The sequence below is a fragment of the Alosa sapidissima genome, chromosome 19 (assembly GCF_018492685.1).
Source record: "Alosa sapidissima isolate fAloSap1 chromosome 19, fAloSap1.pri, whole genome shotgun sequence".
NCBI classification, from domain to species: Eukaryota; Metazoa; Chordata; class Actinopteri; order Clupeiformes; family Clupeidae; genus Alosa; species Alosa sapidissima.
This window is the reverse complement of record NC_055975.1, coordinates 11,720,271-11,791,672: the sequence shown is the minus strand read 5'-3', so window position 1 is coordinate 11,791,672 and position 71,402 is coordinate 11,720,271. Positions and strand designations below refer to the sequence as shown.

The following is a 71,402-nucleotide window of genomic DNA, read 5'->3' as shown; positions in this document are numbered from 1 at the left end:
GGCCAGATCACATTCTTCTGTCCATTGCCAGGCAGGACCTGGCACTCTGGGTTTGGTCTTCTTCGCTGGGTACCCGCCAAAGAGTTTGTGAAGAGGGCCTGCTGTTTGGGAGAACCCCTTGACGAATCGGCGGTAATACCCTGCAAGGCCGAGGAATGCTCGTAACTCAGTTGGTTTAGCTGGCACTTTCCACTGCTGGACTGCTGACACTTTACCAGGGTCTGGGGCGATTCCATTTGCAGACACGATGTGGCCAAGGTACTGGACGCTATCACGGAGGAGTTTACACTTGTCAGGTTTCAGCTTCAGGCCCTGGGCAGAGAGACGGGAGAACACATAGTCAAGACGATCAAGGTGAGTATCAAAATCGGCCGCAAAGACAATAATATCGTCTAAATAAATTAACAGTGATTTGGTAATTATGTTCTCCCAGGCAACTCTCCATAAGGCGCTGAAATGTAGCAGGTGCATTGCATAATCCAAAGGGCATCCTTTGGAATTCAAAAAGCCCCATGGGAGTGGTAAAGGCTGTCTTTTCTTGGTCTTTGTGATCCACTTTGACCTGCCAATAGCCAGATGCCAGATCCAGTGTGGAATACCAGCTGGCCTTCTTCAAACTGGCTAGAGCTTCCTCTACTCGGGGTAAGGGATAAGAGTCTTTCCTAGTGACTTGGTTTAGTTGCCTATAGTCGACGCAGAATCGGATGGAGCCATCTTTCTTGCGTACTAAGACTATGGGTGACGACCATGGGCTTGAGCTTGGCCTGATGACATCAGCTTCCAGCATGCGCTTGATCAGGGCCCTGACCTCAGCATACAAGTTTGGTGGGATCTGACGATACCTTTGCCTGATGGGGGCTGCGTCTCCTGTAGGGATTCTGTGCAAGATGGTGTCTGTGCAGCCATAATCCTCATCATGCTGAGAAAAGACAGCTCTGTGTTTGTTGAGCAAGGTGGCCAATTTGCTCTTCTGTTCTGCTGACAGAGCAACTCCTTCAAGGTCGAATGGTGGTAAGGCATCCACGTCAGTCACACTACTTGAGTGTACGTCTGCTTCAGCACCACTTGACATCTGGGCCTCCACGCTATCACCTCTCACAATTTCGAATGCATGTTCGTCATCAAATACTTCAAGAGTCCAACAAATATATTTTGCCTAACTTTTGGTAGGAGTAAATGACTAGAGTCACCCCAGCAATGTCCATCTGAACTTCTACATACCCTAGGTATGGAATCTCTTTACCATTTGCTGCCTTCAACCTCAGCCAGGAAGCTGGATCTTTCAGGTGCTGGCCATCTTGGCCAAAGTGTCTCTGTAGCCACTCTTGACACACCATGGACACCTGGGAGCCAGTGTCTAGTAGGCAGGAGATTTCAAAACCATCCATGGAGACTTGAATCATGGGACAGTCCCCTACAAGTCCTGCAGGGGGCACTGATGTTTGCAGGTCACATGCTTGGGTCAATGTGGGGGTGGATCATTTGCTGTTTGGCCCACTGTTAGATCCACAACAGCGGGGCAAGCTAGTTTAAAGGGGCAGGTGGTTTTGTTTGGGGCATTGGCGTGCAATGTGGCCTGGGGTTCTGCATTGGTAACAGATGGGCCGCCCCTGTTCGTCATACTCATTGGGCCTGGACTGGGCCCTTGTTTTCTGTTGCCTAGGGCCTGGTGAAAAACTACGAGATCTTTGTGGCACAAAGGAAGGGGTAGGTGTCTGGATTGACTGTGACTCAATCTTCGCCTTGCGGAACTCCTCCTTTCTGCTCTGCAGGAGAGATTGGGACAGGTTATTCACTTGAGTCTCTACCTCCTTTGCCAGTTCTGACTTAAGTTCAGTTTTAAGTTTTTGCAGGTCATCTTCCCAAGGCTTCTTAGATGTGGTTGCTTTCACCGCTCCGCAACATACTTGCTCATTTTCCTCCAGGCCCGCCCGTAATACAGCCTCCTTCTGCACATCTGCAAACTTAAGTTCGTTATTCAGTGTTACCTTCATTCTCAACTCTCTCTTCAGGCCGTCATCACAGAGCCCTGCAACAAACTGATCTCGCATTAGTATCTCCGGGTTCAAGATATTTTGTGCATCCTTGATCATCATCTTCTGCCAGGACTCCTGTAGGCGGAGGGCAAAACCCCTCACACTTTCTTCAGCCTGTTGCCTACAGTTGAAGAACAGCGAGCGTGAGACAGAAGCAGGGACAGCACTAGAATACAAACTCGACAACTTTGTAAATACTTTTGCAACAGTATTTTTCTCGTCAGCAGGTAAAATGGCCACTTCTCTCTTTGCTTCCCCCCTCCAAACAACTCAAAACCCAGTCTAACTGATTTTCAGCAGGGATGCCATACATTCTAAACCACATTTCAAGGTCATTTTTCCACTGTTTGAATGTACATTCATTTGTCCCTCTACCCCCAGAAAATTTAACACAAGGCATCATAAATGGGAAAAAGGTAGGCACTGAAAAAGACCTTGGTCTCCCCCCTTCATCATTCTCACTTTGAGACATCCTCAATCAAATTACAATTTTTTCTTTTTGTTTCAAGTTGATCCTGCAGACTACGCCTAAGATGTAAGCAGGTTCGGTCGACCAACGTGAGACAATAAAGAGTCAAGTGTCAAAAATGTTTACAATTTATTTGAAACCAAGCTCATGGGAGAAGGAAGGAGGAGTCAGAGGTTGCCACCCACCACTGGGACCTTGAATAAATAAGATAACACCAGATCAGTCACAAGGAATAAATAAACCTCACGTGGAGAGTGCAAAACTGCAATAAAGTTCAAAGTGCATAAATATTTTAGGTTCACGCATTACACCACTACAAACACTACACACTAAATTCATACATAGCACTCAATGCCTACTGATAGCTACCCATGCATCAAATGTCACACAAAGGCCCAGTAGTAGGTGTACACACAGTGGTTACAGCCTGCAGTCCCCAGTCCTGGTAAAGTTCATTAATATTAACATTAAAACCATTTCATTACTTTATTAAGTTTACACTAATTAAAAAGGCAAAGGCCACAACAAACCACCATGAGCAGGGACTACACTACTGGCCTCGGGCTGAGCCACTTGGGGAAGGCAGAAGGTGTGCAGCACAGGTCGGCCGCCCTAGCACGGACAAACAAACAGAACTAACACAAAGCAAACAAGATGAAAACACACACAAAATAACCTATAGGAGGAGGCCAGGGCTTAAGGCCTTTCTGGCTCAATGCTGGCACTCAATTAACCACTACAAATAGCTCTTCTTAAAGCAAATGTAAAGCAAACCACTCTATATCTACAACAAAATCAAATAAGGCAATACCAAACACAAAAGCACATAAATAACTCAAAACGAACAAAAGAATCAAACTGCACACCATCCACCTTACCCACTGCTGACACAAAGGAGACCAAAAAGAGGGGGCGGGCCCTCAACAGGCCCAGCTTTTAAAGGACTCTTCATCTCCCCATGAACCCAGTCTTTCACAGCAGCAAATCCCACAGCTCCCCCATTGTCCTGGCCCCATTATTGCACCCCTACTCTCATCCAGTCCATCCGGTTACAAAGGTAATCACGGACCACCATTAAACAATTGTAATGACAAAGATTTTAAGCTCATCAAGATTCTATCTCTGGCTAGGTCACAGAGCCCTAGTATAAGCATAATAGAGTACCAAAGTCATGACATGGCATTGCATAGGTCTGGATCTAAGCAAATCAATCTAACAGTGGTGACCATATGAGTTAGCCTGGCGGGCCATCCTATATCATTGAAATGTATAGTCTGGAATCGAACCATTCACCTCGCTTAATCCAAGGGGCGGGCAGAGAATTGTCTTTCAAACTGCCTATGCATGCAATAGGCCAGCGCTATGACCATATCCGTATCCGGTCGGCAAAATGGCATATGCATCCTTCTTCGAAAGGAATGACTTAAGTGCATTGTGTTGCTCAACCTTCAAAGAAAAGCACAAGTCCAACTCCTCCAAAGTTGACGCCAACGCCGATTCAAACAACCGCTCTTCGTTCGCCATAGCCACCTTCCTTGTTGTTCACCGTCGCAGGACTGTCGTTATCCTGTTAAGCCCGCCTTAAGACTCTCTAACAAAATAGAGCGCTGTGATTGGATGACGTCCACGGCGTCAGCCAATAGAAATCCCTATGGTTTGATACTAGACGTACAGGCTGAGCAAATTAATTTGCCGCCGCTAGGGTGCGTCTAGATTTCTAGGCTACATATGAGTGGCTTTTTAATGCTTGCTTTAACTTCACAGCCTGCTGCTAAAATCCTTAAATTCACGGACATGTCATGGCTTTACTTTTGAGCCAAAAAAAACCTTCACTCAGCAGCCAGCCTAGGTGTGAAATATTCACTGAGATTTTGTTTAAACGGCCAACGTTATAGCCGACATTTTAAAACAATGTATTAGGTAGAGATGATGCCACATGTCTACATGCAATGTTATCGATTCGAAAGTTTGTTTAGAGATCCAGTGAAACTGCTCGTGCATGTAAATGGAACGTCACACGTAACGTTAGTAAAAATCTAACAGTTAGCCAACGTTAACCTTAGCCTTTTAAAATAGGAGACAACGTTCACAACACTAACGTTAACGTTGGGGCTAACGCATATAAATTTCAATTTAACCTGAACATTTTATGATTTATGAACTAAAAAAAAAAAAAAACTCACCTGCAATTTTTTTCACAACAGCCTGATAGACTGGCCATCCACTTTTTGGAGCAGTTTTGCCCTCCCGCCACTCAACAGCAAATATTTCTTGATCCAGTAGTCCATCCATCCATTTATCTACATCGAAACCCCTGATGTTGGAAACCGGGATGATGCTGTGCTTCCCCTTATCCGTGTCATCAGCCCGTTGTTAACGTTAACACACTTAGCTGCTACACGCAAATAAACTAACCTTCCGATAGCTAACAAACGACCGTTATGTGTGAGTTGTCAGTTGGAAGCAAGGATCTAGAGCTCTAGAATCTTCAGTTTGAAGTTGGAGATCATATCGACACATGATTGGCCCACAGTCAACAAGGACGAAGCACGCACAATATTACTACGCCGGTTCATCTGATTGCCACGGAGTTAATCTTGCGCCGACCTATACTGTAAATAAAAAAACGTTGGTTGGATGAGTTGTTCCAGTAGAAGAACTGAAGCGCCAAGGAGTGCCAAATTGCAGTGGCATCCTGTATAAAAAATATTTAGTGGACCCCGAAGTAAACATTCTGAGAAGAACTCTATGGACATGGAAGTTGTTTGACCTGTTTTTAACTTTACTCAACTTTCTGACGTTATAGCTAGCTAGCTAACTTAACACAGCCATCAGAACGCCCCCTATTACCACCAGTCCCATGTTTCCGTCCTCTTGCGTGTATGTGTCACCTAATATTAACTTCTATATAAACCAAGACGGCGGATTCCTAAAGAAACTCAAGCACCCACACCATTGGTGTATCTAAATTAGCTGTGTATCAAAAATGATATTTTAACGTGACTTGAAGAGCTGTAAACAGTGTTGTAAGGCTGCGTGTACAAATCCGTTTGGAGCTCCAGTGTATTGTGACGAGAATTCTCGGGCTAACCGTTCATGTGCCGTGTAAAAGGGTGGAAGTAGACGACCCACCAGGCCAGCACTAACCTCCGAGCGTGGTAAACAAAATCGGATATTTCAGGCAGTAAAAGCCCCGGTAAGAGCCAAACCAGATTTTGTTCAAATCTACACACCTATGGCTACTGAAAAATGTAAGGTTCATTTATCAAATGTTAATTTGAAGTATTAAAAAACAATGTTGTTTTAGAATTTTCGAACGAAATGGGTGATAATTGGAGGTGTTACGATAAACGTCCAATTCAAATAGCAATTGGCAAGTAGCAGAATACCAGGCACTCACATATATGTTAATCTGAATAATGCATATAAGTTAAAGCCAGTAAAAATCTATGTTCCTAAACAGTCTTTGCCATGCGATTAACTGTCAATATCTACCTATTTTTATTATTTTTTATTATTGTCTGGCATAATAATAATTTTTCACTCATACTTCCTTTGCAGAAACACAGCTGAAGAACAAGAACCAGACCAGGGCAGTACCAGCCAACAGGAATTCACAGAACCTCAAATGGTGAGTTAAAAAACTAATTGAAAATGTAACAGACAGGATGGCTTTCATATAAATAATATTCATACTAGTTTACAACACAACTGTCGCTCTCCACAACCCCTCACTTGCTGAATATGGCTCCCTGCTTTTTTTCCCTCCTCTTCCCCAAGATAAAGATTTGACACAGTGGAGGACATCTAAAGTGTTTATCCATACACAAGGACACTACCTTGAAGGGGATGGGCAGCCTTTTTTTTATTTTTGTGATACTATAATTTGTCTAATTTTCTGAAATGTTATATCTATGCTTTTGGACAGGCACATGACGATTCTGTCATGAGCTCTCTCTCTGCCTGGTAACACACGCTGATTGAAGTCTGATGACCTCCACCTGTTCCTGCTCTGCTCTGCCTCACCCTCGTTACCTACCAGCTGCACTGCATTCACCACTCATCATGCCCTGTATATAAAGCCTTGCTTTTCAGTCCACACTTGTCAGATCGTCTGCAACCAGCACCAGTTACCTGCCTGTTTTGGAAAACGCCGCTGACTCTTTGCCTGTGATCCCGGACCCGCTCGACTACTTCTGTGTTCTCCAGCCCCGGTAATCTTGACCTGCCTTCCGTCCCTCTTCTACGAATACCGCCTAGTCCTTGACTGTACTGCTGCTTCGTTTCAATTGCTGTTGTGTGTGTGGTTCCCCCAGGACTTCCCGGATCATCCAGCTCCTGCCATCGCTGTTCGGCTACTGGGGGAACACACACACGCAGACTCTTGGAACTCCTGTACCCCCCCCGGAACCCCTGAAACCCCCTTAACCCCCAACCCTTAAATAAACTTTTGAACGAGACGCTTTTGTGGTCCTCGTCCTGTTTGGTGTCTGACCGTACGATCTGACCAAACATGGACCCAGCGCACGGTCGAACCAGCATGGAAACCGACGAACCAGAACCACCCACCGCCATGCAACGCCTGGAAGAGACAGAGAGAGAGGTAAACCGCAACACTGCTGACATTGCCTCCCTACTTCAAGCCGGCTACCAACAGCGTCAGCAGTTCCAGCAGCAACAGCAACAACTTGCAATGATCATTCAACTTCTCACCAACCTTTCTCCTCTGCCTGCTCCCACCGGCCCAGCCCCAGCCAGCCTGCTCACCGGCCCAGCACCCGAGTCTCCTGCCCAGTCCACTGCTGCCGTGGCTGCCGGAGCCCCAGAACCCAGGATCGGCAATCCAGAGCGGTTCAGCGGCGACCCAACCCAGGTATGGGCGTTCCTGACGAGCTGCCGTGTCCAGTTTACCCTGCAACCCAGGACTTTTGCCACTGAAGGGGCGAGGGTCGGTTACGTGATCACTCACCTGACGGGCCGAGCTCGACTCTGGGGAACGGCGGAGTTCGAGCGCCAGACCCCAGCATGTGCAACCTTCCACCTATTCGCAGGAGATGCTCAAGGTATTCGATTTGGAATCCACAACAGCCGAGGCATCTCGGACCCTGATGAGTATTCGCCAAGGCAGAAGGACTGTTGCGGATTACTCCATTGACTTTCGAACTGTGGCAAGTCGGAGCTCCTGGAACATGGAAGCATTGGTGGATGCCTTCCTCCACAGCCTGGCGGACTACATAAAGGACGAGCTGGTTTCCCATGATCAACCCCCCACTCTTGATGAAGCCATTGCTCTGGCTGTCCGCATCGACCGCAGGATCCAGGCCCGCCGTCGTGAGAGGGCGCCAGAGTCCATCCACCAGCACACGGAGTGTCCCAACTGCCCTTCTGTCCGCACCTGCCACACCATCTAGCCAGCCGGACCAGTCTGAACCGATGGAGATCGGCCGCGCCTCCCTAACCCCTGCAGAGCGCCAGCGACGCATCACCTCCAACTTGTGCCTGTACTGTGGTGGTGATGGTCATCGAGTCGCCACCTGTCCAGCAAAAGCCGGAGCTCACCAGATGTAGGAGGAATCCGGATGAGCTCAATGAACATTCAGCCCTCCATCAGCCGTAAACCCCTCATCCAAGTCTGTCTTCACCTGTCTGATTCCACCCACACCCTGGCAGCCCTGGTGGACTCTGGCGCAGAAGCAAACATTATTGACACAGGACTTGCTCGTCAGCTGGGCTTGGAAAGCCATCGCTTGTCCACTCCTGTTCCAGCCCGGGCCCTGGACGGTCACGTAATTGGCACAGTTACCAGCATCACAGCCCCCATCTCAATGATGGTGTCAGGAAACCACCGAGAGACCATCCGCTTCCACCTGCTCAGCTCTCCAGGCCAACCCCTAATCCTGGGCTACCCTTGGCTCCGTCTCCACAATCCTCACCTCGATTGGGCCTCCGGAACTGTGAAAGAGTGGGGAAATGCCTGCCACCTGACCTGTTTGCGTGCTGCCTCGCTGCCCCCCGGCTCAGTACTGCCCCCGACATTTCTAATGTCCCTGAATGTTACCATGGCCTCCGAGAGGTGTTCAAAAGACCAAAGCCACATCTCTGCCCCCACACCGTCCCTACGACTGTGCCATTGATCTCCTCCCTGGGACTGCTCCACCCAAAGGTCACCTCTACTCACTATCCCCTCCTGAAAGAAAAACTATGGAGGATTACATCAGGGACTCCCTGGCAGCTGGACTCATCCGCCCGTCTTCCTCTCCTGCTGGTGCCGGGTTCTTCTTTGTGGGAAAGAAAGATGGTTCTCTTCGCCCCTGCATTGATTATCGAGGTCTGAATGATGTCACAGTGAAGAACCGGTACCCTCTGCCTTTACTCACCTCTGCTTTTGAGTTGCTCCAGGGATCCACTATTTTCACCAAACTGGACCTTAGAAATGCTTACCACCTAGTGCGAGTAAGGGAGGGTGACGAGTGGAAGACTGCATTCAACACCCACACCGGCCATTATGAGTACCTGGTAATGTCATTTGGCCTCACCAACGCCCCAGCGGTATTTCAGGCGCTGGTGAATGATGTGCTGCGGGACATGCTGAATAAATTCGTCTTCGTGTACCTGGACGACATCTTAATTTTCTCCAGAACTCTGTCCGAACACACCCGTCATGTCCAGCTGGTTCTTCGACGGCTCCTGGAGAACTCTCTCTATGTCAAAGCGGAGAAATGCGAGTTCCATGCTCAGACTGTGTCATTCCTGGGATACATCGTCGCTGAAGGCAATATCCAGATGGACCCCGCAAAGGTCTCGGCAGTTACCTCCTGGCCAGTTCCGGGGAATAGGAAGAAGTTGCAGCAATTCCTCGGTTTTGCCAATTTCTACCGGAAATTCATCCGGAACTACAGCTCCGTCGCCGCTCCCCTCACAGCTCTGACCAGCATCAAACACCCCTTTTTCTGGACCCCAGAGGCCAACACAGCCTTTCATACCCTCAAGGCCCGGTTCACCACTGCCCCCATCCTCCAGATGCCGGATTCAGACCGGCAGTTCGTTGTCGAGGTGGATGCCTCAGACGTGGGAGTCGGGGCCATACTCTCTCAACGGGCAGAGGAGGACAACAAGTTGCACCCCTGTGCATTTTTCCCTCGCCGGCTTTCACCTGCAGAGTGCAATTATGATGTTGGAAACCGTGAGCTGTTGGCTGTCAAGCTTGCCCTGGAGGAGTGGCGTCACTGGCTGGAGGGGTCCACAGTTCCGTTCCTGGTCTGGACCGATCACAAAAACCTCGAATACATCCGCAATGCCAAACGTCTTAACCCCAGACAGTCCCGCTGGGCCTTGTTTTTCACCAGATTCAACTTCACCCTGTCATACCGCCCAGGTTCTTGGAACACCAAGCCGGACGCTCTCTCCCGTCAGTTTCATAAGGATGACGCCCCTTCCCAGGAACCTGCATCAATTCTGCCCGATCCCTGCGTCGTAGCTGCCCTGACCTGGGATATCGAGGAGGAAATTCAAGAGGCCCTCCGTGACCATCCCAGTCCCAGTGCATGCCCAGACGGTCGTCTCTTCGTCCCAGAGAATTTGAGGTCCCGGGTCATACAGTGGGGACACAACTCCCGCCTTGCCTGCCACCCGGGCTCCGCCCGCACCTGCCATCTCCTTGCCCAGCGCTTCTGGTGGTCTTCTTTGAGAAGGGATGTCCGAGAATTCGTCCGTGCCTGCCCCACCTGCAATCAGAACAAGTCCTCCACTCGGCCCCCCGCTGGTTTACTCCAGCCCTTGCCTGTGCCCACACGACCCTGGTCCCACGTCTCCTTGGACTTTGTAACTGGCCTCCCACCATCAGGTGGGATGACTGTCATTCTCACTGTGGTTGACCGGTTCAGCAAGATGGCACACTTCATTCCCCTCCCTAAACTGCCATCTGCCAGAGAGACTGCCCAGGCTGTTCTTGATCATGTCTTCCGTCTACACGGGCTGCCCAGGGATGTTGTCTCTGACCGAGGCCCGCAATTCACCTCTACATTCTGGAAGGAGTTCTGCTGTCTTCTAGGGGCCACAGTGAGTCTCACCTCTGGGTTCCACCCCCAGTCCAATGGTCAATCCGAGCGGGCAAACCAGGAGCTGGAGAAGGCGCTGCGGTGCATGGTTTCTCGCAAACCCCAGGCTTGGGCACAACAACTGATGTGGATAGAGTATGCTCACAACTCCCTCACCTGCTCTGCCACTGGTATGTCGCCTTTCCAGTGTGTGTATGGCTACCAGCCCCCCCTGTTCCCCAGCCAGGAAGGAGATGTGTCCTGCCCGTCTGCCCTCGCCTATGCCCGCCGTTGCCGTCGTACCTGGTCACAAGCTCGTGCCACGCTACTCAAGTCAGCTGTCAGCTATGCCACTGGGGCTAACCGCCGAAGATCGCCGGCACCCGCCTACCGTGTTGGCCAGAAGGTGTGGCTGTCAGCCAAGGATCTCCCACTGCGGGTGGAATCGCGTAAACTGGCACCTCGATTCCTCGGCCCGTTCCCTATCCAGAGGGTCATCAGCCCAACCGCAGTCCGGCTCCAGTTGCCAACCTCCATGAGGGTGCACCCTACTTTCCATGTTTCGAAAGTCAAGCCGACGCATGAAAGCCCGCTGGTCCCCGTGCCGCCTCCTCCTCCTCCTCGCCTCGTTGACGGTGGGCTGGTGTACACCGTTCGACGCCTGCTTCGGTCCAGACGGCGAGGTAGGGGCCTCCAGTATCTCGTCGACTGGGAGGGCTATGGACCTGAGGAGAGAACCTGGGTGCCAGCCAGTCGGATTGTGGACCGGACACTCATCGCCGACTTCCACCGTCTGCATCCTGATCAACCTGCAATCCGTAGGGGCCGCCCCAGAGGGGTCCCTAACCGTCCTGCCCGCCCGGCTTCCTGTCCTGTGCCTGACCCTGTCTCGGTACCTGTCCCGTCTTCTGTCCACGACCCTCCAGCTCCCTCCGAGGATGAGGATGTTCACTCGGACCACTCAGAGGAATTCTAGCCCTCCACCGGCTCCCCTCCGCCCTCCCGACGTGGTGTCACTCTTGGGGACTTCTGGGGCCGTCCCTTGGGGGGGGGGGGGGGGGGTTCTGTCATGAGCTCTCTCTCTGCCTGGTAACACACGCTGATTGAAGTCTGATGACCTCCACCTGTTCCTGCTCTGCTCTGCCTCACCCTCGTTACCTACCAGCTGCACTGCATTCACCACTCATCATGCCCTGTATATAAAGCCTTGCTTTTCAGTCCACACTTGTCAGATCGTCTGCAACCAGCACCAGTTACCTGCCTGTTTTGGAAAACGCCTCTGACTCTTTGCCTGTGATCCCGGACCCGCTCGACTACTTCTGTGTTCTCCAGCCCCGGTAATCTTGACCTGCCTTCCGTCCCTCTTCTACGAATACCGCCTAGTCCTTGACTGTACTGCTGCTTCGTTTCAATTGCTGTTGTGTGTGGTTCCCCCAGGACTTCCCGGATCATCCAGCTCCTGCCATCGCTGTTCGGCTACTGGGGGAACACACACACGCAGACTCTTGGAACTCCTGTACCCCCCCCCCCCCCCCGGAACCCCTGAAACCCCCTTAACCCCCAACCCTTAAATAAACTTTTGAACGTGACGCTTTTGTGGTCCTCGTCCTGTTTGGTGTCTGACAGATTCCATTGGAGCAGTTACTTCCGGAACAGCGATTGGATCAGCAAATTTATCGGAATCTGATCATGAATCAGATCCAGGTCCAGTCCAGCCTGATGTGGAGGGATATCAGCAGAACAGGTCTTCACAACAAACAAAGGAGCAAGTAGGCCTACTGCTTCTAGCCTTAAAATTAAAACATGGACTTACTGACAAGGCTACAGAAGATATTGGTCAATTAGTAAATTTCATTAGTCATGATCCTATAATTCCATCTAATTACTTGCTTCACAAGACCTTTGGGGATGTTAGAAACCATATGCAAGTTCACTATGTCTGTGAAAACTGTGTGTGTATCATGGAGGTGCAGGCTGATGACTTTTTACAGTGCAGATCTTGCAAAGAAACCTCAACGGTGACCAATCAGATGTCCAGAGGAAACTGTTTCCTTTATCTGGCCTTAGAGGAGCAACTAAAAACGTTGTTTTTGCAGAAAGATGTCATAATACATGTCAGTCATGAATTTGAAAAGGAAATGGATCCAAATGTAATTAGTGACATATATGATGGTGCTTTATATCAGCAATTGTTACTCACCTGAATCACCTCTACGTTCACCTAATATATCACTAACATGCAGTTGTGATGGTGTTCCCAAGTCCTCCTCATTTAGTATTTAGCCTCTCCTTGTGCATCATTAATGAACTGCCAGTGTTTGACAGACAGAAGCATGTAATGCTATGTGGGCTATGGTTTGGCAATAGTAAACCAAACATGAATGTGTACCTTCAACCCTTTGTTGAAGAGATTTTACATCTACAAACTCAGGGGTTCACTTGGCAAACACCTTCCACTACTAACACCACAAGAGTTTATCCTCTGGTACTTGTATGTGATTCAGTAGCAAGGCCGGTAATCCAGAACTTCAAACAATTCAATGGTGATATGGTTGAAAAAGGCAGTGGTTATACACGTGTATACCCATTTGAATCTTGTGAGTTACGAACCCAGGCTCAAACCGAAGAGCACATTGAATGTGCTTTACAATCAGGCATGCCTATTAAAGGTGAGAAAGGACCGAACATTTTACTACGTGTCCCACATTTTAATATAATTGAGTCCTGTGTCCCAGATTACATGCACAGTGTCTCTTTAGGTATCGCAAGGACAATGGCCAAGCTGTGGTTAAATAGTGAGAATCATCAAACATGGTACATTGGCAGATCAATTCACATGTTAGATAAGAGGCTTCTAGACATCAAACCTCCGTGCAATGTTTCAAGGATACCTCGTTCCTTAAAGGACAGAAAGTTCTGGAAAGCGCACGAATGGTTGATGTGGTTGCTATACTATAGCATCCCGGTGTTGAAAGGAATTCTGCCTCACAAGTATCTCCTTCATTGGTCTAAGCTTGTCCATGGTGTAGCTATCTTACTGGCTGAGAGAATCAGCTTAGTTGAAATTCAGCAAGCTGAGTTGCTACTACTGCAATATGTGGTAGAAATGCAAGACCTTTATGGACTTGAGAACATGACGTTCAATACACACCTTTGCCTTCATTTAACAAGGAGTGTTAGAAATTGGGCTCATTCTGCGTTTGTATTCGAAGCATACAACAATGATCTCATGAACATGATCAGAAGTACACAAGGTGTTGCTCCTCAAATTATTAAAACATTTTGGATGCAAAAAACCTTACCAGCACTGAGAGAAAAGACCATGGGCAATGCCAGTGTTGAATGCCAAGACTTGTTTGATACATTTTCACTGCCAAAGTTGAAAAATGTGTGCCGTGGTAATGGTGTGACAGCTCTTGGCAGACCAAAAGGTAAAAAGATTGATAACGATGATTGCTTAGCAATGCAGTGTCTTTCATACATTCGATAGGATCTCTGTGAGATATTACAGGAGAATAGTGGTGAATAATGAAGTCATTAATTCGGAATCTTGCACTAGGACAATTAGACGCAACTCGTACACTGTTGTACTTAACGATGACAGTTTGTTTTCGGTGAAAACTTTCCTCATGTTACATACTGGGACCGACAACACTTGTTATGCAATAGCGAAGTACTTCAACAAAACAAAACATAGTTTTTTTTAGTAGTCGACCTAATCCTTCCTACTTTATACCTGTGATGAGATGTCTTGGCCATCTCACAGCTATTCCGGCATCATCAATTAAAGGTAAATGTGTTTTCCTTTCTACACCCCATTTGCCAGTGAATTACATATTAAGATTTGTGAAGTGTGGAGATGATGTTTTAAAGGCATGAGGTTGATCTGCTCACAGGGCTAAGTGTTTGTGTATCCGTTGCAGTACTGGGTATCCTGAAAAATGCACACAGATTGTTGAACTCATCATAACTAAAACCTGTGCTGTACTTTAAAGTACTCAGGCACATTGCAGTTAGATATAGTCTCTGGTGTGAGTTGGTAATGAGCTTGAGTGGGTATGGTGTGGGTGAGATGCTTCATAAGTTTGAATCTCTACCCTCAGCAAGGCATTTTCTTTTTCTTTATCGGCAAGTTGCCTCTTTAATTGATTTTTCTTTTTGGTCCTCATTGCGATCCTGGTGTGCATCCTCTGTGTGAATCTGGTCTGCTGTGTGAATCTGGTTTTCTGTGTAAAAACATAACAATGACATTATTAACCCTTTCGTGCCCGTGCCGAACATTCCATTTTTGGTGCTGGATGACCTCCTTACACAAAAAACCTTATTTCTTGAGTATAATACATACCATCAATGGGATATACATACCATTGTAATCAGAAGGGTCAGTTCTATCAAATGATGTAAAATACATATGGTAATGTTGATATAGTAATGAACAGTCTTTGAAAATCCTCTCCAAATGTATACCGAAATTTGTTAAAATTGAATTTCATTCGCATAAAAATGAATTTTCATCATATTTCTATACGAGATAGAGAAAAATATAGAGTGTATGACATGTTCAGCAAGTTGTGGGCTATTTAACAAAAAAGACTGAATTGGAATACCATTAACCTTTCAAAAGTTATGATAAATTAAGTGATAAGTGTATAAAAATGCAGGAAACGGGATTTAGAATGTTGACAGAATTCGCATTCTCTTTCTCACCAAAAACATAAAAGTATGCATAAAAACTAATAATGAAGTCAGACACAATGGTTTAGATGTATTTGGTCCATAAGAATAAACCATTTATTTGTATATAAGCAAATGCTACAGTCAACAATAATGATATATAAAAGAAAAACATGTACCTTACCAGTAATACAGGAAGTAAGTATACTGTATATTTATTGAAGATCAATTCTGAAGAGACATAGAATACATTTGATTCAACAGATACAACTTCTTTATATAAATTAGTGTAATATGAAAATGATATACATCTATAAAATGTATTATTTATGAAAAGCTAGGAATACAATCAACTTCAACATCACTCAAAAATCAATGTGTCTAAACATTTGAAAGTGGATTACATAGAACAAGCCTGTTGAGAATAAACACATACACACATATAAACACAAACTCACACACACACACACACACACACACACACAGAGGAGGATAGGGAAAGGTGGGGTGGGGAACCTGAAGGTTAAACACAGAGGACCTATGACTCATAACGAAACGCATCCCCTTCTGTAGAATGCCAAATCTGACAGCAATTTTGTTTACCAAAAAAGCAGTCACCTACCGCTAAACTCCAGGCCATACAAGCTACTTTAGTGTTATTATGTATTGTTTTTATAACAAAGCCAACAATTTTTCTTTGGCTCCTGCTGTACAGGAATATGTACTTGATGAAAAGATGACAGAGTAGTAGTTGGAGCAGCTGAAGGCGAGGCTGAAATTTTGACAGAAATGCCTGCCAGCTGTTGTGATAGATTTTCGCCAAAATCTTTCTGGCTGTAGCTACCAAACCTAGGTTCAACACCAGATTCTGCATTGCCAAACTTGAAATAATAAGAAACTACTGAAACAGCAATGTCAATGGAGAAAAAGTGTACACAATATGTATTTCTCATTTGGTCAACGCTCCCTGATCCCTTCAGAGACTTGGTTCCCCAGTAGCAATGGATATTAGGGAGGGAAGTGAAGTCCCATGTCAATGATCAATCCCAGAAAACTGTGAAACTCTTCTGGGGTCTCTTCGTCCCATGCCCCTGCACTGTGTGTTTGCATACAACGGCCTACTAAGCACAACCTCTCACCCGTTCCGGTTGGTAAAACCACATATGCCTGGGACAACAACATAAAAATCAACATAACAAGTCTATTTCACAGTGTTTTAGTGGCAGTCTACACCACCCTACGCACGCCACCTAAATCTATACCTTCTTCCTCCATCCTCACATGGTCTTCAACATTGTGAGCGCAAGCTCATCAGCAGTCAGCCACCTCTTCAGGCCTGCAAGGAGGTCTGTGTAGGTCTTGTCATCCTCCATCTGAAACAACAGTAAAATCATACAAATGTAATACATTTATTAATTAAAAAAATAAAATCACAAAACTACAGATGTGTGCATGTGTGCACATACATACACAAGAAGAGGTAGCCTAAACTATTGAAGCATTTTGAGCAACTCAAAAATATTTAGAAGTATGAAAAGTCATTTTATTACACATGGGTTTAGCTACCCTAAATCTGATTGCCTGGCTGGCATTAAGATAAAGACAGATTACATTTCACCTAGTAACTAACTGCTTAAATGCAATAATGACATTTCTGACATAATATGTGATTTCACATCATGTTTTCTATAAAACTACATATTGAGAAGAGTAGAATATCAAGTCATGCCATCTTAGAAAATGTTGAGACAAGCACGTCTGATGTTTGACATTTAGAAGCAAGGTAAAACAGTTCACTACAAACTGCCTAGCGAGGTAACAACCCGATGAGAGGCAATACGTTAATTAGCACTACATTTCTGACAGAATCCGTGATTTCACATCTTGTTTTCTACAACTACATATTGAGAGGAGTAAAAATATCGCTCAACTTATTTCATGTAAGAGAACGCAACTTAGAAACGCGGCGCCCATTGATTTATTCAGCTTTGGTATGCTATACTGACTTGCCAATATAATGCTTACCTAACAAGCAAATTGGTACTAGAAAACAAACTTACTTACAGGTTATATACTAACAGGTTTTTAAATGAAATTGTCAAATGAAAATAACTGATATAAAAAGCAAACGAGAATACTGCAAGCAGTTCAGAGTAATGCAGCTAGCTAAAGTTACATGACGATGCACTTAGCCCCCGCTATGCCATAATGTTGACGCTGATGAGAAAGCATATTACTATCAAATAACATGATTTTATGACTACAAATTAAGATTAACCATAACTAGAAACGATGTAAAATATATATTACCTCAGTTTATCCAGCTGTGTGGTTTCCAGTCGAGGTAAACTCCAACGAAGTGCAGGTGGCATCTAGCGATCCATGTTAAAATGTACGACTGAAGTGAAAAGTTTTTTTCACGACTCATCTTCAAGTATCCAAAACATTTCGCGCCATAAACCCCTTAACCAATCATATCAAATTGAAGCTTATGTTGTCAGCATTACGGGGAAGATTTCAGAAATAAAATCAGTCATTGGACAGCTGAGATATTAGATGATTGGTCATCGTTAAAATTTTAACGAAATTAGAATGGTCGGGCTTGTAAGGGTTAAAATGAGGCCTAGTAAAAAAAAACAAAAAAAACAAGAAACAATATGTAAACACAAGAAATAATAAATGTATTTTTCTCCCCCTTCAATGCATACTGCTCCCACTATTGGACAACACTTCACAAGCATTCTCCCAATCAAACTCCAGTGACTTCCCAGCATTCCCTTTGCCACCACAGCCAGGCTCTTTCTGTACTGTCCTTAATAAAGTGCAGATGGAAAGGTTCAGAACCATTGTAGTCTCAAAGGCTGAGGCAGAGGCACTTGAGAAAAACACCAGACAGCAGAGTAGCAACAACATCTGGCATCATGTCCGCTCTGTTCGCCTAACCTCATCGTCCTTCAAGAGAATATTCTCTAGAAGAGCTGACTTTGAACAACTTGCCATCATCATGCAGAGGAAGAAGAAGAGCATTATGACAAAAGCCATGAAGAGAGGCCTGGAGCTTGAGTCAGCCGTTGCAGCCCAGTATGCTGTCATCACTGGAAATGAAGTGCAAGTGTGTGGGTTTGTCATCAACCCTAACGCCCCCTATTTGGGTACATCCCCTGACAGAAGGGTTCAGAGTGGTGAGAATGAGACCTATGGACTTCTCGAAATTAAATGTCCAATGAAAATCAGCTACACCGATTGCCAGTACCTTAAAAAGGTTAGCGATGTCCCCTACAGGCTCAATCGTACACACAAATATTACTTTCAAATAATGGGACAATTGGGGATAACTGGGATGCCATGGTGTGACCTTTTTGTGTTATGTGAAAGTGACTATCACCTGGAGCGAATTTGTTTTGATCCTGAGATGTGAAGGAAAATAAAAGATAAACTTGACTGGTACTTTTTTTGAACACTTTCTCCCTACAATGTGCAATGAGAGTCCACAACCGTCACATGAACTGTAGCCCATAGACATAATATACATAGACGCCGCATCGACTGCTACTCCGTACTAGCGCTGACGAGACGTAGGGCCGCCATCTTGGATCGGTCATCCACTCCACTCTTTGGCTGGTGCAATGAGCTGTCAGCACATTAAATTAATCATATCTCACTGAATACCGAACAGATTTTCACGCGTTTTTTTTTTTGCTGCAAAGGTCATACATGTAGCTATGATACAGGCCACATTGTTCGAAAATACAAAATACAACCAATAGTACGGTAATGTTAAATCTTACTTGTGAAAAGTAAATCCCCCGAGTATGGTCCGCCGATTTGAGCAGGAACATGCTGCACAGTGCTGTCATCTTGTGTTTTCTGCTGCAACTCAACGAGGAGTATGACCGGTCCAAGATGGCGGCCGCATTTCTTGTTTCCAGCAGCCAATGTCTATGTATATTATGTCTATGCTGTAGCCTACCTGTTTCAATGACCATGGACAGCTCTTCTGATGTGGTGTCCTGCACTGATGAGCCTGATACTGTGTAGATGCCTCTGTAAATACATATGTAAAATCGATTAACAGGGCTGTAGTCAAGACCACCTTTGTCGAGTCCAAGACAAGTCCAAGACCAGGACTAGTCGAGACCAAGTCAAGACCGAGTCCAAAGAGGTTCGAGTCCAAGACAAGACCGAGTCCAAAAAGGTTCGAGTCCGAGTCAAGACCGAGTCCAGGATAGGAAAAAAAGTCTTGTGCATGACAGTATCAAGACAATCATTTTGGGTTATTATTATTATTATTATCTAAAAGCAAAAACAGTGTGAACACACCCAGGATTTGGAAGTGTAGCCATTCCCCTTCTCCAATATTATTATAGGGCTGTCAAACGATTCAAAATATATATTGTGAAATGAATTAATCTCGATTAACCGCAATTAAAAAGTTCCTAAAGACTAAAGCTTCAACATAAATCACAAAATTAATGAGTAACCACAAAGGTAAAAGTAAAACACTTTTATATTATTTAAATGATAATACTGACACAGTAATTGTGTTTTAAAGTATTCATTTCTTAAGAAATACTACACATATGATGCTGTTTAACTCATTTGTAAATGGTGCACTGTTACTTTAAGCCCATTGTGGCCACGTTCTCATAATGATCTTTTTTTTACCAGCTCCATTGAAATATAGCCTATAGCTAGTCCACAAGCTCTAATATTGTTTGTACCACATGTATTGTACAATATTAACAATGATAAGCATGATATTAAGTTGATATAAACAGTTTTCATTCCTTTGGAAATAGAAGCATGTAATGACATGATGCTAGCTAGACATTTTCTGTTTGCAATTAAAAGTGAATGATGAGCCTGAGCCAGTCACCTAGCTATCTGAATGGAATGTGTTTCAATCGGCATAATATGTGCTTCATGTAAACAAATTATTGAAGACTTCAAGACTCACCAGTTCCATTACACAAAGGCAAAGACAACTCTTCATATTTTTGTCCATTTTTCAAATCACAGTGAGTGCAGCCTACATACATGTTTATAACTGGTCAGTAGTGGAAATCGGATAAATCCGCAATCTCCTCTAACCTCGTCTTTGTTGCCTTCCTTTTATAAGTTTCTTATATTAAAAAGGAGATATAAATTATCATCAACAACGACAAGCCAGCTGGAGCCTGCCAATCGTTTTCTCTCCTTCTCGTTGCGTTCAGACGCGCTCTTAATTAAATGGAGTAGCATACGTTCAAGTTGGATCTTAATGGAGAGGAGCCGAAAAGTATCATCTTTATGTAACTGTTGCAGTTGGTGCATTTTGACATTGTAAACGTTATCTAACAAGAGTGAAAAGCAGTTTGCAGTAAAGCTACTATTTGGCTAAATGTTGGTTCCTCTTTATCTTCAGCTAACTCCACAGACAGTAAAATAAACTCTCAGGCTTGCGGCTTTAGGTTTTGCGGCTTCCGTTACGTGACATCAGCCCCCCACAAAGGTAAACACTATTGAGTTAATATTTTGTAACGCATTATGTATTTCAAAATGAATCGCGGCGATTAACACGTTAATTTTGATGGCCCTAAAGACACCTGGACTTGGTCGAGACCAAAAGCCATATTTGGCAAGACCAGTGGCCGAGACCGAGACAAGACCAAGTCCAAATACTAGCGAGTCCGAGACAAGTCCGAGTCCGGACTCGAGTCCAAGACCGGACTCGAGTACTACAGCCCTGTCGATTAAAGTGTTTGATATTATTCTGATACTGTGTTGTGGCTGTAATATTTTTTCTGTAATTGAATTATTTAATTATAACTCGTACCTTTTAGTTGGCAGTCTTCGACCTTTGACTGCACTTCCTCCACCAGAAATAGCAGGAACTGGATTTGGGGTTTCGGGACTTGATTCTCCATTAACAAAATGCTGAAATAGTGATGTAAAATATTGTTAGACTGTGGCAACACGGTGGCGGTAGTCACCTTAAAAAACTACCACAGCGTGTCAGTAACATTAACGTTAGGTGTTTGTATCTTTAATAACAAAGTTAGCTAACATCCAGCCGCTAGTCAAAGAATACAATCCTGATTTACGTGATGGCTAAGCTATCCCTAAGCTTACTTGCTTGCTAGCACATTAATTCTTCATTAATTAGGCTAGAGAACCGAAATCATAACCTAAAAAAGCATAAAATTGTCTAAGTAGTATATAACTTCACAGTAAGGTTAAAAGCAAAATTTACCTTAGAGCACACAAACGTGTGCTTGTTGATCTTCGAGGGGTTCAGCTGACTGTGAGGACGTCCACACAGTTTAATCCAAAGACGACACTTGTCAGGATTTGACTTTGGGTTTTGGGAAGGGGAAAAAACAGACACGCCCCTCCAACCTTTCTGGGAAACGCCTATCTGTGTTACAAACATTTAAACAATTATTTATTTATTTATTATTTAAACAACGTTTAACCATATTTTTGATAAAACTACCTGCCGAGACCGAATATATAAGACGCCTGCGTTAAAGTCAATGGAGCGTACGTTGTGAAAAAGTGTCGGACCTCTTTGGGAGCTCGTTCTTGGCTACGCTGTGATTGGTCAATCTACATTCTAGGGTGTGGCTTAGCCAAAGGCGAATTGGACAGTACCTGTGACCTGCGTTGCAAACTCGTTTCAGTTTTATGGCTGATTTTTTTGTTTGGCCTATGTGGTTTCTGTGGGATTGAAATGTTAATTTTTGGAGAGTGGTTGGACTGTCTTTAGAGGTCATTGAACATGGAGAAAAATTATGTCTCCATTTTTTTATAACCTGTTTCAACCCTATTTTTGTGAAATTGTATATTTCACTATAATTAACACCATACATTTTGCCTAAATCACTGACTATGTTGAATCACAAAACAGTTATTTTCTTATTTTCAACAGTATGATTGTATGTCAAACAATTAGATATACTCCATTGCTGAAAGATAGCAAAATTACAAAATCACAGATGAGACCTCAAACAACGTTTAATTCATTTACATATACTGGTACACAACATATTAGATCTCACCTCCACAATTTCCTCATCAAAATCTACAACTAGTCTACTGAACCCTATTCCTACTCACCTTCTTAAGACTGCTCTCCCCTTCCTGGATAATGTTTTGCTCTAGATTATAAATAATTCAATGCTATCAGGGCATGTACCACAGTCGTTTAAGACATCTGTTATTAAGCCCTCCCTCAAAAAACCTAGCCTTGTATCGATACTGGTCCTCCTGGACCTCAGATTCCAAAAATAATTTAGTGGAAATGCATGGATTCCAGTTTCTTCCAGTAGGAGCAACTGGAATCCATGCATTTCCACGGAATTATTTTTGGAATCTGATCCTTTATCATACCTGTTCATTCTTACTCGTCGCTCGACTTATCCTGACTAAATTCAAGATGGCTGCAAACGCTAAACTTCATGAAGATACTGTCTGTATAAATCGTCTTATAAGTAAACTACCAGTGCTTTTTCAAAGTTCTCAATGTCTCGTTTTAAATGTCAGGGCCCTCGGAAGTCTACCAATGAAGTGTGGAGATACATTGAGCCTCGTAAATGGTGTAAAACAGTGATTTATTTGCATGGCTAGCCCGATGCCGAAGCACCACCATTGAAAAAGCTGTTGGTAGCATCGGCTAACTAGCGCCAGATTTTGGAGTGCAGGGGACAAGCCGAGATGGGCTATGAGACATACGTTCACACTCGGTATCATGTTTCAACACACTTTAGGTCAATAACACATCGGAATTCTCCTTTAATAACATCCCCTATTTATCTAAGTCCATTAAAAAGGCACCAACCTTGGCATTGGAGTGACATTTAAGCCTATATTATGTAGCCTAAATATATCTAAAATAGCCATTGCCGTAAGGATACATTGCATGTAGGCTACCCTATGGTAAGGTTAATCAGACTTCAAGCAGTGCAAAGCAGATGCAGCATAGCCTGACCCACATTAAAATGTAGGGTCTGGGGACTCACCGTTGCAGTGTTTAGTCCGCGGGGCGGGATAATCGGTTGTCTTTCAAATTCTACACGCAATAGGACAGCGCTAAACTCATGAGGCCCATGCGTTTTCCCACCAGCAGAGCTAGTTGGCTAGTTCAAACTTTTGCCTACTTAAAAAAAAGCTTAAGTCGTGTCACGCTGTTCGCCAACAGCAACATCCATCTTCTTTGTTTTCAAGTAGCAGGGAATTCAAGCCATAACGTTGCAACTCTGGCATCAATCATTGTGTTAAGCCCGCCTAACGTTTCTATACACAATGTGATTGGCCCTATCGAAGTTTAATTTTTCCAACTCGCAAGCCAATGGAGAGTTGCTAGACTAGCCCGGGCAGCAAATTACATTGAGTAGGAGTAAAGCAAACAGGAGTAAAGCAGAATTAAAGTGTCATCACCGGTTGTTGTTGTTTTTTTTTTTTGAGGGGGGGGGGGGGCACGACGTGCTGGCGTAATTAATATGCAAATTAGCGCATGACGACATCTAGCGACTTTTGGAGCTGGCTTTAGCTACTTTCTATTTGAAATTGTTGCCAACACTGGTGGGCGGGACTGTTGCCCTCTTGTCCACGTCACTATTTGCATGAGCCAAGACTAAGGGGGCTACAGGTCTGCACTCCCGCGGGAATCCCACAAGTCCCGCGGGCTCATTCATTGGTAAACTATGCTTGTGGTCGCGGGCGGGAGTAGAGAGAGACTTATGCGGGAGAAGCAGATGGTTTGCGGTATTACTGCAAAATAAAATATAAATTGTACTAAATCAGCCGTTGATGATTATGATTCTGGTTAAGATGCAAGTATGAAGCAAGCAAGCAAGAAAAAAACAAATCCGCCTAAATTTGGCGGATGTTGACATTACCTACCAACTGCACGCGCGTTTATTCAGGAAAACGAAAGCACAATAGAGGAGGTAGCGGGTAGCTCTGAGTCGGAGGCCAATCTGTCCATGTATGATAGTCACACTCTGAAAAATGGTAAATTTCAGACAAAGAAACTCTCAAACTTAAAATCACACATTTGGGAGTCTTTCTCCATTGTGTATGATGAGAAGGGAAATCGGTTGCCATACGCCGCATGCGACAAATGCCAACGGGTCCTGACCTACAGTGGGCACAAGTCTGGGACGTCGGGCCTGAAACGACACGTATGTGCACTGGTGAAAGGGCAGACATGCTTGAACTTTCGGGTAAATGCACCATCATCCAAAGTGACAACAGATCTTAAAGCAAAAACCGTAGAAAAGTGTGTGGACTTAATCTCCATGGACCTCCGTCCATATGATAGCATCGCAGGACAGGGGTTTATTCAATTTGCCCAACACTTGATTGATACAGCAGCCAGTATTGGCAGGTTTGACGCTAAGGAAATCATGCCACATCCTACTACTGTTTCCAGAAATGTGGAAAAAAGAGCCCAGACGTGTAGGAGAGCTGTTGTCGATGACTTATCCGAAGCAGCATTGAAGTATGGTTGTGCTATGACAACGGACATCTGGACTGAGACTTGCCGTAAAACCTCTTTCCTGTCAGCCACTATTTACTACATTGATGCATCCTTCAAGCTAGTGTCGCGGGTGTTATTTGTGGCTCCATTTGATTAACACACCCCAAAGAAAGCAGAACATATCCAGGCTTTGCCGTTTCAGAATTTAAGAGTATTTGGGATTGATTGCACCATCCAAGGGAAGAAAATAGTCTTCGTTACAGATAGAGGGCCTAATATTGTGGCTGATCTCTGTGGATACAAGAGACTGAACTGTAGTGCGCATTTACTGAACTCAGTCATCTCGCATACTCTCTCGCCTGCTGTGCTTGACCAAGTCCCCGAGGCGTCCCAGCTCATTACTAACGTGAAGAAACTGGTCACGTATTTCAAGCAGTCGGGCCTACAAATCAAACTGAGGATGTTTCTGAAACAGTCAGTAGAAACAAGGTGGAACTCGACTGTAGACATGCTGGATTCCGTCTCCAGCCAGTATGATGAAATTACAGCAATTCTTTTAGATAAGAATTACGATAAAATCAGGTGCATTAATCAGAACACTCTAACCACCCTACTGTGTTTTCTGAAACCATTCAAAGATGCCACGAATGATCTGGAGTCCGACGATACAGCATTGAGTTCGGCCCTCGTCCTGCCTTGATCAGTGAAATTGAAAGAGCATTGCGAGGCATCCAAAGATGACCCTCTGCTCAAAGTAATGGCAACGGCCTGTGCGCAATCCATGAGTGAGCTGATGTCACCAAATAGCTTCGCACCCAAAGGGATTGATATGCTGTTCAAAATTGCTACATTCCTCACTCCAAAATTGCGGCATAAAGTGATAGTGGATGTGAAAGAAATAATCGATGAATTGGGGCTTGATGTGTTGATGTGGATGACCATGAGGAGGAGCCACCTCCACTAAAAAGAGTGACTTTCCGCGATTTCGAGGAATGGGAAGATCAAGGTGCGTACGGCACCGGTATGGATATGTCGCCAGATGTCGAAATGTCGAGTATTTGAAAGTCAAGTTGGATGGATCTGAAATGAACGGACATAAATGCATCCTGGAGTGGTGGAAGAAGCACTTCAATGAGTTCCAAGCCCTTGCCAAATTGGTGCGCTATGTGTCCCAGCTTCAAGCACACCATCGGAGCGCGCCTTCAGCGTCTGTGGACGCATCCTGGAGGAAAGGCGTAGCGTGCTGAAACCGTCAGTCAGCGACATTCTTTTTTTCTTCACGGGTATTTAAAGAACCCTGCTGACTAATTGATCATCCTGTGCAGCCCACGTATGCCTAACTTGTTGAGAACTTAGCATAAACCATGTTTTTGTGTGGATATTATATGTTCAGAGAGCTAAGGTCCCCAGTGTTCCTATAGTCCAACAAAAGCAGAATTCGGCCAATATTTCCATTTTATGTTATAATTATGCCTATTGTGTCTATTGTTTTGTGACTATGCCATGGGTTGGGGCACACTTCTTTTATGTTTGAAGATAATATCTAAAATGTTTAAATATGCCCAGTTCTTATGGCATTGCTTAGTCTAGGGACTATTTTTGTTAATTGGAAATTGGGCGAATGTTGTTGTTTAATGTTGTCAGAAGGCTATTCTAGTACAATAATTACAATATATTACAATAAATACATACATTATGTAATAGTAAGCAATGAGTGTGTTTACTGTTTTGAATAGGCCTATAGGTCAATCTAACATAAAAAGGCACAATTAAAGATGATGCTTTAGAATGGACATCACACAGCTGAGCCAGTAGCCTACCATTAGTCATTAGTAAAGAGTCCTGTCCTTGCGGGATTTTTGCGGGCGGGAGCGGGACGTGATACTATAGGTGCGGGCGGGAGCGGGACGAAAAAAATTATAATTTTGCGGTTGCGGGTGGGAGAGAGTGTTGCGGGAGCGGGACTAAAAATGTAGTCCCGTGCAGACCTCTAAAGGGGGCTATCACACCTACCTAATTTGGTCCAGACTTTCGGAATCTTCAGTTTGGTCCAAACCAAAGTTGCAGGTGAGACAGGTGCCATGGATCACGGTCCGGATCAAAAGACCAAAATAGGTGGTCTCGGTCCGGACCAAACTGAATTATGGTTTGGTTCTTTTTCTATTTTAAAAACACTTTTTAGATGGTTCTGACTTTCGTACCAATTACAGGAAGTTGAGGCAGCTAGCTACCATTGAAGAAGACAAATAAAGGAGATTAAATAGCCTACAATGAGTCACAGACGTATATGGGGAGAGAGGTCATAGCCTATAGCCTACTTGATTAGAATTGGGTCTGACAGTTTGGTCTATAACTCAATTAGAAAAAAATGCATTAAAACATTGAGATCTAAAGGATGAAACCGAATGGCTAAAACAACGCTGTGCACTAAGGACCAAAGGTGACCAGAAGAATAAGCCTGACGGCCATTGTTAAAGGAGAATTCCGGTGTGATATTGACCTAAAGTGTATTGAAACATGATACCGAGTGTGAACGTATGTCTTATAGCCCATCCCGGCTTGTCCCCTGCACTCCAAAATCTGGCGCTAGTTAGCCGATGCTACCAACAGCTTTTTCAATAGTGGTGCTTCGGCATCGGGCTAGCCATGCAAATAAATCACTGTTTTACACCCATTTACGAGGCTCAATGTATCTCCACACTTCATTGGTAGACTTCCGAGGGCCCTGACATTTAAAACGAGACATTGAGAACTTTGAAAAAGCACTGGTAGTTTACTTACAAGACGATTTATACAGACAGTATCTTCACGAAGTTTAGCGTTTGCAGCCATCTTGAATTTAGTCACGATAAGTCGAGCAACGAGTAAGAATGAACAGGTATGATAAGGGATCAGATTCCAAAAATAATTCAGTGAGGGATCAGATCCCAAAGAAGGGATCAGATTCCAAAAATAATTCAGTGGAAATGCATGGATTCCAGTTTCTTCCAGTAGCAGCAACTGGAATCCATGCATTTCCACTGAATTATTTTTGGAATCTGATCCCTTCTTTGGGATCTGATCCCTCACTGAATTATTTTAAGTCGAGATGGGCTATGAGACATACGTTCACACTCGGTATCATGTTTCAATATCACACCGGAATTCTCCTTTAACTCATTGAATGCCAAGCTGTTTTCGGAAGCTTTGTCCTAGAGTGCCAGCAATCTAGACCATTGTTGATGATTTTTGTACAGCCACAGCATATTCTGTGTTATAGCTATGAACACATACAATGGCTCGTTTAAAAGGTGAGACTTTAAGCTCTCAGTGGGTGCAAACCGTGTATTTCTACACGCCTCTGTTCCTGAGAAATCCCAAGCTAAACAGTGGCTAGTTTTCATCAGAATCGCTGTTTTTTTCTAGAAATGGAGATTTAACGTCTTTCATGAAATATGAAGTGTTGCCTGTAAACTTCCCGGGAAGTGATCAGCGAGACTGCCACCTAGTGATAGACCCACGAAAATGGCCTGGTTTTCAGCTGACGTGCATGCGTCACTGATTCGACCCAAAGCGGCAACCGAGTTATGATAAAATGTCCAGATTGTGCGTTTTCATGAGTTTTCGATCGTCATATATTTCATTTCCATTCATCACAGAGTTCCCAAAATCACATATAAGGTGTGTTAGAGTGTCTAGTTTAATAATTAAAAAAAAAGAAGCTAAAATTACGTTTTTGGCACTCAATGAGTTAACTAGAAATATAATGTGCCAGAGGAATTACAATAGTGGATGGAAAGCTGCTGGGTTAATGTTGGTGGGGAGATTCCTGAAGAAGAAAAAAAACATTGAATTTACTTAATCTTTGAGTTCATACAAACCCTTGTACCAAAAAACCTTGTGTGTCAGGCATTCTTGAGATCACACTCAAGGTAGGTTTGACCTTGACATTTGACATTATTGAGTCCATACAAATGTTCACTCCAAATTTGAAGCATGTGCGTCAAGCCGTTCTGAAGTTGTGACACAAGCACGAAAGCTGGCTTTTGGAAAATGTAGTTCAGAGAAAGCCTAATTGTATGCAATGCAAGACTACCTGCAAAACGGGGCTTTCAGTTGGTGTTGATGACTGCTTATTTTGCACACAGATAACAATTAGTCATTGAATCTATGTTAAAATCAACATTCCTTTTCAACGTTAAAATCATTGAATCAATGTCGCACTGCAACTGTTATTCTACATCACTTTTGCACCCTTCATTAATATTGAAGCAACGTTGAAATTCTAACTACAGATCAACGGGATTTCAATGGTATTTCCACTAAAATGAATATTGAAACAATGTTGAAATTACAACCAAACTAAAGATCAACATGATTTCAATAGTATTTCAATTGATATTAAACCTCAGTAAACCACTTTCAGCCTAATCAGCCAGCAAAATATTGGGAAATTCATATCCTGCTATATCTAAAGGATAAATTTGGCTAGGCCTAGGTATGTCTTGTTTAGGCTACACAAGCTTGCATAAATAACCATTGACAACTTGTTATCAGTTAAGCAAGTGCATTTATTCACTCTTTATCTAGAAATTCACGTGTACTGTGTGGTGTTGGTGGCTGGCCAGTAGGTGGCACTCTTCCCTGTGGCCAAAAGCCACCAAACAAATATTAATCCCAATGTCCTATTGCAGTGACAGGGACACTGTACTGCAGGAAATGTTTTCCTTTGCATGAATGTTAAATTGAGGTCCTGACTCACCATGGTTATTAAAGGAAAATTCCGGTATTTAGCACTTTGAGTCCTTTTTCTGGTTTGTTTTGGATGAACTAGAGTGGACACCGAAATTTTGACGATTGGTCCTGTTTCCGGTACTTAGCACTTTGAGTCCCTTTTCTGGTTTGTTTTGGATAAACTAGAGTGGTGGACACCGAAATTTTTACTTTTCTGACTTGTTTTGAATCGCCTTTGACTACTCAGAGTTAGCCAGGAAACCAGACCCTCTGACTTCGCAGAGAGTCTGGCCTAGATCCATAGGCATACATTTATTTTCTGGGTAGGGGGGCACAGTTTGAGGTTTAAAATCATTGGAGTTCCTTTGATCCGCTTTGAACCAATCACTAACAACCGGCGTTTTGTCATACAGAGAAGTTTACGCCCATAACAAGCAAGCGTGCATCTTATCAGCAAACAGTCACACGTTTCATCTGCGTAACTCTCGCCAAAATGCATCATATAGTGTTTTGTGAATGTGCCCAAGTCAAACTTTCATATAAACGCATAAGTACGTCCAAAGCGCCACTTTTAAACTTGTATGCGTTTCGTTTTCGGGTGAAATTACCTTTTGAATGGGAATCCTATGCTACTTTTTTGATACAATTGCGTCAAAATCGCTATTTTTCACTACGAAGGCTTGACACGACATGAAACTTTGATCGAAGTATCATCAGTGTCTCTACACATGAACTCGAGCATTGAGAACATTGTTGGTGTACACAGAGTTTACTAAAAGAGGTTTTGAACAACTCACTTGTTTTTTCTGCTCGCTGCCATATTGCAAGGAGTGAGTTGTCCAAAATCTTTCTTTTTAGTAAACTATGTGTACACGAACAATGTTCTCAATGCTCGAGTTCATATGTAGAGACACTGATGATACTTCGATCAAAGTTTCATGTTATGTCGAGCCTTCTTAGTGTTTGAAAAATAGCGATTTTGACGCGACCATGTAGCCTACTAAACTAAAGTTTGACTCGGGTACGTTTGTAGCCTATTTCAAGTGACAAAATCTATGACTAAAGTTTAGCTGACGATATAACATCCTACTCGGCTGTGACTTCGTTCGTGACACTCATGTTAATAGGCTAAACTAGAAAAAGCTAAAATAACTCACACCAACCTTATTTGCCCCTTTTATTCACATTTGCTCAAAGATTTCAAGTATAAGCCCTTTTCGCTCCCTACGTTGATGTATTCCAAGCGGTCTGCTTCGGGGGCGGGGACGTAGTAATTGAAACACCATGCCTGGGTAACGTAATCGCTCTCAGGGACGCCCTCTGTTCGCTGGTTGGTTCGGCTGCCCAACCTCCGAAGTAAACGAGGGCGAATCAACCTATTCCAGACGGAGTACTGTAGGAAAAAGAAATCGAGCGGAAGTACGTAGGCAGGCAGAAACCCTCATACCAAAATACCTTGTGTGTCAAGGCGTTCTTGAGATATAACACTCAAGGTGTTTTTGACCTTTACATTTGACCTTTGACCTCCAACATCAATTCACTTCATCTTTTAAATCCATACAAATACTCATACCAAATTTCAGGCATGTATGTCAAGGCATTCTTGAGATATCGCACTCAGAGTGTTCATTGACTTGACCTTTGACCTCCAACATCAACTCACTTCATCTCTGAGTCTATACAAACACTTGTACCAAATTTGAAGCACATGCGTCAAACCGTTCTGAAGATATAATGCGCAAAGCATGAGATATGGCTGTGACTTTTATTTTGACACACGGGAAACACTTAAACAGGATGTGTAGTTTTAGGGAGCACCAGATTGTATGCATTAGAAGCTGACACAGTTGATTTCACAGGTGACACCTGTGTCAGTGTTCTAATTGACCTTTCGCGAAGTCCCGCCCCCCCTTAGTTACTGTTGCTAAGTCCGACAGCTAAGACCAGAGTTGACTAGAACTCCAATGGTAGCTGTAAGCCTGTCTGTACAAGTCACAACCCAAGAGGCTCTTTTACAGCCACGGACCCGATTTCATTTAGAATCCGTTGAACAACTCCAGTATGACATGGAGACACATGTATAAAAGTTAATATCTAGGTTTGTTGGGTGACAAATTTAGATGGGGGGCGAGTGGGACTTACTGATATTTATAGCTAGCTGTGATAGATAGACTAGCATGCATATTACAAGGGCACCAGGTTATGTCATGTAAGGAACATGGTACTACAAATAAACGGAAACATAGTCTACATTGCAGAGTGACTTCAACTTTATTAATTTATGGTGAATAAATGTTACACTACTGTGCACAGCCCCATGCTTTTTTGACGAGGCGATGCTAGCACGTTAGCAGTGGTTAGCTAACTATGCTAACCTTAGTTGTCTACGAGTCTCCTCTAAGTGACAATCATTTTATACACAATGCTGGCAGTGCTGAGAACAATATACGACCTTGTTTATCTTACTTACATTGAGTTAATTGTTTGGCTTAATCCATAGATGTGGTGGAGCACTGTTTCATTGTGGTTTGCTAAGGAGTAACCCTTTGCTTAAAATAGGGTAGAGCTGGGAGGAGATCATTTAATCTAATTTAACATAATTACAAAAAAGCATAATCAAGAGTAAGCCATTATTCTGTATATCGGTGTTGCATTAATCCCACACATGTCGTTTGGCCGTCCCTTTTCCATTTACATCACTATACAATCCCATAAAACCGGAAAAAAATCACGGCTTCCAATGCATTTCTATGGAGCCGTAAGGTGAAGCTGTCCGACTTTATCTACATGTGCGGAGCTACTGGACTGCCATTGGCTCATCCGCGCTCGATGGGCGGGGCTTGCGATAGGTCAATTAGCCCGGGAACTACTCTGGGAGCTTAACAAGCGCAGCTGCCTTTAGGCCATTATGACATCACAGCCTTTGAAGTCTAAGAGGGAAAAATGAGCTTTTTAACATTTTTCATCCCCTATTTCTCAAAAAGTATAAACTTTTTAAAAAATCTGAAAAAATAACTCTCTTGCCCCACTCCAGACCTTCACAACGGTTATTTCAACATGTCTGTACGTTAAGCGGGCATTCATTCTTGAAAAGGTAAAAAGAAAAGGTTATAATAATAACTAGAAATGCAATTCCAAGGAATTACCAGTGCATGAAAATGCTAAAGTTGTGATGTAAAATATCATGTATAGTTAAAACAGATAATACAGAGATGGTTACTACGGTGATGCTAGGATAGACATGGTGGTTGCATAGCTAAATAAAAGTTGATAGTTTAAAAGTAGACTGTTTAAAAGCTGAATGTAGATAGTTTAAAAGTTGTTGATAGACAGCTAGTTTAATAGATAGTTTAAAAGTTGAAGGTAAATAGTTTAAAAGTTGTTGACAGACTGGAAGTTGAATGAATGTTGATATTCAAATAGTTTAATGGCTGCGTATAGGTAGATATTTGACGATAACTGAAAGTTGGAATGGCTCTAATGTTTGCTAGCAGTTATGCTAAGATTTTTAACTATGCTAACCATGCTACTTAGCTAATGTTTTATAGCAGTGCTAGCAATGCTAACCTGCTAACCATGTGTGGCAAGTGGTATGAGGAAGTTAGTATAATGTATTGATGACTACGCCACCTAGGGGGAGGGTTCACCCCTAGGAAATAGTTTAAGCCAATGCTAACCCTTTGAGTTCAATTTAGGTCACACAGGTTCAAACACAGGAGAAGCTAGAGACTTAGATTCCAAAAATATACATTTTATTGACAGATCTTAGTTACAATTATAAAACCCAACTCTGAGGAAATGTCTCAGCAATTCCCCTGAAAGATACCAGTATGAGAGACACGACACACATACATACACACGGTGACCAGCGAGGCTGCACGTCAGCTGGCACACAAGGTCTATGGGCAATCTCAAGAAAAGGGAAAACGGAGCAGGGCGAGGGCTTACCACGACCGGCAGGACTACAGGAGGGGGGGGAAGCGGTCCAGAAGACACCCACAAAGCACATGTGAGAATCACACTGCAATCACTGCACTCCAAAGCTAAGGATTGACACCCGAGGTGTGCTACAGGAAACGTGAAGGGACCCCACCACCTGAGGGTGAGCCTGCCGCTCGCTTGGACCACACCGCACCTGTCCAAAGGAGAACAAGGGAGAGAGGGGGGGAGAGACTATGGTTAGAACTGTGGGTAGCACAATCACACTAACTTAGCATTAGCCGGTATGGTTATACTTAGCTTTTGAGCTGTGGGGCTGGAGGCTGGAATGGCCGTCCCACAGATGTTGAAGCCCCCAGAGGTCAAGCTGGAGCAGTGCAACCGCCCTGGTCACGGCGATGGGGGGAATAACGTTACTGCACACAAATACACGCTCACACACCACTACCAACCACACACATGCACAGCAGTTCCCACAATGCAACACTACAATGAAGGGGCTGTAAGATACAGGTGAGTTAACCCCGCAAATACTCAAATGTGCATGCAGCGCAAAGCAGCTCTAAACATGCATCACAGGGAACAAAAAGGAAAGGCATAAGAAAAGAACATAATAAACCACATGCAAATACACAGAAAGAAGCAAGTAATCAAACATGCAAAGCATGCACCATACGGCCAGAAAGCCCTAAACATGCGTTATGCAGATCGGTCCAAAATTAATCCCATGCACAATCAATCACAACTGGTACGACAAACAATACCACCAGTAGGTTACACAATAACCCCAGCGTCAAACCGAGGATTGAAGAGGACGCGATAAACTTCGTAAGAGACAGAACAGCAGCCGCGTGTGGCGTGGAGACACTTGGCGATGCCAGCCGACTTCATATATCTGTGGAAAACAACAAGTGTATACAGGCTACCATCACGGACAATAAAGATAGCAAATTAGCCTTTAGCAGTTTAATATATTGTCCACATACATACCAGGTTAAAAAGAGTTCGTTCCTAACCATCAAGTTGAGGGAGAGGGAGGGGGAAGCTGCGTTAGCTCCGACAACACCGCTAATAACACAATCGAGGCAATTAGGATTGCCGTTTGCAAACGGAGATCAATTAGATTACGAAAAGGGTTTAAAATAAACAAGCCTACCTCTAGCTGCTTTGCTACACCGGCCTCAACGCCGACAGGACAGACCAAGCTCTACAACACGGAAGTGGAGATATACTGGATGTAAGAGCAATCGTGCACGCACAGCACAGATAAACGTCAAGTAGCTTACCTTACTCGTAAGGGCATTCACTTGATGGCGGCTTCACCATCCAAGTTGTGATCCACGCCAAACTACTATGCGCCCCGGAAGACGGGAAAGAGAGAAAGTAGCACATCCAGGTAGCAATTTGCGTTCCTAGATATAAGTCTGCCTAGGTCCGCCCTGTAATTATGATGAACGCAGCCACACCAATCCAGCACAGGGGGAGAAGCAAAGGAGCCAAATAATAGGGCGTAGCCCAATCTGCTACACATGTTACTTAGCTAACGTTTTCTAGCAGTTTAATGAATGTTGATATTCAAATAGTTTAATGGTGATAACTGAAAGTTGGAATGGCTCTAATGTTTACTTATGCTAAGATTTTTAATTCTGCTAACCATGCTACTTAGCTAATGTTTTATAGCAGTGTTAGCAATGCTAACCATGCTACTTAGCTAACTTAACTAACATTTTCTAGGAGTTTTGCTAAACATGCTAATCATGTTAGCATGCTAACTATATTAACCATGTTACTTAGCTAACTTAGCTAATCATTTTTAGCAGTTATGCTAACTATGCTAACCATGTTACTTAGCTAACCGACCTAATCATTTTAGCAGTTTTGTTAAAAATGCTAACTAGCATGCTAACTATGTTAACCATGTTACTTAGCTAATCATTTTTAGGAATTATGCTAACTAGCATGCTAACATGCTAACCATGTGACTTAGCTAACCTAGCTAATCAATTTTAGCAGTTTTGTTAAACATTTTAACAATGTTTGCAATGCTAACACGCTAACTTTGCTAACCATGCTAACTAGCTACAGTGGGTAGGAGTCATAGTTGATGAAAAGTGTTGACATAGTTGATGACAAGTTAAAAGTTGTTGATAGACAGCTAGTGAATGTATATAGTTTAAAAGTTTAAAAGTTGAATGTAGATAGACAGCTAGTTTAATAGATAGATAGTTTAAAAGTTGAATGTAAAAAGTTCAGTAGTTTAATGGGTTACATTGTTTAACAGTGGATTATTGTAGTGAGGACTTTTATTTTGAAACAGTTTTGGGCAGAGGAAACAGTTGAATAGGATGTGTAGTCTTAATTGACCCAGATTGTATGCTTAAAGCCTGAGGCTGCAGGTGGCCTGAACACCTGCCATAGGATTCTAATTGCTTAACGGCCGTATTATGATGTCACAATCGGCAATGTTAAGTCTATGGGGATTTTTAAAAAGTTTTTCTTTAACAGTTTAAAAAGTATAAAAGTTTCAAAGTTGAAAAGTCATACCAACCCAACAAAGTTTGAATGAAGTTTCTAAGTTAAACTGTTCAAGAGAAATAGCGTACGGAAAAAGTGGTAAGCGGAATAATAATAATAAGAAGTTGCCTAGGAAGAACATAACAGTGCATTTTCATGCACTGTAACTAGAAATGCAATTCCAAGGAATTACCAGTGCATGAAAATGCTAAAGTTGTGATGTAAAATATCATGTATCATAGTTAAAATAGATAATACAGAGATGGTTACTACAGTGATGCTAGGATAGACATGGTGACTGCATAGCTTAATAAAAGTTGATAGTTAGATAGTTTAAAAGTTGTTGATAGCCAGTAGATAGTTTAAAGGTTGTTGATAGACAGCTAGTTTAATAGATAGTTTAAAAGTAGACCGTTTAAAAGTTGAAGGTAAATAGTTTAAAAGTTGTTGACAGACTGGAAGTTTAATGAATGTGTATAGGTAGATATTTGACAATAATTTGACGAAAGTTGGAATGGCTCTATAGTTTGCTAGCAGTTATGCTAAGATTTTTAACTATGCTAACCATGCTACTTAGCTAATGTTTTATAGCAGTGCTAGCAATGCTAACCATGCTACTTAGCTAATGTTTTCTAGCAGTTTAATGAATGTTGATATTCAAATAGTTTAATGGCTGTGTATAAGTAGATATTTGACGATAACTGAAAGTTGGAATGGCTCAAATGTTTGCTAGCAGTTATGCTAAGATTTTTAACCATGCTACTTAGCTAATGTTTTATATCAATGCTAACTATGCTAACCATGCTACTTAGCTAAAATTTTCTAGTAGTTTTGCTAAACATGCTAACTATGTTAACCATGTGACTTAGCTAACCTAGCTTATCATTTTTAGTAGTTATGCTAACTAGCATGCTAACTATACTAACCATGTGACTTAGCTAACCTAGCTAATCATTTTAGTAGTTATGCTAACTAGCATGCTAACTATACTAACCATGTGACTTAGCTAACCTAGCTAGGTCAACCATGTGCTAGCTAACCATGTGACTTAGCTAACCTAGCTAGTGGTTATGCTAACTAGCATGCTAACTATACTAACCATGTGATTTAGCTAACCTAGCAAATCATTTTTAGTAGTTATGATAACTATACTAACTATGCTAACCATGTTACTTAGCTAACTTAGCTAATCATTTTTAGCAGTTTTGTTAAAAATGCTAACTATGCTAACCATGTTACTTAGCTAACTTAGCTAATCATTTTTAGCAGTTTTGTTTAAAATGCTAACAATGTTAGCTATGCTAACTAGCTACAGTGGGTAGGAGTCATAGTTGATGACAAGTAACAGTTACAATGGCTGAACAGTTAAAAAGTTTAGCAGTTTAAAGGGTTAAATTGTTTAACAGTGAAATGTTGTAGTGAGGACTTCTATTTTGAAACAGTTTTTGGCAGAGGAAGCAGTTGAACAGGATGTGTAGTCTTAATAGGGCCAGTTTGTATGCTTAAAGCCTGAGACTGACAGTTGATCCAGGTGGCCTGAACACCTGCCATAGGATTCTAATTGCTTAACGGCCGTATTATGATGTCACAATCGGCAATGTTAAGTCTATGGGGATTTTTAAAAAGTTTTTCTAAAAAGTATAAAAGTTTCAAAGTTGAAAAGACATAGCAGCTTCGTCCGTTTGAATACCTACGTTATGAAGTTTCTAAGTTAAACTGTTCAAGAGAAATAGCGTACGGAAAAAGTGGTAAGCGGAATAATAATAAGTTGTTGCCTAGGAAGAACAGTACAGTGCATTTTCATGCACTGTAATAATAAGAAGCAGCCAGGAGATTTCAAGATAGTGGATTCCATCCACTATAAAAAGCCAGGAGATTTCAAGATAGTGAATTCCATCCACTATATCAGTAAATAAGGCATTAACACACACAAACAACCCCCAGAGTTCTCCCCCTTATCCCAGAATGCATTGTTTCAGAGTCCATAGCACATAGTCCAGCGTGCTGACATAACAGTGAGTTTGTTGGGGATGAAGTCGCTAAATAGCCTATTTTAGAAAAGAAACTGAAAGTCATAGGGCTTACAAGCGTACAATTCAAAACAACTAGATACAAACAATGTAGAGCAAGAACAACTATGTAGTGACACTGTTCCTAGCTGGGAGCGAAATTGAGTGGAGCGGCCTGGAGTGAATTTTAGCGGAGGAGCAGCTGAGTGAACAGCCACCTGAGTGAGGAGCGGGATATTCGCACCGCTCAGCTCCGCTCACTAGCTCTGCTGGTGGGTGTTATACACATTTGGGGAATTACACTCATTTTCCACCTCCCCTCGAGTTAAACAATTGATTTTTACCTTTCTCCAGTTCATCCAGCCGTTCTCTGAGGCTGGCGATACCACTTTTAGCTCCAGCCTAGCATAGATCATTGAATCGGATTAGACCATTAGCATCCCACCTGCTAGCATCACGCTTAAAAGTGACTAAGATTTCCGGTAATTAGTTAGAAAGTGTAATAAGACTAACGGAAAATGAAACATTTTCTAGGCTGATTTGACATGGAACTATACTCTCATTCCGTCGTAATAATCAAGGAACGTTGCAAACGTACCATGAGCGCAGCACAATGATATCACGCAGCACCTGAAAATAGTCCCCGTAGGCTAACTTCCAGCAACAAGTTTGAGCTGCAGCAGATTATTCCGCAGAAAGTTTGATGGTTGGAGCTACAGCCCATGAGCAGTTGCACTGCGTTTTTTGTATGCTCTGGAGAATAAGACTTTCCTTCCTAAATGCCTAGCTGAGTTTGTGTACTCCTGTATGTGTCAGTGCATTGTGCAGTATGTTTTTGCCCATAAACAGTGTCTTAGAAAGCGAGCCCTCAAACGGACACTTACCCACTTATGCGTGGTCACCTCTGTAGGCTGTACGCCTAAACCTCAAAAATGTATCAGGGAACGCAATAAGTGTGGTCTGGATGAATGACCTGATCCATCACTTAATCTGTTGGATAGCAGCTTATAATCACTACACAGGAGCGACATGGTTCTCCAGCACCATATGTCCATCAGATCTCCTTTTTAAGGGAGGAGAGTGAGGACTGCCCTCCGACAGCTCAACAGCAGATGCCTTCCGGCAAGACTGTCATTGAGTACTGCAAGCAAGTCCTCCTCTACCTCCGGCCAGGATGACTTATAAAAGTCCTCTGGAATACCATCTCCACTCAATACGATGAAGGGCCCTCTCCAGTTCCTCCAATGTAAGAACAGCATCAAGCTCGGGTAAAGACTCCACTGCAACCTGAGGAAAGCCGTTCAAGAAAGACAGTGTCGTTCAGCATTCAGCTTGATCCTGCATAGGTCCTGATAAAATTGCACGGCTTGATTATGAATCTTTCGAGTACCAGTCGATAGAGCACGGTTTGCTTAAGGGTAAGACACAATGCACGACAATGAAGAGGAAAACTGGGTATCAAGAGAATCTTTACTTATGACAAACAAGCAAACTGACAGTGTGGCTATATGAACAAAGACTGACAGGCACCGAGGAAACATGAGGGCTTAATTACACTGGTTACGAAGACAATGACACAATAAAAAGGAAACAGAACTAAAATCAGCTAAGGGGTGGAGGCAGGGAAAACAAGAAACAGAAGCACATGGTGTTATCACACATACCACTAACCCATGATCAGAGAAACTTACAGGAGTAATATATTGAGATGATGTTTGAAGCTGTAGAACCTATCAAGCCTTGTCATGGAGAGCATCTTGTATGTTGTATAAGTGTTATACGGGAAAACATATGCGGCTCAATGTGATTTCTGTCCAAATCTTGTTCCGTGCAATTAAAATTTCCATCAACAAATAAATACTCCTCACTGTCCCACCCAGATACAGTAATAGATAGGGTATCTAAGAAAGCTACTCTTTCTGCTGCTTTTGTTGGGGCATACACACAAATAAAAACAAAGACATGATCTTCAAAACAAGCTATAACTTTTGATAATCTGCGTTTTATTACTTCCTCAACTTCATGAGAAACTGGAGTAAACCTTTTTGCAAATAAAACTGCAACGCCTCCACTAACTGAGGTGTTGTGGCTAAACAGAGACAGTTATTAACGTTTTTCATGTGACGTATTCTAGGTTCTATAGCTTTGTTTACATCCAGCTGGTAGGCAAGGGACAAGTTGAACCCATTGAACATCGTTGTCTGCAGCTGCCTCTCAGTAGGCTACATCTCTGTATTTCAGCAATGTCAACATTTCAGGCATCAATAAAGGTGATGATGAAACGTTATCCCATTGTTCAATATTTGATAGCCTGTCACAGGAACGTTGTTTCGCTAAAATCGCCCTGATTTGGTGCATTGATCTGTATCGATAACGTTATGGGAGAACCTGCATGTAGCCTAATGGTAGCCTAACTTTTTTTCTCTGTTCAAAACTCGGTTTACACGAAGACAATAGCCTTTCTTAGAAGCTGTGAAATTTGACCAGAAAGGAACATGTCTTCCTTCTGAAAGCTGACACAAAATCAAACAATATTTGATCATTTAACTTCAACTGAACAGCGACAGGTCTTGGTAGGCAGTAGACTCAGCAGACGTTAAAACGGTAGCCTACTGTTATAGCCAGAGTCAGTCAGCATCATGTAACATTAATGGCGTTAGTCATGAATCCTGTAACATATTATATCATATAACAGCGATGGCTTATTCGAAGACGATCTGCATGGATATATAACCACCCAGAAAAACTCAGAATGTGAGTGATAAAGTTCATTAATTGTATGAAACTTTTTATTAGTTATCCATTGCAGCATCGCCTATATTAGGCTGTTATGCTAGCTCAGCCTTTAAATATGTTGTTATTTTGGTCATGTGGACTTGATTAAACGAATAAAGATAATTCATAAACTGCTTATTTCTTACATGACTGAAGCAGTAGCCTAGGTTCAACAGTGGTGTTTGAGGTTGCTGTGTTAAGTTGTTGTGTGTGATCGCTAAACAATTAGGATCAAATCAGTTTATTTTGACATACGGGAGTTAGCCTGACCTGTAACGTTAGCCTATAGCACATAAGCCTATTCTGTTTTCATTTATTAGCATTTGTTGTGATTATATAATCAAATGACACTCATGATAACTTGAAATAGAAGGACAGAAGATAGGTGATTGATGTCCACAAGCACGAATTTCACGAGACAAATTAGACAAACTGTTCCGGTAAAAATAATCTTGCCATGTTTAAAATGCTGCACTTTTTCCCTTCATAGCCTATCTCTGGCAATTCATTTTTGGATGACTGTAGATAGTAGTATTTTAGCCTACGTCTTCGTAGACAGTAGGCTACACCATTAGGCTATCTTGAGAATTAAAGACTTCACAGCTGCTAATGATCATCCTCCACAACCACGAGGATAGGTAGGCTAAACGGTCGTTCGTCGCCTTTTTGCTTCTTATTGTAAAACCAACTGTTAGTGCCTACACAAGTGGTCGGCATCCCGGTCAATATTTGATATTAAAATTTCAATTTTGAAGCTATTTGTAACTATGTGTAGCCTATGCAACCCGACTGTTGTAGGCTTGCCTACCACTCTCTGCAGTGCCTTGCCTACCATTCTTGCCTACCACTCTAGTTGTAAACAAACGGTCACATGACATTATGACGTAGGTGCAAAACCTTAATATCTTAGGGGGTGGTGCAATTATTGGTTGTGATCCATATTACCCCAACTTATTTTTGTACCTTAAAGGGAAATTCCGCAATGTTTAAACCAGTTTTTAAAGTAAAGGTTTGTGAGGCAGTGGAACCAATCAATGAGGCAATGGGCTCAGTCTTTTGATATACATTTATTAAATATAAATAAATAACAAGGCAACACATTAAAATAGCACTAAATTCATACACTGTAGTCATAAAAACACTAGCCAGCTCAATGGAACCAACAGTCGCCACCAGCAGCGGAAGATCCCCACACCGCAGCAGTCCCAGCCACCAGCAGCAAGCAGTCCAGCAATTTCAGTGTCGGCCAAGTCTAGCTTACAGTGCTCACAGACGCTTGCATTGCATGCAGTGCTGGAGATGCATCTCGTTCACTTTACAGTACATGGCCTCACGTCATCCATTGCTGAAGTGAATTGTGGTTCCTTTGCGTTGCTCCTGTCACCTCCATCTAAAGTTGAGAAATGTTCACTTTGCTGTACCGATGGACAGCAACGCAAGGCACCAGCCAATCAAATTACTTCAAGGCATTTGCATAATACACACCCCCGACCGTCGGGAAAACCCCCTGGCATGCAGTAATGCAACGGAACTGTGCATCTAGGGAAAACCCAGCAACTCGCCCGCACAGCAACCCGCAAACAGTCTAACCGCAACACAGTACCGTCCGCAGCATTTCTTTGTTGGTCACAGTCCTCCACCTCAATTGCCAGCAGTGATGTAATCACTGTTGCACACTATGACATTAGATCCCGTTTACACGTACATGGTTATTTTGAAAAACGGAGACATTTCCCTTTGTTTGTGCCCTTTGTTTACACGCAAATGGTGAATTCGCCTCTAAAAACGATTCTTTCTGACTCCAGCCAGAGTGGAGATTTTGGAAAACTTTGTTTGCATAACCGTTATAGTGATCATGAATGCATTCAGAATAGCAGTCACATTTATGTTGGTGCAAACCTTTTTTGTCTGAAAAAGGAAGTGATTCGTTGCTATTGTTGCTATTTTCGGGATTCTGATTGGCTAACATGGGCTTGAGCTTCTCATTACACTGCCACCTACAGGTTAGTGTAAGCAAAAACTTTTCTGAAACCTGACAGGTGTGCACAATGTTATTTATTTTTAAAAACGGAGAGGGAGAAATGTCTGTATGAAAATAGCCGGCCACGTGTAAGCGTAGGCTTAGGGCTCTGTCTTGCACTCCAGCGCAATTGACTTTGTATAGTCGCGTTTTTGTCTTTCCTATTTTGCAGTTAGCGCATATTGGAATTTTCCCTCCACAGGTACATGTCCGTAAATTAGGGAATTCAATTGCGCGGGGTTCGGGGGCGGTTCAGTGAAAAGAGGGGGTGTGTTCCGGCACAAACGTTCCCTGTTGATATTTTGCAGTTTCAGAAAAAAATTCCGCCACAGACCAGTAACATCCTGGTCTAAAGTCAGTGACGCAAATTCAGATGCTATTTTAAGGGCGCATGCATAGCCAGAGGCCTGCAGGAATGAATGCTATGCACATCGATCTACAGACACCCCCATGCACAGGCGGAAACATTCAAAGCCTTGATAATATTTGTCCGTTTCCCAGTTTTGTTCGTGCATTGGTCACCTAAAAAAGTAGTAGCCTATATAGTACAACATCTACATGCAATGTCTTTACAACAACGCCTAATTACGACTTATTAATTTGGACAACTTTATACAGCTCTATAAAGGCTAAAGTTACCTTTAGTTTTGATCATAGACTGTAAAAAATATGGACAAAGCGTCTGTGAGGTCACCCATAGATTTTCTGAAGAACGGTTATGAAGCCGTTTATGGGGGCTATGGGCGGCGCCATCTTGGAAAACCTTTGGGGAATCCTAACCCCGCCCACCTCCTGGCCAATCCATATATGGGTAAAAGGGCGAGGCTCTGTATGAGACTGAGCAAGCCGGTGAACCCGCCTCGTCGTCAGCCGAGCAGCCTCAGCTTAAGCTATCTGTAACGTTAGGCCTACAAGATGGACTGGCACAGACGTTGCTGTAACATAATTTGCTGGTAAGTTTGATCTGCTAACGTGAAATTCATGTATGTTTCTTAATGCCATGTTCAGACACTTTTTAATTTTGTATGCTGAAAGGTATTCGGGTGAACGGTTGAAAAGTTGAACAGTTGGGTTTATCCCTCCCTTGCTGAAGTTACGGTAAAATAACGTAAAGTAATTTAGCAGTTTAGCGTTACAGGTTCAGCAACTCATACTGACAAAAATGTATCTTTGCCTTTATTGTTTTGTGATTAACGTTACCCATCTCATATCCTCAGTGGCAGCCATCATTGTAACGTTAATTAATTTAGGATAACATCAGCTAGCTCGCTGTATTCTGTCAACGTGTGGTGTGAATTGATAACAAAATCGTAGTAGGGTATTAGTTAACTTATACATCATTAATTATTTTTGATTTATCTTAATATCACATTTTGAAATTGCTATATTGCTCTAAAGTTGTGAATGGTAGCTTGGTCTAAGATGACATTGAAATTTCTCATCGGTGGCCATTTCACGATCCAGCGTTCATGTTCGGTTAGCTTGTCTTATTTCCCCTTCTTGTCAGGCTATAGACCTCTCCAGAATAAGTCCCGCCTCCGTAACTTCCGTATCCATCCAACTTCCGGGCGTCGAATGTCTATGGGAAATAACATGGCGTTATTATACCCCCAAGGGGTCTGCAGCATATTGTCAGGGGGTCCCTGACAAAGCTTGCTACAAAATATGAAATTGTCTTATATGGCGACAAATGCTACAGTATCAGTATTTGCCCGAATGATCTGCTGATATGTTACATCAATACGTTAAAACACTTTACTAATAATTAACCGCCAAAAAAATGAAAGTTATGTGAAGCAAACACTATGTGTTCAACACAATAGGCCTACATTTGACAAAGAAACTACAATCCTTTAAAAAAATCCTACATACTGTCAAAGTTTGCTAACATGACTATTGTGGTATTAGCACTCTATGTTTTTAAAATACATATAACATAAGCATCTAACAGAAAAAAAGGCTATGATTACAGTAATTTAAGTTTTATGTGTTGCGATTATGAGGGGTCCTTGGAGAATTTTCCACTCCATGAGGGGTCTCCGGCCCACAAATGTTTGAGAACCCCTGTTCTACAACATAGCATATTAACACAACTTTAAAATCATTTATTTAAATGATTAACATTTTTCAAGCCCTAATTTAAAAATGGGAAAAGTGCAAAGTGTAGTGCATGAACTAAACTGTGTGCCATGTTGGAGTGTTGAGTCGATCCACTGATGTTCATGCTTATAGTATTAAATAAGGAAATAGATTTTGCCTCATTATAACATTTGTTTTAGTTAGACTTTGCACTTTGCCCGTTGGTCCTACGGACTTTCCCCTAAAGATGCCAGCTGCAGCAACAACATTTCCGGAAAGGTACTGGCTTGATGAACTTCATTCTGGACTCTCTATCAGACCACATAAAGACCTCGGGATACTTCGGTTTGGCTTTAGGGACCCTCTACTCACTACCACGTAAGTGTAATGTTGTTTGGAACTGTAGAAGAGGTATAAAATTAGCGTTTTGTAGCGGGGAAATTACATGCCCTGGTCACTTCCAGGCTAACGAGTTTTGACTAAAAACGGTAAAATCGAACTTTCTCAAAACACATCCGAATGACATGATTTTTATGTCAACTCAACGTATGTACTCCCAATCATCCGTAAATTGATCTAAAGTGCATTTTACTCCGGATAATTCCTTTAATGTCATTATGTGTATTTCCTGTACTGTTATGAAGGTTATTATGATGTCTTGTTGCTGTACCATGCAAGACAGTAGTATTATCAGATCTGCCAATCATTGTAAGCTTAAGGTAAAATGACAGCAATTAAATGTGAGAAATCTTGTGACTTCTTACACATGTTCGTACTAAAGTCACATTTATTGAGAATCTAGGCATAAAAACATTGGATTTTTATTTCTTAATTTAATTGTTTGTTTGTTTGTTTATTTATTTATGATGGTTGTGGGAATCAAGAACTACACTGTTATTAGGTATTGACTACTAAATTTCTGGTAGTGCAACAAAACAACAGAACTTTGCTAGTGTATCTGATGAATGTGGTGTTAATATAAGGCTATTGTGTCCAAAAACAGAGCTTTAGAAGTTCTTCTCAGGGGTCATGTTCAGTTAACTGAACTTTAGACTTTAGACTTTTTTTTTTATTTACGCAAAGATTGTTCACAACCTGTGCATAGACAGTAATTAATATGAGGTTTTGTGTTATAGAAAAAGCAAGGTATCAAGCAGAGCTATCATATTGTAGTCACAGGTGAAAGTAGAAGGGTGATTGCTTTCGCTTTCTCCCTTCATATGTGTCAGAGGTGGGCCTTCAAAGTGTGCCCATGGTACAAGTCACAAGAGGGACTCTCAGGTTAGGTGGACCCCTTTGTGAGTGACCCCAGAGATGGATGAAGGAGTGTGTGGGGCACCCTGGGATGGGAGAATCATAGTAGGGGGATGTGTGAGGGACACCTGCCTGCACAAAGCACATGGATGTCAGAAGAGTTGAGTATGAGTTCAGACTGCCATACTGATGAGCTCTTTGACATTGCAGTCAAGCATCAAGTTCCATGCCCTGTGTGGCAGGGTTCGAGGCAAGTTGGCATGACCGCCCACTCCCTACAACAGTATTCCTTTAATATTAATTTGACCAATTGTTATAATGTATTGGTATTCATACAGCTGAGGTTTATTCATGAGGCAGGTTAAGGATTCTGCAACCACATGCTCTCTTGTATCAGACAACTCACTATGTTAGCTGTTCTGCCTTTTTATTAGAAGATAAGGTGACTTTATGGTTACCCATTAATAGCATGCTTCTTCACACTTTGGCTAACATTATTAGCAATGTCTCTCATAACTGACTTTGAACTGGCCTAAATTGAACTGCATATGAATATTTTGAGTATGTTTTGACAAGCAGTGATACTGGAAAAAATATAATTTCTTTGTGTTAATGTAAGACAACTTTATTGATGTTTTCACAATCAAACATTTTCTTTTTTTAAACATCACACAAGCATGAAAATATAACATATGAAAAGATAACACCCATTCATGCATGCAATATTTGTCCATGCCAAGTCTACTGCCATTTACTTCAGTTTTAATATCATTCATATTCACAGTGCATCTTGAAAATTCAGGAATACAATTTGATTTCCGTACAATACACATACATTTTCAAATTCTCATCTCTGTTCTTTTCTGGTAATCACATTCTTGATTAATCTGAAGCACCATCAAAAATTAATTTGTGAACATATGTAATGATTTTGTTAAATTAAAGTATTGATGGCCACTCAAATATTTAAGACTAGTAGTATTTTTATATCAATACTGCTACTTAATAATTTACACATTATCAAGCTAAGGGATATCTGCATTGCTTTCAAAAAAGTAAAAAAAGTATGTCACAACCAATTCTCATATTACAATATTTTAAAATACCTTCAGATACAACACACACGCACAGTGCTAACCTTGGTAAACATATAGTAATGCAAAAACTTTTTATTGCACACAATCCACCTAGTCCTGTCTTTGTTATACAGACAGTATGCAACATGGCTCCAACAAGGCAGTTTTGTAAGCTGTCACACAAGCGGAAAACACTTGTGTGTCTTCCACACACAACCATCCACACACACATTCTGAATAAACCTTATTATTTGTGCACTGCGTTGATCTCCTACCCTCGATAAATAACATTCTGTCAGATCTACAAATGTTTGTTTATTTGCTGAGTAGTTAAGTTGTTGACGATAACACAATAATGTCCAGTTCACGAAATGAATTATGATTTAGCAAAAACTAGATGCTTCGAACCAGCAGCTGCACACTGCACTGGTCAACATGATTTAGAAACAGGCGTATACCACAAAGACCCCATGACATATATCACTGGCATTACATTCTAAATCTGACTGAATGAACTTAATAGGTCAAAAAAACATGTAAAGGGAGTACTGTGTAAGTTATTGAGGTCGTCATAAAGTAAATCACATCACATCTCATATTCAGTTTTTCCTCATTCAGCAGTTGTGGAATGCGTTTTTGTGCGCTGCACATCTAAGATGGGTTAATTGCATTTCTCTTTCTCTCTCTCTCTCTGTCTCTCTCCCACTCACTGTGTGTGTTTGTGTGTCCCCCCTCCTGATTTCAAATCCCTCACTTCTGATTTCAAAAAACGTGGCAGTTAAATCAATGTAACTTTAATGTAACTTTAAATCAATGCTAGAAATGTTCCCAAACTCCCTACCTGTATGCTATAGACCTACAGTGTTTCAATTTATTAGGCTATAGCTCTCGGACACGGGCAGCCATTCTCACTTAACGTCATATAGATATACAAAATAGAGCTAGCCTATAGAACGACTTACCTGAACAACGAAGCATAACAGTCACGGATGCAGATATGCGAATTAGATGTAATTTCAAATTCAATCAGGTTTGTGGTGTGTTTCGATATTCTTTGCGTAATCTGTTGAGGAAAACAAAACCCCATCTTCACTGAGCACGACATTCCAATGCGACCTTTCAAAGACTTAGCCTACCCGAGTTAATTTAGTTGAAGTACTAAGAAAAATGTGGTAATGCCAAAGAATGGCAAAAGACAGCCTTTGTCGCGCTCCTTTCTTTTTCTCCTAGAGAAAATTAATCCCAGTCCAGTAAATCAAACATGTCTGAAGGATTCCTGTTCCACACATATCTATTGTATGCTTAATTTCAAGTAAAATATGCCATCTAGCAGACAAGGGTTGAGATAGATATCCAAGTCTTCAGATGCATAGTTCCAAGAGTCCGATCGACGTAAACGTCAAATGCATTCATGAAATTCACCATTAACATTAACTTTATGAGGTGTCCTGGAAGGCTATAGCCTATCTTCGTGTGTTACTTGTGTTTTTAGGAGGCTATTAGCGTCATTACGTCCAGCGAGCAAAATTAATTGTGGCTGAATGAAAACTTGCACGGAAGAATAAAGTCTTCGAGAGGCCTCGTAGATACTTGGTCCTCTCTAAGAGACCTTTCACCTCCTCACAAGCAGGTATACAGTGCTTAAGTAGCTTGGCCCCTGCGAAGGACAGACAAGCACCTGCCTAATTTTCGTTCAAACCAGCCGAAAATCCTTGCAGAGAGAAGTTTTGCATCCTTCTCCTGTACACTATCCGGAATATAGCAATGAACAGTTTTTCATTTTGTAAGTATTAATTATGATATATATTGTTGAAGACAACACTGTACACGCGTCTAACCTCTCTGTGGGCCTGCCTTCAGTCTTGACGTTTTTGTAAAATTGCAGTAATGTGGTAGGGTAAGCATTCCAAAAACATATTTGATAAAGCTATTTAAACCAAATTGTCTAATTAGGCTATTAAACTACTATTTCAATTTAGGTCATGATGATCCCTCAGCAATTTATTTCTTAAATGACAATTGTAATTGTGATACATTGTGGCCATTACATTTATGTAGAGGGGTTTCTAAATATTGTGACTATTCGAGTTTTTTTTTTGTAGGCCTACATTTAACAATGAAGGTCAAATAAATACCGTAGACTAGTTTACACATTCAGCTGTGGAATTGTTCTCTTTATTGTTCCTCTTCTGAAATGGAAATATGTGCGGGAAATTGTCAGGAATGCTAAGCGCTCATATTTACCTTTACTAAATGTTGTAGATAAGGCCTTTATAGAGACTTAGGCTCAACCTATGTGTTAAACGCGTTTCCATGTGGCTAATGGCCAGGCAGCTCTATGTTCCTACATGAAGTAGACTACATTCTCTTTTTAACCGTAGGATAATTATTGATCTTTACAAAACTTTGCCACAACATGCAGGGACTTCAGTCCCAGATGGACTACTAGTGTGTCATATCGCTCTTTGGCAACAGTTTTTATAGAAGGCTTCTAATTAATGTAAATCATTTTAATTAGAATTAGAATCATTTAAAGAATTGAACACTCAATGCAGATTGAGTTCAGTTCTACATCACATGAGGTTTACCTGACATATTCTGCACACCTTTGAAACGGGGTCCTCCATTAATGCCTTACGCGCTGCTTACCCATCACGGTGATCTAGAGGGCCAGCCTTGGAGCCAAAGAACCACATTAGCCCCTGTCTTTGTCTAACAAGGAGAATTAAGAGGAGGCGCCCATGATCAAATGGGTTACAAGATATTTGCTCGCCATTTTGAAACACTTAATCTATGCTCAGGCATGGAGAGATTTGGCCTTTGCTTAAGATTGGTTGTCAACATTGCTCCAATCTAGACTACATAGAAATAAAGCAAATCTACGTCGCTGCATACGCGCATGAAAAAAAAAGGCATTTCCCAATGTTATCGTGTCTTATTCACACTCACTTGTTTAGTCCCATTGGATATTTCAGACAGTTGGGTCAGGACCTCAGCTCTTACTCCAAGCGCTTCAGCCCTTCACTGACCTCTCCTCTCATCCTACTGGCTATTGAACCCGTAAACCCAAGTGCAACAAGCACTCTAATGTCCGCACGCTTGAGTCTCATATGCGCTGTAGAGCACCCTAAAAGGGAAAATAGTATTTGAATTTTAAAATATACCAAGCATCATATTCTCTGTATAGGCCTATAAGGGGATAAGAAAAGAAGACTGATGTGTAACAACAGCAGACGAGGCTACGCCACAAATAAACAGCATAATCTCAGGACATGTCACTCCTAGATCCCCTCGGAACAGATTTTTAAAAAATATATTTTCATTTTGTGAAATCATAAGGCCAGATGTGTAATAGCTACCGACTAATTTGCTCATGCTGCCTTCACTTTTAGCTGCATTACTTAGCGTGGCTGGCCTATTGTATTACAATTGTGCACACATATCTCAACTATTTATGACTGTTTTTAAGTGATGGTCAAAGATATCTTGAAGGCAAAAGCGTAACTAAGCACGTAACCTTCAGTACGACAGTCCTAAAATAATTTCATAACATAAAGGATTATGAAGCAATTTTTTAATTGGGCTAATGATCACGGTCTTGGCCTGTTTATAATAAGCAGATGTTTATTTATTTTCTTTTTTTTGTTTAATGTCTCCTGTGTATGATTCCATCAAAGATATTAACTACATATTGCATTTTTTGCGATCTTTGAAAAATGTCAGTCACAAAAGGACTGAGCTCTTAGTAGGCCTTCGAAAAAAATGGATTATTAAGAAATATGTTTAACACAAACAATTATATGAAAACAACTACTGTCTGATACAATACAATATACTTGTTACATACAATTTGTTATGTCACTGAGAATAAAAAAATCCAAACCTATGTAGACTATGCCTTTGACGTAAACTATTCAACCTGAAAAGAAATAAAGGTGTGAGTATATCAAACCATTTTCATTACAAAGGTGCTTGAGCACATGCGCGCGCTATCCGTACCACCTTATTTTCTCAAGTTCGCATGACTTCAAATTAATTAAAAATGAAACATAGAAAGAGTAATAATGTAGAGGTGCCATGTGGGTTTGTTACTTTACCGAAGAAACGCGACGTCATCAAATCCCAGTCTTTGTAGAAAGGCCGGCGAGCATGTGTTTATTTTGACGTTTTAAGCCATCTAAACAATCCAGTCTAAACATTGACAAAGGCCTATGCGCTTTCACCTGACATTAAGGAAAGTGCTGTTCTATTCTAATACCGAGCTAACGTGAGCGGTCAACCATCCCTGCGTTCCAGTGTTTTCTGAGAGACGAGGTTGGTGAGCCCTTGGTCATGCTCCCTGGCTTAATATTCTGCAAGGTTGAGTGTCTAGGCTCATTTACCTAATGGACACGAAGCATGGGCCTTAACGAACACTTTTTAGTGGCCACAACCAAGGCAAACTAAACGCAAATTAAAAATCGCGCATGTTTAGGCCTATGTTACAACACTGTAGGCTACTTTGACATGCATACAGATGTAATAGCATGATTTCGATTTTCATTATTGACGAGGTGTTAAGCAGTAGCCTAGCCAACAAATGTACTTTCAGAGGCCACCCACAGGTTACAGACAGCAAAGTCGAATAGAAGGAAAGTTACCCTGGAGGTTCTTTATGATTTTTCCACAACAGTTTGAAAGGGCATGGCTTTTGAGTTGTGTAGCTGAACTTCAAAAACAAGACAAAACGCCCACTCATGTTTAATAAAGTAGGCCTAGTGGAATGCGCGTCCACACAACGTAACTGAAGGGCGCCTATGAAACGAGTGCGTACATATTTGTTAAGTTTATTTACACTCAAGCAGTGTGATATTGGCATAAAATGAAGAATAGCCTAGTGCTGTTTAAGATTGACATTGGGTCCTGACAAGTGACTAAGAAGTGACTCACCAAGCGTCTTTGTTCAGTTATTTTCTGCTCGGTAAGAATATTATTTTACTTAAGATAGGCTGTTTTGAGATAAAGGAATGCAATTCCTAATACCAACTTAATGAATTCTAGTCAAACTTAGAAATGTATTCTGTTAACTAGTTGCCAAATTGAAACATTGAATGAGACCTTGTCCGAACTTCATATAGTTTAAACATGTCCCTTATCACAATTTGCATTCACTGACGCAATATTTAGGTTTAGTGAGAAGAGTATTTTCTTCATGACATATAGGTTATATTTGGGTGTCAGTATAGCTTTACATATAAAGGGCTACCACAACCATAACCTCACTATAACCATAACGAGATAGCCTACATATGATAGCTCCTGTTTTGCACCTGCCCCCCCCCCCCTCTCTGTGTGAAAGAGAGAGAGAGAGAGAGAGAGATGTTAAATCTGCCCCAGAGAAACATGAGGTCAGTGTGGGAATCGCACAAAACCTATAAACTTCTATAAACCTATAAACTTCTGAAACGTCAAATGTCTAGTGTGCACTATATGTCGACAAAACACACACACACACACACACACACACACAGGGGATAATAACTATCGAGAAACTGGCCATGGAAAGGCAATACATAATCTTCAGACATGCAGCGAAGGCCTAAACCTAGTAATAGCCTACAGCTGACAACCTATGAATATACTGGAACTGATTATACATTGTATATTACTAATAATGGGTTTTATTTGCTTTATTTAAAATAATGTAGGCCTGAGTGATACCATAGCTTGACATAGATCCATCTTGGACCATACCATTTGCGTAAAATGCGTAAAAAGTCACCAATAGCATGCATTTAGGCTATAAACTAAAACGTCAATATAGACAATCATTTCAAAAAATATTTTCAATTAACTTATTTTGACTCAGATCGGAAGGACGTTAAATGTAGTCTACTAAAATTGTTCAGCCACTAAAATCGCTATTAGTGTCATCATTTATTTTTTCTTTGGGCCACACTAGAAATCCCTCTCTGGTGGAGAAATGATGTTCAAGACCCATAGATTAGGTCATACAATAGAGGGGGACCTTCATTGTGCTTCTGAAGATAGCAGTGGCGCTTATGTCTCGTCAAAGTGCTCTCCAACTTCGGAGAAACTATGGAATTCCCTGTTGACAGCAACGGCACCGCTTCCTCGCTTGAAAAGCCCTCACTCAGCAATCCTGTCAAACAAAATTTACATGGGCTAAAATATCACCTATATATATCATACAGTAAAGTCAAACGCAGTACAGTAATCGATCAGAAAATACAAAAGTAAAATAATTAGTTCATTACATCTTTATCTTAAAACGAAAGACATATTTCTGTCATTTATTTTGTTAAAATGTCAATGACCATTGTTCGCTCGTTTAGAACGTTGCTCCGCCCCCAATGTTTGTCGTAAACCTGGCGCTTGGCTACAATAAACCCTGAGATAAGAGCGTCCTGGGCTCGCCTCCTTCTCGAAGGCGATCAATCGGATCTCAGGCGTACTACAAGCACTCTCTTACGTAGCCATCCACAAGAAGAGAGCTGATACAACACTGTTGATCTGCTCCACCAAAATCTACCTGTGCGCTTACTGAACCATGTCGTTGAGCCCAAAGCATACAACGCCTTTTTCAGTGACAGATATTTTGAGCCCAATTGAGGAGACCTACAAGAAGTTTAGTGGCATGGATAGTACAGGGAACCTCGCCTCTCCGCTGGGAGCTTACCGACAACCTCAGGTGTCACAGACTGGCATGCAGCAGCACTCTATGGGCCACAATGCCACTGTGGCAACGACCTACCACATGCCACACAGTGTATCCCAATTTTCGCACAGTGCAATGGGAGGCTATTGCAATGGGAGCATTGGGAACATGGGAGACCTCCCGTCCTACCAAGAAACCATGCGAAATAGCGCTGCAGCAACAGGGTGGTATGGTGCAAATCCAGACCCAAGATACTCAACAAGTAAGTTATCCTTTGAATTATTTTACTATTTACTTACTATTTATTCGACATGTCTATAGATTAAACACACGCCTTACACAAATGTTTGTTCAATGAAATTAGATTTGACAACGAATGATTTTTTAGATAATAATTTTACGCCCATTGTTTTTTCAAAGTAGCTGGTCTGAAAGTGATTTTTATTTTAATATTCCTGTTGCTATATGCTGTATCATAGGCATTCAAGTTAGCATTAGGCTATACAATTGACTCACATAAAGTTGTGTACATGTATGTCCATTTGGTATTGAGTTAAGGGCATTCTGCTCATTGAATGGACGCATATGTGTATGTATATTTTTAAGTTTCTAGATTCATGGGACCTTCCACAGGTATGAACATGACCGGGATGGGGACGCTGACGGGCATGACCGACGGATCCAAATCTATGCCAACTCTCCATGCTGCGCCCCGGCGTAAACGACGGGTGCTCTTTTCGCAGGCACAGGTATATGAACTGGAGAGGAGGTTTAAACAACAGAAATACCTGTCAGCCCCGGAGAGGGAACACCTGGCCAGCATGATTCACCTCACACCGACCCAAGTCAAAATATGGTTCCAGAATCACAGGTATAAAATGAAACGACAGGCCAAGGACAAAGCTGCGCAGCAGCTCCAACAAGATAACAACCTTTGCCAACAGCAGCAGTCCCCCCGGCGAGTGGCTGTTCCAGTGCTCGTAAAGGATGGTAAACCCTGTCAGAATGGCTCAAACACACCGACGCCGAACCAACAACAGCAGCAGCAGCAACAACAGAACAGCTCGGGAGTCGTGCTTGTCGCATCTAGTAACGCTATGAACCAGCACCAAAACCAACAGGTCAATGCTTTAGTTCAAGCGCAAGACCTGGAGGAAATGTCACCAAGCCCTCCCTCTCTTCACAGCCAGATGAACAGCATGGCTCAAATGGACACTTCCGCTGTAGATTATACAAATAACATGGTCAGTTCAAATTTGCTCTATGGCAGAACGTGGTAGTACTGATCATAATATTTCCTAAATATATCTACTGAAAACATTAAGCTGGAAAAGGCCAAAAGCAGATGAAACATATCAGGCTGAACTATCTGGTGAGGACAATGTATACCCAACGCGTGACAACGGACATTATTCACTTGTATGGGGGCATTTTTAAGTAAGACCATTTTTGACCTTTACTTGACACTGGAGAGGCAAGGTGTTTCTGAACCTGTGAACCGATTTTGGACTTCCCTTTAATGCTAACGTAGAATGTTGTTGAATGCGAATGCTGCTCCTTACTCAGCAATGTTACTCCTTACGGGAAGATAGCTGAGTAAGAGATCAGGTATGAAGTTTTGATAATGTATCACGCGGCGTGACCCTCGCGCCAGACGCCTAATCATCGATGTAATGGTTATTGTAAACTAATGTATTCAAATAGAAGTTAAAGTAGGAATTGTATATTTGGCTAACACTGCTTTTACCTGTAATATAATTGTTTTGAATAATTTTGTTTTATTCTCCATTTTGTAAGTTAAGATAAACAAATCAACCAATTCAAACAACCAACAAATACCTGATGGCTGCTGTATATGTTTCAAACAAATTGAACGTTACAATAAATCACTTGAAGTGCAAGATATCCCGAGGACTTAATTTGTGTGAAGATCTATTTGAAGTAGGTTTATTAAGATGTGATCGGTAATAAATTGAATTGGAAAGCAAGGTTGAATGAGGTTTACCCAGTGCTAGTAATTTCAGTGAGAGAGAATTATAGGCTACTGAAATGTAGCCTACCCAATTGCGGGATATATAAATAACATGGAAATACAGAGAAACCTTTGTTGTTATTTAAAAAAAAAAACATTTTGGAAGCCAACCAAACAGTGTTTTAGTTGTTAATTATTCCAATTTACAGTAAATTAATAATGTGAGTGTTTTGGGTGCCCTATTATTTAGTTTTTCGTGAATTGTTTGCTGTACACCCAGACAAAGCATACAAATATCCAGAACTAACATTTCTCCGGTTAGTCTTTTTTTTTGTTATGGACATTATACAGAATGTATGAACTAAAACGCGGCAAAGGTAAATATTGAATAAAATATCCGTATCATTCAACACTGGTCAAATATTAAATCCAATGAACTATGACAGCTTCAAATGTGTGCTCTTTTTGCAACGGAATTACTTTTAACTGTTAAAGTCAAATGAACCAAGTCAGGATACAGTCATGACGTTTACATAATTTTGTATGCAATTTATCAGTACGGTAATGGGTAGACTATTTCACGCGCAACATTGATTTCAAGGTTATATGCAACAAAGAATATCTGTATTTTTTTTATTTGTATGACCACGTTAAGGCTATACACAATTACATTGCCAACTTTAGTGCTGCATAGACATATTTTATTTTTTGTTTTTGTTTTTAGTAGCCTAAATATCTGTCTTTGAAGGACAACTCACCAAAAACCCTATATCAGTTCTGAACATTACCTTACCACATAAAATGTGATTGTTGGTTGTGGATGAAAATATTTTCATGGCACCTAATCCAACAAATCCTCACTTATTTGAAATCATGCTTTAGGCCTAAGTGTTAAATGTGGCATTCTGCACTGCATTCAGCCACAACTTTTCCTGGTTTGCAAATTATTCAGTGATTTGGTCTTGCGGACAAGTGTTAAAATGTTTGTAGAGAAAACAGCAAGTGAGACCCTCAGTGTCATCATCAATGATGCATTACCCTATACAACTACTTGTTATAAAGAAACCTTGAAACAAGCAATTGCGTTGAATGAATTGTTTAAGTGAATTATATGTTGAACAGCAATGTCTGATGGGGAAAGTAAGATTTAACCAAGAGAACATTTCCCATTTCAACCTTGTCCACAGCTGAGACTCCATTTGATACTTTAGTCTGTAAAATAAGAGCTGTATAGCTCCATTACCAGCCCTTGAAATCATTACAGCGAATGTGATATGGCATATATGGGGGATAGTTACTCTTGCTGTTGACTAGAATTATTGATGTAATACTTAAGGTTCAATGGAATGCTAAATTATGTGCCATAGAAAAATTAACCTCTTAATTTATTTGGAAATTAAATCTGCCATACATTGATTGCATCTGGCATGCAAACTTTGATCTTTGTGAAGTCCAGTGGAACTCCAGTCTGGACTGAAGTCATTACAGGGCTCGACAGCCTCTTTTTCCACTCAGAGAACACATAGATTGAAAATGTTGTCTGGCTGCACTTGTAAAAGATCAGTTGGTCATTATAAAATGGCCTGCATCTGATGGCAGTCATGTCCACGTTTTTGGAGCCAGCACCTTTGAAACCATGCGTTAACCTAGGGCCACCTGATTATATGATACAACATGGCAACACTGTTGTGGAGATGAATGTGTTGCCAGATTGCACCAGAATAACATGGTGCTGCAAGCGGTATCTGTGCTTAAATAACAGATCATTAGCTTTCCCTGGCCCCATCTTTTTGTGTGTGGTTGTTCAGTGTACTGAAACAAGCTCTCTCCCCCTGGCTTAAGCTGAAGTAGCTACTTGGTGTAGCACCTTGATGGCGGTGTCCTATCCTATAGTTACATTTTATTTTAAATCATACTTGAACTGTGGCGACAAAATATTTTCCCCTGTCTCCATACAAAAAAGTTATGTTAATGTACAGATATTTCCAAACAGTATTAAACTTCTAGCTCTACATGGAGAACTTGGCTAGCATCAGAGCCAGTTGTTACTTAAAAATGCCCAGTTATAATCCAGACTAGAATATAACTTAGAAATTGATTATGTGTGACCTTTTTTACTCATCAAAGTGAAGAATGTATTATCCATGTGTGTATATGCTGTCAAAGACTTATTTCATACCTAATGTAGCAACATCTGGTTTTGGCCAGTGTAATGAAATGAATTTAACCAACTGATATTTTGCAACTGTGGTGAATTCACACGTTTGACACAATTTCTGTTTAGTTATTTAATAAGCATTGTGTGAAGTACTATGATATGTTACATCTTTGTTTTCAAAGTCTGCTATTTTTTTGTAAATACACAAACACATACATGTGGTATTTCTGTTTTGTTTTCTCGGCTCCTGTCAGATTGTGTTTCACCTAATGGCTGTTTTCAAGCCAAAACTATCAACTTATGGTAACAGTACACTATTTTGGCCTTAAAAATGTATTATATTTTGCTTAATAGAAACTCGTAATTCTGGTATCTGAAATTCAAATTATGCACAATCCATTTAGTTTCAGATAAAACATGTACAGATTCAAAAAGAACATTGTTTCCATTTTCAAAGAGACAGTCCGTATTTGTCTATTGTTCCCAGTTATTTTAGTATAGAAATGAGTTCCTACTGCTGGGTGATTTGAATCCAGACTGAGTCTTGCCTGAGCAAGGCCCCTCCCCCTTGTATTATTCTACTTAATATGTCAGAAGGTCTGATCGCAGAAAAACCTTTTCAAGTTCTATTGATGTGTCTTTCAATTGACCATGGTGACCTAGCAACCCGGGGAGTGCTAATTGGTGTAGACTGACTGACGCTGGTCATACAGTTTATGTGGGAACCAAAATGCAATGCAGATGAACCATTTACAAAAATATAAAACATGTTTTCCTACAAAGGTACACTTATTTGCATGTGAAAGTATGATGAAAATGTTGGATTATGTATACTATCATATTTAAACATAACAATAGAACCAAATAATCATACATATTACATGTATTGTACATCACAACACAATTGAAATGCTGGGTTAAGGCATCTTATTAGCTTTATATAAAGCCATTCTGCATGAGACTGGACCTATTACAGTCATGATGTGGATATGTTCATTTTCATTGGGCAAGAGCACAAGAATTCAAAAAGTGCCATGTGAATTCCCCAACCACTCCCTCTTTTTCTCCTTTCTGTTAAATTCTGGCAAAGATGGCTCTTTTCTCTCCCATGTGAAATGACTGGGTGAGAAGGGCAGCTTTTCAGAGGACTGACAAAAATGCTTTGAATTGGCAAGAACAGATTTTAATTACAATAATACTCTTAACTCATCTGACCACTGTGGAGGATTTCTACCGATACATTTACCATATGGGATGGTTTGAATGAGGTAGTTTTGTACATGCAATGCATTTCCCCCCCACTGTCCCCTTAAATCCATTATCTTTTGGGATCAAAGGAGATTGCACCACAGAAAGCAAAAACTTTCCTAATTCTGGTTATTTTAAACAGGAAAAACAGCTTACAAATAATCATCCTCTGAGAGAATGGAAAACATTCAAGCAGGTCAGAGGACTCTGAAAGCAATTCTCATTTTAATACATTTCCATAAAATTAAATAAATGACAGTGCATTCTATTGTTGTCTTTGGTTCTGAGGATACAGTGGACAACCACACGCACATACATATATATATATATATATATATATAGAGAGAGAGAGAGAGAGAGAGAGAGAGAGAGAGAGAGAGAGAGAGACATATATGAAAAACGCAAAGGGTACACAACTGTTTGTGGATGCTCATGAGTTTGAATAGATGAACGTTAATATCTACATAACATTTTGTATTTTCTGTACCAGTGGTAAAAAGACAAACAGAATTGACTAGAATTGAAGTGAATTATGCTTTATTTCTAAAGCAATGAAAACTGAAGGCTTGCAAAGACAGGAGAGGAGAGGAAAGGAGAGAGAGAGAGAGAGAGATAGTAAAAGACAGAATGAGCTCTGCATCCTCTATTACTAAACCATGTCACATTCTGCCCAGTGTCTCCCTCTGTCACACCAGCCAGTCGGTAATCCCTCCTCCAAGTGTCCTATGCATCTTATTCAGGCTGCTCATAAGTAGTTAAAGAAACTGTTTTCAGTCACCACTAATAACTACTGACCTGGGGTGACACAGTCTCACAAAAGGCTTTGCCAGGCCTGAAACAGCAAACCAAAGAAACTGATTAGTTCTTCAAGAGGTTTGAAGCAAGAATCAATGGCAGGCCTGTCCCAATGCCCTAGCACCAGCACGGGCAACGGATTGGCAGACCACACCATTAGTTATGCCTCATTAAGTTCCGCAAACACCCCTCAAGAGAAATTTGTTTAGCCTGTCCAAAAATCTCATACTGATTTAGGCACTCCATGTGGAATCGGGGGTTTGTCCAGAGGGTTTTACAAGAGAGAAATCCTGATACCTAGTGATTAAAATAATACATAGAGGCATGAATTTGGATTGATACACAATGTAAATATCAGTAATCACAAAGTAGTGGTTTAGCGTTTGAATTACCCTTGATGTAAATCATATGAACTATGGATAGTGAAAGTGTAGTAGTAGTAGTCAAACAGTGTGAAACAGAACACATTGTAGTGATTGTACACATAAACACACGTGAAATTTTAAGTTATTTTATGTGGGGAGAGTCTTGTATTTGTAACACACTAACAAAAAGTACAGTGAAGGACAAGCATTTAGAGATTATTCATACGTCCTTAACCCCACCAAAACCCTGCCATATTCTGGCGAACAAGTCTTTGTCCTCTAAGCTAATATGTGTGCACTATTACTTCTTTGGGGTCCCATATGCGTAACTACAAAAGTCTATCAAGAATTGACTTTTAAGCGCTTCTGGTAATTTGGTAATTTGGTAATTTGGTCCCGTTCCATTTAGTGATTTAAATGCAATTTAAATCCAAATTACCTAGCAGAAATGCTTCAGCAGTACACACCTTCCAGACTTCTCAGGTCTCAGGAGAAACTGGAGTACTGTTAGAACTAAACATGGTGAAGCAGCGTTTAGTTGCTATGCAGCTCTGGAACAAACTTTCAGATGAGATCAAAGTTGCCCCAACTATAGCCAGTTTCAAATCTAGACTTAAGACCAAACTTTTTGCACGCACAGTTCGAGACTACTTCAAGAATCTCCATAGATTGTTGCTGTTTACTGGGTGTTTGACTAGGATCATTATCACTGATTTACACATTTTTGAATCTGAGATAGTCTTTCTTTTCTGACCCATGGGTTACGTGTTTCGTGTGTCACGTCATCCTGAATGTGATTTTGTACTGCTTTGTGATTGTCTGTTAAAGGCAATCTTTGTAACATGTCTGAGTGCGGTTTGTGGTAAGATCCTCATTACTCAGTTCACAGAGCACTCTTCAGGGTGAGTACTATTGTTTCCTTGTACTATTGCTGTGCTTAGTTGGGCAAAGGGGGATTCTGTGACGAAGTTGAGTTACAGCTCTACCAGATTTCTCTGAAACTCTGACTATTTTGGGTGTTAACACGAGGGGGACTATCGAGCCCTGTGGCATTTTGGCCCTAAAAGGAAATATATGTGTGCGCGCACAGTTTGGGACTACTTCAAGAATCTTCATAGAGTGCTGCTGTTCACTGGGTGGTTGACTAGTATCATTCTATGTTGTTTTTTTGTGTGTTTCAATTATTACTTTTTAAACACTTTTAAACTATTGCCCTTTTTATGCTTTTATGTACTATGACCTTGTGTATTTTGTATTTTCTTTTTTTATTCTTTAATTTTTAACTATTATTTGACTATTGCCCTTCTTTTATTAGCTATTCCTGTTTGCTTGTGTTTATGTAAAGCACATTGATGACCTCTGTGTATGAAATGCGCTATATAAATAAAGTTGACCTGACTTGACTATTAAGTGTAGAGTTGCCTAGTGAAAAGCATGGCAGCTCTGCCAAATAGTTTGGCAACCTTTTGAGCTCAGTATGACAGAGTCTGAGGGTTCAATGTAAAATTATAAATACATGTCAAGGTAAAGCTATGTCTTGGTACGAGACATACAGTTTTCTCTCTCTCTCTCTCTCTCTCTCTCTCCCTCTCTCTCTTTCATCACACAACACTGGCCCTTACTCAAAAGGCGTAGAATGAAAATGTAGTCCATAACTCTACACAAATACCACCAAAAAATATGACTTTTTTCAAGAGACCAGAGTGCAGGACTTGCTTACTCCCCACCCACCTCCCTCCCCCAACCCCCAAAAATGAAATAAGCATTCAATGGCCTTCATTGTGAAGCTGTGAAGTATTCCAGGTCCCTGTTAGCGCAGCTAACAAAGCTGCACTTTTTAACTAGCAAACAGTTTCTTCCCAATCGGCTGTTGCCAAGGTGATAGCCAGCTGCGTTCCTGGCGTTTGTTTGTTTATGTGGAATAGTTGGAGATGGCTTCAAATGAAGTTGGAGAGATGGCCTGTGTTTGGGTCGCCTCAAGAGGCAGCTTTTAAAGGGAGCCTTATGTTGCACATGCATGTTGGTCTTTATAGCTATTCAATTTATCCATCAATAGAAGTGACAAAAAGTACACAAAGGTATGGACACACATGCACAAGTACACCCCCCCCCCCCCCAAACACACACACACACACACACACACACAGATGTACACAAACACACACACAAGCACACACAATCCTGTTTCTGGGGAAAACGTTAGGTGGTCTTATATTTCCAGTTAGATGTGAGGAAACGAAGACCAAACTGCAAACTGGGGCATTTCAAGGAATTTGACATTTTGAAAATCACCGTGCCCAAATTGTGCCGGAGAGTCGTAATTTTTTTTGAAGCACAGAGGGCCAAAGAGCAGAGTGGGACCACCCACTTTCTTTCCAATTACCATCTTGCAGCAAGCTGCTTCCTCTCCACTATTCACCAATGGACACTGCACTGATAAGAGGGCATTATAATTAGACGCCTGTTGTTCTCCCTAATAAACGTCCAGACTGTAGCTTCAAATCTATGGGTTGCTGTCCATGTGCCCCAAAGGCCAAACAAGATTACACCCTAAACCCCACTGTGCCTCCTGCTCCTTGTGTTGCTCTGCGAGAAGACCAGGATTCATGCAGCACAGTCAGCAATGCATAGCTTTTCCCATGATTTATTTAGCTAAAGAAGTGTGTCTGCAATGTTCTTCTCATGAGGCAATGACACATACACAGTTCTGGTGTTTATTGACACTCTATCATTCTATATTTTGTGCTCTAAACGTAAAACATGTTTGTTGTATTTTTGTCTCTGGCTGAATGTGAGACTACTAGGAGTGTAGTATTTGCTATTGGACATGCACTACGTTACATTTCAACTGTCACTGTTCCCTAGAGGACAGCAAATAAACCTCTGGGTGGACTACACACATGAAAACAATTAGCCCTGGAAAAGCCCAGGACAATGCTGTGTTACAGATGGCAGACCTATTGCCCACAACATGCTGCTTGAGTGTTTGCTTGCCCTGATTTAGGCAGCTGGTCACATGGAAAGAGCACATTCACTGCTCCCCGTGGGGGGCAGTGACACTCTCAAAGGGAAAATTAACTCACTTTTAATTCACTCCCCCCTTAAGTTCAGCGTCCAATGAGAATCCCTTCGTGGGCACTTTTGTTAGAGGTTGTTGTTGGTGGTGGTGATGGTGGTGGTGGGGCATGTTTGTGATGCACTACCTAAGACCTCGTGCCTATAACCAAACTTGAGGACAAATTACCACCCAGAATCTCACCCCCACCAAATCTGCTCCCAGTAAACACAACCTATTAAAACCACCCTAATCAGGCGTAATCTCACACAGAGATTATCTGCCTGACAAGGGTGATCTATAAAGTCTCCTCTTAAGCCATTCTACAGGTTTGGGTCAGGGACAACTTTGCAGGACATAGATAACATTTTAATTGTAATTAGCCATATTGAGTGTCTCTATGACGTTCACACCGTCAGTTAAATTGATGGAAAAGCTGCAATAGGACTCTCTACTTCCTTTTTAGCCTTAAAATAAAACTGGTATCTTATTTTGTGAACTTCAAGCTATGAATTGAAAGTAAACAACTAACCATTGAAGCACATTTGCAGTGCTATCTATTTGTTTGCTTTCATTTCGGTGACGAAAACCCTCTTGTGCGCATGTGGGATTGTCTCAAGTGTTTATCAAAATAATGAACCATGTTAACACAGATATCTGATATGGGCCACTTTGAAAGATAGATGCAAACAGGCAGTCAAAAAGATATAGGTAAATAAATCAGAACTGTGCATTAAAAGACCTGCCAGTGGAAACGTAGCCTTAATGACTAGGCTATGTGATCATTTAGGCGTACACACCTGACCTGACACAGAAGGGACTCTATCAAGTGTGCAAGTAAACCACTAGAAACAAACTGACCTGGAAGACTAACACGGTTATAAAAATCTCACCTTTGCACAATGACAGTGATATCTGCCTTTTCAAAGTACTCTTCTTTTTTCACTTCCCCTGCTTCTTCCCTAATAAATCCAATTGAGCGTTAATGGGTGTTTCACTCATAAAGCGCAGTGGACAAAAAAGATTCAGTTTGGTTGCACAAATTACTCTGAAGTGATCATTCAGAGAAGGGTCTGACAAAAAGCCCATTTTATGGGCCTTAATAACAGACATAAAAATAGGGTAAGGAAAGACTGCTGAAAATGGGTATCTAGTCTCACACTGAAACATGGCTTACCTTTGAATTTTTGCATTATTTGAAGCTGAGATGAGTTTTACTGAGGCCCCTCAGACAAAGGAATCCATGTTGGACCCCTTTTGATCACTTTTTAACTATGAACTTAATGGTTTGACAAACAATTTTGCTCTTTTCCGTATGTGTGTACTGTATGTGTCCATGTTCAGCTGCTTTTACACAGAGATTTTCAGTATTGAGTTACGTTTCTGTGGGCTTTGCTACAATACTTTTCTTTAAATCTAAATAGCCAGTAGTAGCTGTAGAAGGGTTCTTCGGAGTAGTAATTTGTGCTTCTGTCGGAACAAGCCAGGGAATCCCATTTCTTCACAGAGCTCATGGACAAGTAGCATTGTGTGTTTATTTACCATTTGCCACGAAAAGCTAAGATCCCTCTCACAGTCTCCACGGGGTAAGACATTAGGTGGACAGACTTTGCCATGCAATTGCATTCTAATCTGAGTGTTCAGTAGGCAAAATGGATCAGGTAATTGTTGTACTTTTCAGGACTATAAGGCCATAAATTAAAATCTCCAGCAACTTCTCAAGTGACAACTCATCTAATCAGGGGGACAATCATGGAGAGGCCTTTCTGTTTACTGATTGCACTAATCAAAAATGGCTTCTTCAAATGCAGCTAATTGGTGAGTTTATCCACAGAAACGGCAGGCGGACATTCGGGAGGACACTGTCGTGATTCGCTGAATCCAAATATCCCATTTGCATTGAGTACCCCGAGAATGCACTTGACTCCCACAAGTTATCAGCAACCAGACAATTATTCATCAACCACAAATTGGCACATCAAAGTCAAATCAGAGAATTGCCGACAGGAGCACCCGACACAGCGACCAAGCAAAAAGTAGCCTTTGATTGACCGCGTTGCCCTTCGAGGAGCTTCTGGCTGCATTATAATGCTCAATCCTATTTCCTACCCTCTGACCTACACAAGAAGTGTACACATTCAGAGAGGACGCACTATGACGAGACTCAAACAGCATTGTGGATTCATACAATAATAGATAATGCAAAAACACTATCTTCACTAAAGAGTCTTTATATGACTGATACTTGTTCTGTGGTACCTAAACAGACTTAATTTTCCAAATAGTGTTGATATATTTTTGAGATCCATTTTTTCTACAGCTTTAGCTCATTTCTTGTTATGTAGCCTACTTCAGTTATTTAACCTTACAAATTGTCATATTGTTATGTCATAATAATGATATAGTTAAGTCATAATAATGAAATAATGAATCAGACACATGAATTAATCTTGGTCACATCTTTGACACATTAAGACAGTGCAGTTGTTTTACATTCAAATGGCACCCTCATGTCATTTCCCATTCATTTCTGAGTTGTGATTAAATGTAGAACTGTAAAAAGCCTTAGAGCAGGGGTTTTCAACTGATTGTGAACCAGGGACCACCATTCTGACTAATTACATAACCTCAGGACCACCACAGAATAAAAATACTGATTCCCACATTGCAACTACATTACTGAATCCATGGTCAGGGACCACCAGCAATGTCCTCACGGACCACAAGTTGGCTGGTTTATCCAATGTATGGATACAAAACCCATCTCAATGGAAGCACAATTTTTCAATTATATTCATTGACTTACCCACTGAGATCCGATCTAATGGATTTTAACAGAGGTCATAGGGCACATTTTGCAGCATATATATATATATACACACACACACACACACATAATACATGTCCAATCACTATGGACACTATACCATTTTAGCTCAACACACAGTAGATGTCTGGATAGGAATGGATTATACATCTATTATGCGCAGAACAGAATGGATGGCTCCCAGAGCAGTAACCAAATAAATGGAGAATGGCCTTCCTTTACAAAGATATACAGCTAGGCAAGCTTTTAACAGTTGACTGAATAGCCCAAACTATTTTACTTGTAGATGTATAAAGAATTTCTTAAGGGCAAAGATGTTTGCATTCACAGAGGCATTCATAGTCGACTGTATACCTCATTTACCTTCATGGAGTGAATCCACACATTCAGTTAATCCATCCAAAAGTTATGCCACAGCCTAAAGCTCCATCTAGATTCCACCACACAAAAAAAAGAGACTTGTTTTTGGCCTTGTTACAGTTTGTGTTGTTTGTTACTTCATCTCCAGTTTAAAGCCAAGTAATATAATTTGTGGTGTTTCAGGTTCACTCTACCTAATATTAGTGTGGTCTCTCGAATAAATACAAATCTGTACTGTGGTAAATAACCCATGATTCATGCTTAGCAAATGGACGTGTTTATAGAAAATGTTTACATGTTATACATTGTAATAGAACAAAAACAAATTTACACAAAGTGAATTTGAAAATACCAAATATAACACACCAGTGTACCTTTTATACCATCAAACAAGCTGAACTCCACCTCCACATCTGTCTACATACCGATCAGAGAGTGGTCACTCATATGTGAGTGAAATACCAAGGCCTGTCTCTATGAGCTGTGGCCGATTAAACATGACGCTTAGAACGCTCAATATCTGTCCAAACCACAACAGCGTGCATTCGGCGGTGACACCAAACTTGCGTGCACTTAGTCGCCGATTGGACAAACACAAAGATGCGGAGCAACCCGAGCTGTTGCTGAAGAGGTGCTCCTCTACCCACACCTTGACAAGTGTCTCTTCTCCCTTTTCAAACCCATCGCAGAGTCATTGGAGTGGAGGTTAATGACACGGGAGAGCTTGTGGAGGCAGCCGTGGCTTAACTGTACAATCAGGCAGCCGGTGAGAAGCACAGCCTCGCGGAGAGAAGCAGTCCACGAAAATGGCACAATGACACCAGTGGCCAACAACCCCCTTCCCACTCGTCCGGCATCTTCATTACTGCCAATCAAAGGTGACAATTACAGCCAGGATGACACAACAGCTCCCAGAATACGCCCATGGAGGCCACTGTTAGGGTCACTGCACGCCGTGGTACTGGTACTTAGTCATCATGCTGTATTGTTTCAAGTGACAAAACTATTGTAACTTATATGTGTATGTAGACTGTCCCTTGTTTTGCTTCTTACAGAGCAAAATAGTCCCAACGGCAGAGAGGGAAACTCATTGTGTAAACTCAGGGAGAGAGAGAGAGAGACCGAGAGAGGAGGTATGCTAGGTAAAGAAACCATACAACCATTTTAGTTTATAACTTGTATAACTTGTTTATAACTTGGACTTGTCAGAGAACTGCATTATAGAAGGTCTAGTCAACCTTGCTAAGAGCTCTCTGAGGTTTTCTTCCAGGCTGAGAAAACACTGGCGAGAGAGCCCTTACCGTTTTTAAATGCTATCTTTTTTTTCCTTTTTGTATACATTGTACCTATATATTTTATGTATTTATTCTATGTATTTTTACACTGTCTTAATGCTATGGACCCATTTGGTGTCTGAAATAAGGATTTTGATTATAATACAGTGGCCCCCATCCAATCACTGTGACTCTGGCTTCCTATGCTTTAGCCAGACTGCTGTTTGTGCTGCTCAGCCTAACTGACTAAATATTACATTAATACCACAGGATTAAAAACACACTCCCCTTGTGCCTCAGAGGCCCACGGCGCTGATACCCAGAGCAGGTGTCTGTAGCTGGGCATTAGCATTTCCCATTCATGCTAATGGTTGAACCCTTTCCCCCCTGTGAGGAAAATTGAGTCCACTCTACTCTCTGGAGCTCAGTGCATACTAATAAGAGAGAGCTCCCCAATCCCCACCACTGTGTGTCTTAGCTAATCTTGTTTTATCACCTTTGTTAACATCTCCACGAACAACAGATTTAATCCAAGCAGAGATCACTCTAATGTGGCTTCTTGCTGCCCGGACGGGCTCAACACCCACCCAGTGTACAAACATTTGTATCCCCTTATGTAATGAGGGCAAAACAGGAGACATTTACACAATAAAGAGTTAATGGAAGGGTTGTGAACCGTGTCTAAGTGAAATTACATTGATTATGGATACATGGGTTGTGTGGCATGAATGTTGTGTGTACTAGGTATTAAGTTGCCCTCCTCTGCAGGTGAAATAAATGCTGTTTTTTATTTTTATTTTATGCCTCCAGATAGTTGTGCATTCAGGAGGTGACTCAGAATGGCAAATCTGTACATGTGTGACCACCTTTGTGTGTGTGTGTAAGAGAGAGATATAAAGAGAGAGAGAGAGGGAGAGGGAGAGGGAGAAAGATAGAGAAAGAAAGAGAGATGGAGAGAGAGGGGGAGAAAAAGATGTGTGTTCTCCTCTATGGAACAACATGGTGAATAAAGTCAGTGCATCATTGGAGATTGCCTTCAATCACTGAACATAAGGTGTCAAAGTAGCACACAGCAGTGAATCACCCCACACCAGGCTGCCGTGTGGCTACTAATAAGACTCAAGAATGAGCCAGAGAGAGAGAGGAGAGAGAGAGAGAGAGGACATACAGTAAAATAAGAGGTCATAAGAATCTGGGCTTCATACTACTTTACACTTCATGAAATGTGTAGGTCTAATAACACAATTGTTTGTATACAATATAGTAAACCCTTAGTTTTTAAAGCGCCATAATTGGTAGTCCTTTCACCAACTATGGATATAGGCAGACTGAGAATGGATCCTTGTTTGGAACTGGAATGGAGTTTTTTTTAATCAATATTCACAAGACACTATTCAAAGCTTCAGAGTTCCATAGCTAAAAACAAATCTAGCAAAAATGAAACTGTGCCGGCTTATAGCTGACAAAACGCCATCTTGAAACCAAGAAAATTCCAGTGCGCTGCCAAATTATAATCATTCCCCAATGTTTTCTGTGATCTTCAAATGCAAGGACACTGGTGTATTTCTTGTATTTCTCTCTCTCTCTCTCTCTCTCTCTCTCTCTCTCTCTGCCTGTCTACCTACTCCATTGCTCTTGTGGCACATGGCATTCTGCTCACATAATCATGGATGAACATTGTCTGTCTACCCAATCTAGCCCCCTGGTCCCTGAGGGAAAAGGGAGTTGTAACAGGAAGACCTGCATGAATACTAATTTGCCTACTTGGCTTTTACAGCTCCGGTGGAGCCATCTCACAGGAATTTGCTGAGCATGATGCCGTTCCATATTAATTACTCCATGGCGATGGGATGGGGGCAATGCGGAGTGGGAAAACATATAAGGAGGGACTTGCTGCTCTAACTTAAATGTGGTTAATTATAATGAGATTTTATACAATATAGTCTGCTGTCTGACAGCCAGGGGATGTCAACTCCCAAATGATCCATTCTGTGATTCTGGCTACTGTGCTTTACTGTGACAAATGCTGTCTTGACTGCGCCTGAGGTTGCTTCTTCTCCTCTCCCTACTTGTGTGATTGTGAAATTGCTGATAAACAACTACTGAGTAGTAAAGCCTATTGTCTGCCTCTCACATACCTTACTCATTTTCTGAGAGCCACAGACTTTTGTTTATCTATTCTTTATTTTTTTATATCATAGCAGTCAAAACATACTGTGGGTTATGAAATCAATAGGTTTCACCTACATTAATCAAAGAACCACTTAGCATCAGGGCATAATAATATCAGACATTGACATCCATCAAGTTGATGTAATCTAGGTTGTTTGGAAACCCTACAAATGATAGCTGAATGAACTATGATGAACATTATTATTAATTTATTTTTTACCCAAAGACCTCTATCCGCATATCCAAAGACCTCTATCCACATATGCTTTAACATTTCATCCACACTGTTCCAGGTAGACTTGGGTCTTTTGTGTGTGAGAATCTCACCTGGGTCCCCCCAGAGAGAGCGTGGAACTGAGCTGAGCTCCACTGTTCACTGACGAGGAGAAGGCCTTCCAGCCTCACCCACACTCCTCATTCACGCACGTCATTCATGTGCAAATCCACACTCCACAAATGGTCCCCCTGCTCTTTCAGATACTTGCTGAATCAAGGAATATTTTAATGGTGAGGTGCAAGATATTTGCATTTATTTAAAAGTGGTAATATAGCTAAATTGGGCGCACTCAGATTGGATTGTTTGTCCACTTCCTCAAGAGGGAAAGTGCATGCACATGGAAACTGAGCCCCTCGCATGAAGGCGAATCAATTCGGGCGGCACAAGCACACATTAGGGCTGGTGAATGAGCACGCTCTTCCCATTTATAGTCAGTTGATGGGAGTGTGGTGTCTTTTATAAGGTAGATTATGACATAAGTCATTGTCACTGCTGACAATGCTTAGTTTAATTTACTCAGCAGACTGCACATAAGGACGAAGGCCAGCTCATTAATATCCTGAAAGAGTGTAATCCAAGCAAAGAGTTTAATTTTTATGAGAGATTTCAATCAAAATTGGAAAGATAAAGTCATGAGGAAAAAACAAAAAACAACAAATAAATATAATTTTGAACAGTTAATAAAAGGCCCAACAATTACACAATTACATACAGTTAAGAACAAAATTATTCATACCCCTGGCGAATATTGATTTAATGTTGATTTTGTCTTTATCAATATGTTTATTCTGACTGAAAATGACACTGCCAGATGCCAAAAGCCATCTTTTTACATTTTTTTAATGAAAAATGGCGAGTCCAAAATTATTCATACCCTTTTTAAATAATCAATGGAAACATTTTTATTTGCCATCACAGCTCTCAAAATGGTTCTTATAATACCTACCAAGCCTCTCCATATCTCCACAATGATTCTAGACAGCATCTTTTTAGCAGCAATACAGATTTTTTGACAGGAACAGCTATTTGCCATCACTCTTTTTTGACGGATTGAGGTCTGGACTCTGGCTGGGCCACTCTAAAATGTTGATATTGCTTTCTGTTAACCATGTCTTGTTTGGCTGTATGTTTTGGATCTATGCCACCTATTGGGGCAGGTCTCTCAGAAGACTGCCTGATCTTTT

The 71,402-nt window shown here is 41.5% G+C and overlaps 2 protein-coding genes across 5 annotated transcripts; one reads left to right on the top strand and one right to left on the bottom strand.

Moving 5' to 3' along the window:
- Nucleotides 1–10,729: 10,729 nt before the first annotated feature.
- Nucleotides 10,730–21,859, bottom strand: si:ch73-311h14.2 (uncharacterized protein LOC556846 homolog). 3 transcript variants are annotated; one of them, XM_042073413.1, is made up of 5 exons: nt 21,448–21,857; nt 21,031–21,131; nt 19,186–19,259; nt 14,436–14,767; nt 10,730–10,741 (listed from the first exon to the last, which is right to left on the bottom strand). In XM_042073413.1, exons 1-4 carry the CDS (start codon nt 21,625–21,627, stop codon nt 14,664–14,666), a joined length of 459 nt encoding a protein of 152 aa, XP_041929347.1. In that variant the 5' UTR covers nt 21,628–21,857; the 3' UTR covers nt 10,730–10,741; nt 14,436–14,663. The 3 variants fall into 3 exon arrangements, with proteins under 3 accessions (XP_041929347.1, XP_041929346.1, XP_041929348.1); XM_042073412.1 differs by lacking the exons at nt 10,730–10,741; nt 14,436–14,767 and adding exons at nt 16,768–16,782; nt 17,924–18,027 and having other exon boundaries at nt 21,448–21,859; XM_042073414.1 differs by lacking the exons at nt 10,730–10,741; nt 14,436–14,767 and adding an exon at nt 19,059–19,154 and having other exon boundaries at nt 21,448–21,859.
- A 31,603-nt stretch (nt 21,860–53,462) lies between these two features.
- On the top strand, nt 53,463–55,811 carry nkx2.4a (NK2 homeobox 4a). 2 transcript variants are annotated; one of them, XM_042072308.1, is made up of 2 exons: nt 53,463–53,977; nt 54,349–55,811. In XM_042072308.1, the coding sequence occupies exons 1-2, from the start codon at nt 53,608–53,610 to the stop codon at nt 54,993–54,995; spliced, it is 1,017 nt and encodes a 338-aa protein (XP_041928242.1). In that variant the 5' UTR covers nt 53,463–53,607; the 3' UTR covers nt 54,996–55,811. The 2 variants fall into 2 exon arrangements, with proteins under 2 accessions (XP_041928242.1, XP_041928241.1); XM_042072307.1 differs by having other exon boundaries at nt 54,322–55,811.
- The last annotated feature ends 15,591 nt before the right edge of the window (nt 55,812–71,402 follow it).

What these genes read in the sequence shown, in the direction of transcription:
- si:ch73-311h14.2 (XM_042073412.1), bottom strand. Translation starts at nt 21,627, where the DNA reads ATGTTTGTAACACAGATAGGCGTTTCCCAGAAAGGTTGGAGGGGCGTG. An exon ending in ACACGTTTGTGTGCTCTAAG is followed by an intron (nt 21,132 to 21,447) that starts GTAAATTTTGCT and finishes TCACTATTTCAG; the next exon opens with CATTTTGTTAATGGAGAATC. An exon ending in CGAAGACTGCCAACTAAAAG is followed by an intron (nt 19,260 to 21,030) that starts GTACGAGTTATA and finishes ATGTATTTACAG; the next exon opens with AGGCATCTACACAGTATCAG.
- nkx2.4a (XM_042072307.1), top strand. Translation starts at nt 53,608, where the DNA reads ATGTCGTTGAGCCCAAAGCATACAACGCCTTTTTCAGTGACAGATATT. An exon ending in AGACCCAAGATACTCAACAA is followed by an intron (nt 53,978 to 54,321) that starts GTAAGTTATCCT and finishes TATATTTTTAAG; the next exon opens with TTTCTAGATTCATGGGACCT.